The 69,538-nt window shown below is 40.7% G+C and overlaps 1 protein-coding gene across 2 annotated transcripts; it reads right to left on the reverse strand.

The window, feature by feature from the left end:
* Positions 1-21,871: 21,871 nt before the first annotated feature.
* On the reverse strand, positions 21,872-57,604 carry gmps (guanine monophosphate synthase). Of its 2 annotated transcripts, none has more exons than XM_068042219.1 (16): positions 57,516-57,604; positions 39,013-39,191; positions 35,142-35,256; positions 34,754-34,851; positions 33,038-33,141; positions 31,465-31,658; positions 31,161-31,326; positions 29,577-29,728; positions 29,265-29,438; positions 28,766-28,871; positions 28,542-28,657; positions 26,042-26,167; positions 24,895-25,010; positions 24,638-24,768; positions 23,584-23,756; positions 21,872-22,953 (listed from the first exon to the last, which is right to left on the reverse strand). In XM_068042219.1, the coding sequence occupies exons 1-16, from the start codon at positions 57,540-57,542 to the stop codon at positions 22,852-22,854; spliced, it is 2,079 nt and encodes a 692-aa protein (XP_067898320.1). In that variant the 5' UTR covers positions 57,543-57,604; the 3' UTR covers positions 21,872-22,851. The 2 variants fall into 2 exon arrangements, with proteins under 2 accessions (XP_067898320.1, XP_067898319.1); XM_068042218.1 differs by lacking the exon at positions 57,516-57,604 and adding an exon at positions 57,034-57,148.
* Between the last annotated feature and the right edge of the window lie 11,934 nt (positions 57,605-69,538).

The following is a 69,538-nucleotide window of genomic DNA, read 5'->3' on the forward strand; positions in this document are numbered from 1 at the left end:
TAACTCTGCAGTGTGCGTGCAATATCATTAACAGGTTCTTCACCCGGAAGCCAGCCTGATTGACAGGCTTGAGTTCCAGTCAGATGGGGAACAGTCCAGAGGATGCTACAGGACCAAATAAGTCCATGCCCCAGGGGCGTGGGTGGGGAATTATGAGTTGATCTCGCTGGGGTTGCCAGTCCCTGAGGGGCTAATCCCAGAGGGTCAATTCAGGTCCTGGGTGGGTGTGGTCCCATCCCAGGCTTTGGGGTGAGGGGAGGTTTGGAGACTTGGGGTGGACATTGGAGGTTGGATGCATGTGGCGGTTGGGGGGTGGGGAATGAAATCAGAAGCCTGGAAAGGGTAGAGTGGAGGCCTTGGGGGATTGTAGGCCTCAGAGGGGATCAGAGACCCAGAGGTGGTAATGGGGGATTAGAGGCCTCAAGGAGTCTGTGGGGGGGTTGTTGTGGGGTGAAGTGGAGGCATCGATGGGGGTGGATTGGCGGCCTCATGGGGAAGGGCAAGGAGAGATTGGAGTGGATGGGGGTAGGCGTCCAATTGAAGTGGGGTGGATGTTTGTCCAGGCAGGCACTTACTTCCTGGATCTGACCGTTACCGCCTGGATTTTCCCAATTGAGAAACCTGCCCAGCCATAATTAAATTCAAAGTAGTGAACTCAAATAAGGCTCACAGCCTCATTGTAATACTTAAAGTGCTAACCCTCCTTGGGTGAGTTGATCGCCCACTCCATCCCGCTGTTTTGGCCAATTGGAGGCGAGTTGGTGTTGGAATCCAGATTTTTAATACTTTATCTTCCACTCATCCCAAACTCATCCATTTTTAGGGGTTAAAATTCCCCCATAATGTGGATAACAAGCAGATTATTTTACTTGAATGCACAAATAAAGGAAATAATACAAAATTAGCAAGGTCAATCAAAGATTGAGATTAGAAAGCATTATCTATCCAACAGAATGGTGATATGTGGAATAGATGTTTTTAACACTTTAACTGCCATCAACATCCTGGGAGTTAACATTGACCAGAAACTTACTGGACCAGCCATATAAATACTGTGGCTACAACACCAGGTCAGAAACTGGGAATTCTGTGGGGAATAACTCACCTCCTGACAGCCCAAAATCTCTCCACCATCTACAAGGCACCAGTCAGGAGTATGATGGAATAGTCTCCATTTGCCTGGATGAGTGCAGCTCTAACAACACTCAAGAAGCTTGACACCATCCAGGACAAAGCAGCCACTTGATTGGCACCCCATCCATCATCTTAAACATTCACTCCCTCCACCACTGACACATAGTGGCTGCAGTGTGTATCATCTACAAGATGCACTGCAGAAACTTGGCGAGGATCCTTTGACAGGACCTTCCAAACCTGCGACCTGTACCACCTAGAAGAACAAGGGCAACAGGCACATGGGAGCACCACCATCTGCAAGTTCCCTCCAAGTCACACACCATCCTGACTTGGAACTATATCACTATTCCTTCACTGTCACTGGGTCAAAATCCTTGAACCCTCTCCCTAACAGCACTGTGGGTGCAATGATACCACAAGGACTGCAGCAGTTGAAGAAGGCGGCTCATCACCACCTTCTCAAGGACAATTAAGGATGGACAATAAATGCTGGCCTTGCCAGTAATGCTCACATCCCATAAATGAATTTTAAAAATTGATCCCTCGTTTGACAGTTAATCCTGTGTCAATTAATGCCATTAAAACATATCTGGTTAAGAATGGTATTGAGGGTACAGATGGACAAAAACAAATTCAATGTGAAACATTATCTGCTAGGACCGTGGAAATGTCATGCCAATGAAGGCAAATGGCCAAGGATGAAAGATGTGATATTAGATTTGATTTTTGGAGCTTTGATTGATGAAAATTTTGGAATTAATGAGAAACTTTGTAAGTCTTTGCCTAAATAGATTTAGTTGTTAGTTACAATATGTGATAAAGCTGATTTTCCATAACCTGCCTAGGAACTAATGATGATGGCGAGTAGGTGCATCAGTTTTATATCATTAGGGCAATGCCATCTCCCTCAGGGAATAGTCCTAACTATAATATGAACAAAAATAAATAAATATCCATCTATCTATCTGACTGTCTGTCTGTCTGTGTATCTACCTACCTATCATCTTTTAAAAGTTTTGTTAAATAGAATCTAAAATTATTTCATCATAGTGTTGCTCCTAAACCAATACAACCATTAGAAAATATGAATTTGAGGGTTCTCAATCTGGTTCTGCTTCCATTGGAAGTTGATTGTTCAAGAGTGGAAACACAAGGAAGGAAGATGGTCTCTTTTTTCATGAAGTAGAAATAGATTTTATCTCAAACATTGCTTTAAAACCTTCTCTACAGTTTTATGAAAGGATAGCAAATACTTTTAATGCCATACAGTGAAATGTTGTTGCCACATTCTGAGATTTTGGACCATACCACAGGAAGGATCTTCATACAATTGATATTTAAAATGTTGCCAATAAGTTAAATCCAGGTTTTAGGGGCTTTCACTTCAAAATAAGACAATAAGGGTTGAACTTTCATCTACTGTTGCACCCCAATTATTGTATGAAGTAGCACATGCTTGTGCCTGAAAAGTGACTGAATTACTGTTTTAAAAAAAGCATCATAAGAAACATCAGGGAAAATGAAGGGAGACAGCTAAACAGCATCGACATCTCTTAAGTATTAGATGCTTTTTAACTAGGAAATTGTAGTATACCATTTTACCTAGTGCCAAGAGCAGTGCACATTAGAAGCACACATTCAGCATTCTTCATTTAAAGGACTTTTCTAAAGAAACTTCAGCTTTTCAAAAAGTATTCCTTATTGGACCTGATAGGTTTAAATCTTAATTAGCAAAAACAGACAAAGGTACTGTATAAAGGCACACTGGTTTGTTAGATGACAGGTATGTTCATTTTAATCTCATTATAACTTTTTAAAACTTTGATTGAATTAGGTTGTTAAGTAATTAAAATATTTAGCAATGACATGTATCAGAAGACCGGTTGTACATATGCTTCTGTATCTGAATAATTATACAATAATTGGATTAATTGGATAATTCAGCAATTGTTTCTCTGCTTAATCATCAGCCACACCTGTGTAATGCAATCATGGAACATTATCTTGACTAAAAACAGAAGACAATTTGAATAATTGCTCCAGTGTGTGATTCCATGGAACAACAAATTAATTTTCTAAATTGATGAAATCTGAATGAACATAAGCCCAAAAAAATCACATTTATGAACTCCTGCATTTCAAAATGCTGTGTGGCTGAAGTATGTAATATAATACATTGCAGCATACATGGTTACTGTCTGAATTAACCAACTGCTCAGCGGGTTTCCTAGAAAATAATACGAAATGCGTCCATTGTTTATATAATTTCCTTCTAGTGGTCTCTACCACCAGTAGATTCAGGGCAAAAAGACAGTAAAATGTGGCCCTGCAGCAAACCCTGTCCACCTGACATCTTTTACTTGCAGTGGCCAGTGGTGCAGTGATCAAAGATATCCATTCCTAATGACAGCAGAGGAAAATCTCTCATTTTTTATTCTGGCAATGGCCTACAAACCACTGGCTTTTCTCTGTTGGCTGCCCCAGAAAAACCTGAAAACAAGCAGCCAAATGGAGGAAAATACAGACATGGTGTCAAAATTTACAACCAACAGCTTGCTTCAGATGGTCAACTGTTTAGTCCCAATAGATACACAATGATGTTATTCTCCTAGAGTTTTGTAACAATTTTAAACTAATTTAAAAGGGCAAATGCTCCATCTTGTTCAAATGTTGACATGATTACAAAAATGCCAGGAAAGCTGGGTAACAAGGGGTTCCAGGCCAGATAAGAATTATTTTATTTATTCATCAAATTCTGCTTTAGTTATTTGGATTTTGTTTTTATATATTTTGGAGAGGTTTTTAACCATACTTAATTAATCACTAGATTTATTGTTCCAGAACAGCTGGCTGGAATTTCAACTTCTAATCAGAATCAATTTATAAAAAACATTGGCACATGTCGGGAATCATCAGCATTCCCAGTACAGTACAGATTCGCTGAAGGTTTTGGGACCTCGGCCCCTCTTCCATTGGAAATGCTTAGACACACCTCCAGACACCATTTCCCACTTCCTACTTCTGCATCCACATTTAATAGCAATCCATATAAAGAAATCTTTTCTAATCTCCCACTAATTCCTTTTTGTGATTAACTTAAATTTGTGTCCTGTATTACCATGCTGAGGACATTGCCCATAATCTCCTCTCTGAGCACAGAGAAGGGTATCGGAGAACAAATGGAAGTAATCTTGGCAACAATGGAAGTAATGCAGGTTTAAGAGGGATTGTTCCCAAAATATAAGGCTACAGAGAGAATGGTGAATGAACTAAAGGAATAATTAATTTAGTATATTTACTCTCCCTTGGTCACTTGCTATCACATCACCTTCCATTATTGCCCACAACGGTCTTTTCCCTCTGTTATCCTTCTCTGGTGGTGTGTCTCCGTCTGTACTCTGTGTATAATATTCCTCAACAGGATCCATTTTGTTTCCATGCTATTCGCTTCTAATAGTGCTTTCCAGTTAATTCTCCTTAGCTCACCCTTATTCCCTCAATATCTGCCTTTCTATATGTTTCTATTATACAGATTCTCTTTTCCATCATGAGCCTAATCTTAAACTCCACCATATCACCACATCTCCTTGAACATGAGACACAGGAAGTTAACATGCAATTAGGAAAGAAAATGGTATGTTGGCTTTTATTGCAAGGGGTTGGAGCTCAAGAATAAGGAAGTCTTGCTACATTTGTGCAGGACTTTGATGAGACCACACGTGGAGTACTGTGTACAGTTTTGGTCTCTGTACCTAAGGAAGGATACAATTGCCTTAGAGGGGTGCAATGAAGTTTCACTGGATTGATTCCTGGGATAAGAGTGTTGTCCTATGACAAAAAATTGAGTAGAATGGGCCCATATTCTTTGGAGTTTAGAGAGAGCTGATCTCAATGAAACATTTAAGATTCTGAGAGGGCTTAACAGGGTAGATGTTGAGAGTCTCAAAGTTGGGGCATGGTCTCAGAATAAGGGGGTGACCATTTAGGACTATGAAAAGGAATTTCTTCTCTTCAAGGGTTTTCTACCCCAGAGGGCTGTGGATGCTCAGTTTTCAAATATATTCAAGGCTGAGATTGATTATATTTTGGACTCTAAGGGAATTAAGGGATAGGATAGGATGGGAAAGTGGAATTGATGTGGAAGAGTAGCCATGGTCTTATTCAAGGAGTTGCATGGCCTACTCCCACTGTACATGTTCTTATATTATGCTCACTGTTGTCAAGGTATTCTCAGGCTCTGATCTGCTCTACCATCTCCTGGTATTTACTTAATATCAAATATTAGTATGCCTCCTGACACAGGTTCTTTACCGAATTGTTCCCTGCAACAATTCAGCATTGTGTCCAGGATCTTGTTTTGTTAAATTAATTTCAGTTAGAGAGATAGGTCCCTCAGATGATGGAGACAGTATTCCAAAAGCAGTTAATATCAAAAGGAATAGAATTGTGCAATTTTTAATATATGTGCATTGCAATTAAGAAAGCATTTGAGCGTGGGCAGAATATAAAAAGAAAATTAGTCTAAATTGCAGAAAGAAACCAGATGGTGCTTTGGGCTATAGCAAGTAATGTTATAATGGCCACATGAAGTAAATGAGTTAATGATCATGATACTTGGAATTGGAATCCAGGGATAAACTGTTAATACTGCCTTTTCAGTGGTTGCAGTACTAGTAGGTTGTAGCAATGGGGTTTCTTAGCAATTTCAGTTTGTTGTTTGTTCGCATTTCAAGAAAATTCTCAATTCCCTGCATCCAGAAGGAACTACATTGAGGTTTGACATATTCATTTCATAACTCATCCTTATATCCTGGAGAAAGGGGATTTCACCCCATCAGTCTAGGTCAGATTTGAACTCCGTTCCTAGAGGTGAAAGGGTGGTGTTTTAAACCACTGTAACCACTCGGTATCATCTGGACACTTGCTAATAGACCCCTGGGTTGTTTGGTTTCCTGAATAACATTAATAATGAGCATACCAGCAAAATCCTAGAAAAATTACTTTGCTCCCTCTTCATTCTCCAGCAGTAAAGTTTTAGATCTAAGCTTGATTATATTCATTAACAATAGAATTGGAAAACTTTATTGTACCATAGTAATTATTTAAATTATTGCACAATCAGCATTATTTCTATGCAACATTCCAAGAGTTGAGTTTGAGCAGCTGCTGTCTAAGTAATACTTTTTTGTTATTTATTCATGGGATATGGGCATCGCTGACTAGGCCAGCATTTATTGCCTATCCCTAATTGCCCTTGAGAAGGTTGTGGTGAGCTGCCTTCTGGAACCGCTGCAGTCCTTGGGATGTGGGTACACCAAAAGTGCTGTTAGGAAGGGAGTTCCAGACTTCTGACCAACGACCCAGGTTCACTAATGTGCTTTAGGGAAGGAAATCTGTCGCTCTTACCTGGTCTGGCCTACATGTGACTCCAGACCCACAGCAACGTGGTTGAATCTTAAATGCCCTTTGACATGGCCTAGCAAGCCATTCAGTTCTATCAAACCGCTGGGTCAATACATTTGAAAAGATGAAGTAACTCCCCACTGACGTGGCGTCTAAAGGCTTTGCATTGTATGGTAAAGAAAGAATTTGCCTTTATATAGCGGCTTTCATGACCTCAAAGTGTCCCAAAGCACCTTACAGTCAATTAAGAACTTTTGAAGAATAGTCAGTGTTGTAATGTAGGAATTGCAACATATAGTCCTGAAATTTTCCAAATTTGTGATTTCTCGGGACTGGACTGAGGTTTAGCTGAGTTTAGTAAGAAATATGAGGCAGAGACGGAGACAGCATGATGTTGAACACAATGGAGTCTTCTTTATTCTGTTTTACTTTCACTTTCAGCTCCCTCTGCTGGTTCATATGTGCATGGTTGCCTCAAGTGAACAATATATACAATGCAATTCTCAAAACACAACATCCTTCCCCTTCTTAGTAAATGAGAGACATGGCATGTTTCAATGCTTTGTTTCCAAATGTGTAAGCAATAAACTTATACATAAATAGTTCACTTTATAATGTAGTCACTTAAGTATGGTGGGTGTTTTCTCTCACGAGTAGGATATCGTCTGACATCAGGTGCGGTCTCATTTGACTCATGATCTTCATCTGAGGTGTTGATGTCAGAATCAGATTCAATGTCTGCGAGTGGAGTTTTCAGTGCTTTGAAGAATGACGCGTTGCTTGTGATGATTTGTGAACCGCATTTAGCAGTGATCATTGATCCTTTTATGTTGGTCACAACAAATGGTTGGATGTCATAAAGAGTTGTTCGTTTTTCAACAGGATCAGCACATTTCACAAGTACTTTATCTCCTGGCTTAAGCGGTGTAGCTCTAAATTTCATGTTTCTCCCTGCATTTACTTTCATTTGATCCTTCTGTTCTCGGTTGCATTCAGGTACATATTGATCATTAGTTTCGCAGGGGAGCTCAGGTAGATGTGTGCAGACACAAGATGTGCAAAGATGAGTGTAGCTGGAGTTTTCCATTAGTTGAGTGAGGAGTCACTCTGTAATTACTGTCATGGAAGTGTAGGTTTTTTTCCATCTGTTTTAAAACTAAGGAGGGGCAGTGTACCTTTAAGATGGAGAGTTGCTCTCTCTCTCTGGGAACAATGTGTGCAAGCAGCAAGCCTGTTTCCTAGGCAACAGCAGGAGAGAGAAGCCACCTGCTGTACTGTGTTAGTTAACTGTGTGCAAAGACTGGCTAGACCAGTTTGATCTGGAGACCAGTGAAGTGTGCTCACTGAAGGAAGAATCTCTGTCACTTAGTAGAAAAATCTACATTGATATACAGGCTGTGTATTGCCTAAGGAGGGAAAAAATCCCCAGAAAGGAAATCTTTGTATTGTTGGAGGTAGCAAATTCCTTTTTACTTCCAATCTCTAAGAAGTCTTTGCCTCAGGAGTGATTTTCCATTGCCTTTTTTCTGTTTCTAGGAGTTCTGGAATTCTCAATAAGGTTTCTACTGATTGACTGCCAATTTAAAAATCCAAATAGACCTGTTGTTATACTCCTTGTTGAAAGAACTGTGTGACACCTGCTGCAACCAAAGTGCTTTGAATGCCTATCCATGAAAGACTGTTCATCGAATTTGCCTGGAGACTTTGAGTGACATCTGAATGTTCAGCTCTGGGGCACCTCACCAAACCTGGAACATAACCACAAAGACTTACAACCCAGTTTTTATTTATTCCTAAGGAGCAGCTCTAATTTTATTGAAAACGGTTAACTGTTGGTTTTGAATGTATGTGTATGAAGGTTAGGATAAATAAGAAGTTATAAGGTCTTTAGACATAGATTTATCTCAATATTGTTTAAGATTTAGTTTATTAATAACTAGTTAATTTGTTGTTTAAAGATACCTGGTTTGGTCTGTTTTATTCTGGGGGTTAATGTGTTTAATTTGGCTAATTTCCAGTAGGTGGGAAAACTTTAATAATATGCTATGAACTGTGGAGTAATGGGACTGAATTGACAATGCATTACTCCCGCCTCGGTCGTAACATTATGAATAAAGTGATATAGCTCTTGCTTCCATGACTTCTCAGCTTTAGCTGTATGTATCACTTTTGTCAAGGTTTGCATAAATCTTTCTACATTTCCATTAGCTTTTAGCCAATGGGGTATAATTTTCCAATGAGTGAACCCTAGGTAGTTCGTCAATTTGCTGAACTCATCGCTGTTGAATGGGGGTCCATTATTACTTCTTACTGTTTGAGGGATTCCAAACAAGGTAAGGATCTGATCAAGCTTTGGACTGACTGCTTTTGTTGAAGTTGACAGAACTAATTCCACGATTGGGAATCTGCTGTAGTTTCCAGTGACAAGTGGGTGTTCACCTGTGGGAAATCTGTGAAGGCAACATTAACTTCAATCCATGGTCCTGGAGGTAGTTTTGACATCTTGAGAGGATTAAGAAAATTTAACATTGTGGTTGCTTGACATGGCAACCACTGATTGATTTTGTGCTCTACTATACGTTCAATTCCTGGGAGCCATACCTTTTCCCTAAGGTGTTGTTTGGTTTTGACAATTCCCTGTTGTCCTTTATGTGCTATATTGACAACACATTCCCTCAATGAGTCTGAAATGACAATACAGTTGTTGCATAATAAGAGATCTGATGGATTGTAATGGTGAGCTCATTTCAAACATTGTGAAGACCTTGTAATGTGTGAGTAATTTTGTTTGTAGGCACTTTCTCGATCACATCTGTCCAATTTTGTGATTCCATAGCCTTCATAGATAGTTGCAAAGCCTCATCTTGTTTTGTTGCTGCTTTGATGTCCACTAGTTTGAGCGACTTTAGCACTGCACTTATGTTTATGTAGTTATGATGTTGCTCGGCAACCCTTTCCTCATGACTAGTAGGACCGACTGTCGGCAGCAGATGTCGCAAAAGATAGTCCGCTGGGTTGAGCTGGCCTGGCTTATACTCAACATGGAACTCATACTCTTGTAGTTTGAGTATCCAACGTTGTATTCAAGTGAATGGTTTGCTATGTGAATTGTTGAACAAGCTCTCTGGTGGTGTATGATCACTTATCACTTCATATTAGTAGAGATGGAAGTGTAATATTCCACATGTGATTGACAGTGCTTCTTTCTGTGAATAATGTTTCTCTACAGGTGTTAGTGATCTGCTTGCCATTGCAACGATTGATGGGTTACCTGTCTTGTCGTTCTGTATGAGAACTGTACCTAAGCCAACCGGGCTTGCATCCACAACTAGCTGGGTGGTTTTCTCAGGGTCGAAATAGGCAATTGTGCAACTTGCTGACAAACGTTACTTGATCTGGTGTACCACCTGTTGGTGCGGGTTAGTCCATTCCCAATTGGTGGTCTCTTTTGTCAGATCACGTAGGGGGGCAGAAAGCATAGCAAGGTCAGGAATGAAGCAACTACAGTACGTAACGAGTCCTAGCAGACGTCTTGCACGTTTGTAGGATCTGCAGTGTTTGTATTGGCTTCAACTTTCTGTGGATACACCTTCACCACTGAACACATGACCAAAGAATGCAAATCTGCTTTCATTAATCAAGCACTTGTCTTTGTTCACAGTGAGGTTACATTCTCAGAGACGTTGCAGACATGTATGTAGGTGCCTTTTTGGTGCGGCCATAGATGACATCAGTGATGTTTAGCGTGCCTTCAAGTCCTTGAAGGGCAGATTGAATCAAGTGCTGAAATACCTCAGCTGCTGAGTTGATTCTAAAATTGAGCCTCTTGTATTAGAAAAGACCAATGTGAGTGGAGAATACAGTAAGATATCTTGATTTTTCTGCAAGCTCAATTTGATGATCGCCTGCATTGAGGTCACATTTAGCAAAGTGTTTAGCACCATTCACTGTTTCTCTATGATGTCATCGATTGTTAATGTCAAGTGTCTTTCTCATTGTATGACTTGGTTTGGTGATTGCCTATCACCGCAGATTCTAATATGGTTCTCGCTCTTGGGTTTCTTGACGACTTATATGGATGAAACCCAAGGGGTAGGCTGATCCCCAACTTTCTCAATAATGTCAAGGTCAAGTAGGCATTGAAGTTCCTTCTCTGTCTATTTCCTGACATGAAATCGTACTTGTCACTGTTGATGTGCAATTGGGGGCACATTAGGATCTACATGCAGCTTGCCTGTAACACCTTTCAACTTGTCGATACCAGTGAAGTGATCAGCATACAGTTCAAGAATGTTTTTGTTATGCGAAGGAATCACATATGTGACTGCAATCATGTACAGATCGGTTGCTGTGTGGAAACTGATAAGTGTGTCATATTCTCCAGATAAGAGTATTTGTCCTAGTGTCTTTGAATGAGTCTGAAATTTCAAAAGTCCTGAGGATTTTCAGTGGTTTGTCACTGTTATAAGGGAAAATTTTTGTATTTCCTGGTTTGCAGAGAATGGGGCAATCCTGAATTTGGTTGAATGTTTTGTCTTCCATGACATTGACAGACGCTCCTGTGTCTATGAGAGCATCTATGTCCAAGCAGTCAATGGTCACTGTCACATGTGGCTGTTTGCTGTGTCTGAGAGGACAAAAATATATTCAGGGTCATCCACCTTTACGTTGGCCACATTCTCTTGCCTTTTTGCTGTGGTACACATATGTGGCACCCTTCTGTTGGTATTGGTCTTCATAGTCAACTTTGCTGATAAGCAACAAACTTGAGCAAAGTGGTTGGGTTTTCCACAAGCTTTGCACTGTTTACCAGTAGCAAGACACTGTCCAGTGTGGGTAAGCACCGCCACAGTGGAAACATTCTTTGAATAAGTTGCAACTGTTTGCGAGACAGTTGTTGTTGCTTTGCAGGTGGTTTCCTGGCACGTGAGTGATGAATCGTGTTGACAGGAGTTGGAATGCTCACTTGGAGTGTAGTAGTTACTGCTAGCAGACTCAACTTCAGTAGCTCTGGATTGTGAGAGCGATAGTGATCTTGCGAATTCCAACAGCTCTGGCAGTTTCCTGTTTTTCTCGAGTGCTTGTTGGCGTAGTTGACTAGAGAGACAGCCTTCGATTATTTGTGCTCTGATTTCCCGTTTGACATGTTCAACATCACCAAAGTCACATTTGGTTGCTAGTTGCTTCAATTGTGTGCAATATTGGTCAATTGTCTCATTTGCTTCTTGCTTAGTGTTGGAACACAATTGTCTCATACATGTTTTCTTTCTTGGGCATAAAGTAGATCATTAGTGCATTTTTTGCTGAGTCATAGTCATTTTGCTCAGGCTTCAGTGTCTCAAAGATATCTACTAATTCTTCACCTCCGTGGTGTAGAAGTAAGGCCTTTTTCTATGTGTCATCTGTGATTGCGAAACCTGCCATCACACCTTCAAACCATCACAGCCGCTTTTGCCAAAGTGGGGATACAGATGATGGCTCTGAACATACATCAAAGGGTGGTGGGTTGGGCATAGACAACGCATATTGATCAGCAATGCAGTGATAGTATATCATCAGGGATCCAGGATTGCATTCCTTTCCTGAGGAAACTTCTCTGGAATGATCTGATTTTTTTTTGATTGGATGATTTATTTTGGAGAGTTGAGTGTGTGAGTATACACTGTACACTGTTGACTCTAATGATAGTAGTCTTATGGTTGCAGACACTTATAATCAGTCTCGATATAACAAATTGTTTATAACTTTATTAGTGGCACTGTAAAATACAGAAAGGGCATAGTTACCCAGTTCCACAGAACAGAGACAATATAGCTTCAGAACTCCCTATGTCTGTTCCTACCTACGTTTATACCCACGAGTATATGACCACTTTTCTCTTTTATCTTATTTTTAACCACCCTCAAGGTCTTTTTACTTATTGCTATTCAGTAGTTCGTTATTTCCATTTCTTTTTGAGTGCAGATGGTCACTCTCTACATATCAGAATTTAAACATGTTTTTTTGCTGCCAGAAACATCCTTGTTCTAAACTTGTTTGAGAACAACCAAAGCTCCCAGTCTTCACTTTTAAGTTTGAAAAACATAGCACCATGTTATGATAGTTAAGTTGAGCAATTCTCCATTTTGTAATATGTCCTATTATCCTACTTACAAAGTGGTCTTTTTAGGAAGTCCATTTTCTCATTATTTCATATATTAGCAGCTTTTTACACAATAAATGTCTAATCTGACTGACAGCACCTTTGAGAAAGCAGCAGTCCCTCAGTAATCGCACTGGTGTCATTTGAGATTAGGTGCAAAGTCCTGATTTACGAGTTTAAACATGTATATTTTTCCTAATGTCACAGCATAGTTCAAAGTAATTTTTCAGATCTATCTTTTCCATGCCATTTACTGTCTTACATATTTCTATAAGATCACCTTTCAGTCACCTGCTTTCAAAGATTAAAAAGCCAATTTTCTCCAATCTTTCCTCGTACGTCAGTCCTCTGATGCCAGGGACCAGACACATTCTTCTCCAAATTGCCTTCAGAGCTTAAATATATCTCAGTGACCAGAAATGTTTTGAGAATGGCCTCCTCTGACTTGTATTGTTTTAGCTATTTGGTTCAGCAATTTTCTGTGCTTTGTTGATTACTATCCCGCAATGGTTGGATATGCTGTATGGAAAGTCCACTAAGATCATAGAACTCCTTCAGTTTCATTGTTCGTTATTTCAACACCAGTTATGGAGTACTCATGTTGCCCAGTTTTTCTTTCTATATGCAGTACTTTACATTTCTCCATCGTACATTTCATTTGTCATTGTTTTGCCCACTAGATATTTTGTCTTACTCAGTTTGGAGCTCCTGAGTTGCCTCACCACATTTGATGCCCCTTCTAGTTTGATATCATCCACAAGTTCAAGTAATTTATATTGGATTTAGGTACACAAAGTAGTAACCTTTAAATATGTTATGATTTTTTAAAAAGTCTCAAGCTCTTTTGCAAATCTTAAGTTACTTGCTGTGTAAAACAGTAAACATTATACACTCAGTTCATGCCAACCATTTTTATAAATGGCTTTTTGTTTTCTTTATTGGAATTTTACCTTGATTTACGCATTTACTTAATTGACGTAACGCAGCCTCCACTGCTCTCTGGGAAAGAGAGTTCCAAAGATTAACGACACCCTGAGAGAAGAAATTCCTCTTCATCGCCTTATTTTGAAAATGAACACATTTCCACCATCAGAAAAATACCCTGAAGCATATACTACTACACCAATGGATAAAATTGTGCCAACAGACCCATGGTAACACGTTTCCGCAAAGTCTTTGTAAATAAATGTACAGCAAACCAATACGTAAATTCAGGTAAAATTCCAATACATAAAACAAAAAGTCACTTATAAAGGTGTTGGTGGAGGAATGTTTAGTATTGCCTGGGTGAATAAAGTTGTAATTTGAATTTTAGTAGAAGTCACAACCAATTTGTTCCAGGGTTGATCTTGTGACTTTAATTTAGAGCTCATATAAAGAAACGTATTCAGTCTAGTAAGACTAGATTAAAAACTAATGTATTTGGTTACAGTAACAAGCAGAACATTCTTCAGAAAATATAGGCTCCATATTGTAACTGATATTCACAATAAAAAAATGTAATCCTCAATCACAGTAATTAAGCAACATACATTAAAATTTATTAAAAACCATCAGCCTCAAGAAAACGAACATCATGGGGCAGGACGTCAGAAATGCTCCATCCATCAATATTGGCGACCACGCTCTGGAAGTGGTTCAAGAGTTCACCTACCTAGGCTCAACTATCACCAGTAACCTGTCTGTAGATGCAGAAATCAACAAGCGCATGGGAAAGGCTTCCACTGCTATGTCCAGACTGGCCAAGAGTGTGGGAAAATGGCGCACTGACACGGAACACAAAAGTCCGAGTGTATCAGGCCTGTGTCCTCAGTACCTTGCTCTATGGCAGCGAGGCCTGGACAACGTATGTCAGCCAAGAGCGACGTCTCAATTCATTCCATCTTCGCTGCCTCCGGAGAATACTTGGCATCAGGTGGCAGGACCGTATCTCCAACACAGAAGTCCTCGACGCGGCCAACATCCCCAGCTTATACATACTACTGAGTCAGCGGCGCTTGAGATGGCTTGGCCATGTGAGCCGCATGGAAGATGGCAGGATCCCCAAAGACACATTGTACAGCTAGCTCGCCACTGGTATCAGACCCACCGGCTGTCCATGTCTCCGCTTTAAAGACGTCTGCAAAAGCGACATGAAATCCTGTGACATTGATCACAAGTCATGGGAGTCAGTTGCCAGCATTCGCCAGAGCTGGCGGGCAGCCATAAAGACGGGGCTAAAGTGTGGCGGGTCGAAGAGACTTAGTAGTTGGCAGGAAAAAAGACAGAGGCGCAAGGGGAGAGCCAACTGTGTAACAGCCCCGACAAACAAATTTCTCTGCAGCACCTGCGGAAGAGCCTGTCACTCTAGAATTGGCCTTTATAGCCACTTCAGGCGCTGCTTCACAAACCACTGACCACCTCCAGGCGCTTACCCATTGTCTCTCGAGACAAGGAGGCCAAAGAAAGATAATATATACATAAAATATGTATCAATTATTTAGACTTAAAATGTAGGGGGCACAATTAATAGGTTTACAGATAATATAAAAATTGGTTATGTGTTTGATCAGAAGCAGACAGTAGGATGATATCTATGGACTGCTCAGGTGGGCAGAAAAGTGGCAAATGGAATTAAATCCAGGGAAGCGTGAGGTAATACATATATGGAGGGCAAACAAGGCATGGGAATATCCAATAAATGGTAGGTTCCTGAGAACTGTAGAGGGACAGAGGGACCTTGGAGTGCATATCCACAGATCCCTGAAGATAACTAGACAGGCAGATTAGGTGGTTAAATAAGGCACACAAGATACTTTCCATTATTAGTCGAGACAGAATATAAAGGCAGGGAGGTTATGCTCGAACTGTATAAAACACTAGTTAGGCCACAGCTACAGTACTGTGTACACAGTCTGGTCACAGTACAGGAAGGACGTGATCGCAATAGAGAGGATACAGGGGAGATTTTCGAGGATGTTAACCAAGAAGTGAGAATATTAGCTAGGGGGAAAGATTGGATAGGTTGGGTTTATTTTCTTTGGAACAGAAGAAGCTAAGGGGAGACTTATTTGAGGTCCATAAAATTGTGGCACCTAGGTAGAATTGAAGGACTTATTCCCAGGGTCATAAATTTAAAGTAATAGGCAGAATGATTAGAGGGGAGTAGAGAACATTTTTCACCCAGAGGGTGGTAGGGTAGACAGGATGAGAGAGGTAGAAACCCTTGTTGCATTTAAAAAATACTTATATATACTTTCTCAGTGCTTATAACCTACAAGGCTAAGGAACAAGTGCTGGAAAGTAGGATTAGGCTGGTAGCTCTTTTTCAGTTAGCACAGACACAACGGGCTGAATGGTCTCCTGTGCTGTACATTTTCTACTTTTTTTCTATTTTCTTAGTTGTAGAGGAGCATATGCAGCAATTTGAAAATTAGGCTGAAAAATTTAAGTCAGCTCCCTAGGGTTTCTGAGCCAGGAGAGAAAGGTGGCGCTAGCACTCTCGCCCAGTCTTCAGAAAACTCTGAAATGAGAACAGAAAGTGCCAGAAATACTCAGCAGATCTGGCGACATCTGTGTAGAGAGAAACAGAGTGGGGGGGGGGGGGGGGGGGGGGGGGGAGAACAAGAAGGAAGGACTGTGATAGGATGGAGGGGGGAGAGGTTAAATGGCAGATGTCATGGAAGAGAATGCAAATGGAGTGCTAAATAGTTGTAGCAAAAGACAAAGCATGAGTCCAGATAGAGTGCTAATGGCAGAATAATGAACAGGTCTGTACGAAAGCAAAAAACATGAAAAATAAGTTTAGGACTAACACATGGGTAAAAAAATAATTAAATAAAATTTTAAAATATATAAAAATACAAATAAAAACAAAAACAAAAAAATGGGGCTCATGGCCTGAAATTGTTGAACTCAATAGAATCCAGAAGGATGTAAAGTGCCTATTCAGAAAATGAGATGCTGTTCCTCAAGCTTGCATTGATGTTCACTGGAACACTGCAGCACGCTGAATCCAGAAATGTGGGCATGAAAGCAGAGTGAAAATTTAAATTGGCAAGTAACCGGAAGTTCGGGATCACGCTTGCAGACCGAGCGGAGGTGTTCTGCAAAGCAGTCACCCAATCTGCGTTTGGTCTCCCCAGTGTAGAGACCACGCTGTGAGCAGGGAATAAAGTATACTAAACTGAAAGAAGTTCAAGTAAATCACTGCTTTACCTGGAAGAAATGTTTGGTGCCTTGGATGGTGAGGAGCTAAAAGGGCAAGTATTACACCTCCTGCGATTGCTGGGAAAGTACCGTGGGAAAGGGAAGCAGTGGCGGGGGTGATGGAGGAGTGGACCAGGGTGTCGCAGAGGGAACGATCCTTTCGGAATGCTGACAGGGGAGGGGAGGGGAAGATGTGTTTGGTGGTGGCATCATGCTGGAGGTGGCGGAATTGGCGTAGGATGATCCTTTGGATGTGGAAAGTGGGGTAGAAACTGAGGACAAGGGGAACCCTGTCACAGTTCTGGAAGGGAGGGGAAGGGGTGAGGGCACAAGTGCGGGAAATGCATCAGACACGGTCGAGGGCCTTGTCAACCACAGTGCGGGGGATTCCTCAGTTGAGGAAAAAGGAAGACGTATCAGAGGCGCTGTTGTGGAAGGTTGCATCATCGGAACAGATGCATCAGAGACGGAGGAACTGGGAGAGTGAAATGGAATCCTTACAAGAGGCTGGGTGTGAGGAAGTGTCGTCCCTGCTGTGGGAGTCGGTGGGCTTATAATAAATACTAGTGGACAACCTATCCCGAGAGATGGAGACTAAGAAGTCAAGGAAGGGAAGTGTCAAAGATGGACATGTGAAGGTGAGAGAAGGGTGGAAGTGGGAAGCAAAGTTGAAGTTTTCCAGTTCGGGGCGAGAACAGGAAGAGGCACCGATATAATTATCATGGAACTAGGGAAGGGGGCCTGAGTAGGACTGGAACAAGGAATGTTCGACATACCCCACAAAAAGACAGGCATAACTAGGACCCATGCGGGTATCCATAGCAACACCTTTTATTTGGAGAAAGTTGAAGGAGAAGTTGTTCAATGTGAGAACAAGTTCAACCAGGCAAAGAGAGTTGGTGGATGGGAACTGGTTGGGCCTCTGTTCAAGGAAAAAGCGGAGAGCCCTCAAACCATCTAGGTGGGGGATGGAGGTGCAGAGAGATTGGACGTCCATAGTGAAGAGGCGGCGGTTAGGGCCAAGAAACTGGAAACTGTCAAAATGACGTAGGGCATCAGTAGAGTCACAGATGTAGGTGGGAAGAGACTGGACCAGCAGAGAAAATATAGAATCAAGATAGGGGGAAATAAGTTCAGTGGGACAGAACAGCTGAAACGATGAGTCTACCGGGACAGTCCCATTTGTGGATTTTAGGAAGGAGATGGGAGCGGGTTGTGGGGGTTGCGGGACCACGAGGTTGGAAACTGTAGAGGGAAGATCTCCAGATAAGGTCAGTGACAGTACTTTACAGAAAACTCCTGCTTTGAGCTGAACCCCAGCCACCCCTACCACCACCACCCCCACCCCGCAAAAGGCCCAGCTCACCATCTCCAGTCTTTCCCCTGTGGATACTTACCTCTAAACAAAAAACCAGCAACAGCTTTGGGGTCTTGCAGAGCTGCTCTCCGTAACCAAGTCGCCAGTCATGAGACAGCTACCTGGTCCCAACCCAGCACCCTGAGCAAATGTCAGCAGCAGAAAAATGGAGAGATTTCACAGCCCTCTCAAGAGATCATGAGAAAAGCTGGATTGGGCAGAGAAACTGCATTTCTCGCAATCAATTTGTAAGAGTTAGCATATCTGTGAAAGCAAGATATTTTTCTCTTGGGCTGCTAGCAACAGCGTCCACAAGATTAATCTTTAAATCCTGGACATTCCAGGACAATTTTGGAGGGTTGGCAGCAATCGCAGTAGTAGTAGAGGCCAGAATCGAATCAGACAAGAGTGATTGGGGTCAATTTCTTCAATGTCGAATGGTATCTACAAAGCCAAGGTAGAGGGTGAGGCAGAAACATTCATGGGGCTGAAGACTGCAACAGAGGAAATCCTGGGGTTGAAGTTGATGAGAGCAAGTCAATTTTGCACAACATACGGTGGGGGTGAATTTGCATTTGTTGTCTTTGTGGTTTCTTCAGCTCTTCTGCCAAAGTTAGGGCAATCAAGAGAATCCCTGCAGAAATTCAAACCCATAGAATGCTTTGTGAATGGCCAATCCTGCTGTTAATCATTAAAAAGTTCTACTGTGTTATCTATCCACACTCCTTTCAAAAATTGTTCATTTCACTCCTTAATCTACATTCTGGAAGTTGCAATGCAATGGCGATGCTGCTTTATGGGAGGTGAATTCTGTTATCTGGTTAAACTGCTTCGTTCAAGGTACCAGATAACTGATGGTGTTAGCTAAGGGAAATCCTATGAACTAAAGGTGTAAGCATTTGAATGAGGGGGTGTATTTCAGGGGAAAATGTTGAGAAATTCAAAGAAAGAGAGTTGTGATTTTTGTTGTGAATTAGGTATTTCTTTTAGCGTATTTCTCAAGCTATAAATCTTAGCACCATGTCCTCAAAGTTATCAAAAATCTTTTGACTGATTTCGTTGGTTCCCATTTCTTTTGTTAATTGTTTCTTTGGCAGCTGGGCCACTTCTCACCTGGTAACTGTCATAATTTGTGGTATTTGATCTTAGACAGCTTTATCTGTTCAGTTGAATGGTTGCTGCTCTTTAAATTAAATTTGAGCCAAATAGGTGAAAGGATGCCATTATTTTCATGTATAAAAAAACGGAGGGAAGAGCAGAGATATGCAACTAACTTAAACAACAGGAGATGGAACAGCAGAGGATAAGACAGACTACAATTATATGTGATATAGATGAGAGAACAAGTGAAAACAGCAGAGCTGATTTCCTAAATGATTACATTTGTAATGTTATTTCTATGTTACAGAATCTCAGAATTGCTACAGCACAGAAGGCCATTCGACCAATCATGTCTGCACCAGCTCGCCAAGGAAGCAATTCATTTAGTGCCATTCCCCCGTCTTCTCCCCATAACCCTGTACATTCTTCCTTTTCAGATAACTAACCAATTCCCTTCCGAATGCCTTAATTGAACCTGCCTCCACCACTCTGGCAGTGAATTCCAGATCGTAACCACTCACTGCGTGAAAACGTTTTTCCTCATGTCACCTTTTCTCCTTTTGCCAATTACCTCAAATTTGTGCCCTCTCATTCTTGATCTTTTCACAAGTGGGAACAGTTTCTCCCTATTTACTGTGTCCAGGCTCCTCATGATTTTGAATACCTATCAAATCTCCTCTGAACCTTCTCTTGTCCAATCTATCTTCATAACTGAAGTGCCTCATCCCTGGAACCATTCTCACGAATCTTTTCTGCACTCTCTCCAATGCCTTCACATCTTTCCTCAAATGCAGCTCCCAGAACTGGATACAATACTCCAGTTGAGGCTGAACCATTGTCTTATACAGTTATAACATAACCTCCCTACTCTTGTACTCTATGCTCCAATTAATGAAGTCTAGGATGCTGTATGCTTTATTAACTGTTCTCTCAACCTGTCGCCTTCAATGACTTATGCACATATATGCCCAGGTCCCTCTGCTCCTGCACCCCTTTAGAGTTGTACACTTTACTGCATATTGTTCTGCCTACCAAAGGAATCACCTCATACTTCTCTGCACTGAACTTCATCTGCCACCTGTCCGCCTATTCCACCATCTTGACTGTCCTTTTGAAGTTCCATACTATCTTCCTCACAGTTCACAATCCTTCCAAGTTTTGTATCATCTACAAATTTTGAAATTGTGCCTTTCACACGTTAGGATTTGTTTGTGCATCAACTGAAAAGTTAAAATGACTGACCTTGGGCAACAATAATTCCCTGAGGGTGCTAGCAGTTTAAGAGCTGAAATCACAGATCTAAAATTCCAATACATCTTACATGGTGTAAGTTGCAGTTTTTAATGAAAAGTCATAAGTAATTTAATACTATAGTTTATTGAGGTTTAACAATAAACAGAATCTGTAGATAGGAAATACGCATGCAATAAAATGAATTACTAAAAAAAAAATTAACAGTACCCATGTATAGATTTATACACTGACTTAAGTGATTTGCACGTTGACCAATAGACTCATTACCAGCAAGGGTGTGAAAAGAAAATTAAATTGATATGCATTTCACTGGTATTTCAAAAATACCTATTCTCTTGCTTTATGCCTACCATGCACCTTGAAAATGAGGCAGTTTGTTCCATTTAATAATTTAAGATGGAGATCTTAGAATGAACTCACTGGTCAGTAGTTTTTAAAATGACAAGGTTAGTTTATTTCAAGTCACATTTTCCTCAATGCTGGTAACATGTAGTTTGAATATAGAATTCTCTCATTTTGTGCCAACTACTATTCTTAACCAAGGGGCTTTATTTTACCAGAAAAAAGTGACTGCAATACTAACATAAATGTGATTTAGGCATTTGTTTTTAAATAAAGGAAATATGTACCACAAATTTGATCCAAGGCCTTTTTGGCTGAATAATTTATTTTTCAGCAATGCTATAAATCATGATTTTCCAAATAGAAATCTATTCACTGCTACATCAGATGCATGATGAATAACCTAGCTGTTTGGAACCCCAATTCCAAAATGGCAGTCCTGGCAATGTAGTAAACAGTTTGTTCAGGCATCAGGTATTGACATGAATAATTAATGGCATACAGCTCCTTCAAGTGACTACAAACTGAAGAAAGCAAGAAAATACCTTACAAACAGCTAGTTCCGCTTTATCAAACCTACTCAAGTGCTTGAAGTGATCTGGTCATCCGATCTATCTACGAGTCTGCATCTTAGCTGTGAGACTTTATTTCTATTCACAAATTTTACTGTATACACCCTTTAAATTTTAGATGTTTTTAAAAGGATAATGTTAATTTCTATACACACGTAAATGCCATCTGGATAAATTATACATATGAGCATTAAAATGGCTGGACTGAGTGCTTTATCCTGCAAAACTCTTGTAATAACCAAATGAGTGGGATTTTGTTAAAAATAAAAATGGAGTTCTGTCAAACAGACGAGAGTTTCATGAACACTTCTGCAGTAAGGTAAAAACTAAAATGCTTCACGCTGCACCATTGACAAAGTTACTCCTGCATGGAAATTTCAGAATTTGTGGTCTGTCATCAATTTATTAATTTGACAAAGTTTACAATTATAAATTACATTTTCTGAACATATGAGATTATGGAGGTGACCAAATTAATGCAACAAATAACAAGCGTACATATTGTGTTGATAAACTGATATCAAGAAAGGTACCAAAGTGAAAATATTTCACAGCATGAAATTATGGTAGTCAGTTAATAAAATAGATATATAAAAGTATCAAATGATACATTAAAAATGCTGCCTTTGGAAAACCCTAGTCCTCTGATCCGTCAAATAAAATTTTGGTTCACACACAAATTAGGAAATATGTACAGTACAATGCAGTTGGCTGCTAATATCCATCCAAAAACATGTATATGATCAGGATTTTTGGCAAAAATAAAACCCTTTGATGAAAGTTCTGTAGGCCATGAAAATCACAACTGCATTCCTTCTAACCATTTCATACAGTTTCCAAGATTATAGTAATAAAGCCGAACTGCCGGTAATTTGTTCATCTGGAACAATGCAATTACAAACCATCAAGAAACTTTAAATAGACTGGAATACATCTAAACTTGTCAATACAGTTCAATACAACCTATCCATTTGGCAAAATGTTTGCAACATATCTGTTTAAAAATAATTGGTCACATCAATAATTGAGCTTTACAATGACTGGCAATGGCTTAGTAAATGTACTGTAAATGAACTGTGTCTTAGGATGTACAAAACACCAGACAAATTGAACTATAAAGGTAATCAAAATACATTGGCAAAAGCTACACAATTTTACCAGGACAATCTGATGCTCAATCCATTTACCCGTACATATCCTCAGCCCATTAAAATGTGTCCTTGCCAAACACTGAATTACACGCCAGGCTCCGGGGGGGGGGGGAATGACAATAAAAAGTGCAAAGTAGCCGCTCCAGTCACACTTCCACTGTACTGTTAACATTGGGAATGTTTTCATGAAAGAAATTGTTTCTTTCACTCCCATTCTGTGGTTCCAGGTGGTTTTGAGGTCAAGTCATACATGACACGGGAAATTCCAGGTATCTTCTTGATTTCTCTCACCATTTTTAAAATAACCTGACATTACAAGAAAAAGTTCCTGTTAATATTGACTTCTTTTAACGTGCATTTAAAAATGCTGAAATCTTCCACAATGGGCTAATGGGCTGATGTAGCACTAAATGATAAATAACTTGGGTCTGAGCTGATGATTTGTCAGGACAACAGCTGAAATGCTTAAAATTCCCTGTGCTGAATTAGTGCAGAATGGGGGAGGGGTAAGAGAATTACTGAATCAATGTTCCTGGTACTGATCACTAACTACTGGAAACTGCATGACTGTGGGTGTAGGGCACAAACATATGCTCAGTTGTGATGCCCTATATGGTTGAATAGTCTGACCCTCACTGTCTAGACTCAAACTTGAAGAATGATCATTTCAGCAAGAAACAAACCGGTTGCTGTTTGTGTTCTTTGAATTTTACCCCAGGAGTCTGAAACTTCAGGAGGGGAAATAAAACTAGAAAGAAATTAAACAAAATACACTGACTAAGTAAATTTGTATCTCACATTAGTTTCAATAGTAACCCAATGACAGAAATTATTTATTTATATTCAATAATCCATCTAGCAATGTCAGAAAACATCCTCTAAATTGTTGGGGAAAAACTGCAATATTTTCCAAAATCTAAAAAATTCAAATCTCACCTCTTCAGGAATGTGATTGCCAGGAGTTGCTGGGATGCCAGTCATGAAATCACTTGTAATGAAGGTCCGAATAACCACAGATCTCTGGCAAGATGGCTGCTTCTGGAGTGGGTCACGGTCAAAATGCAACGGGGTTAAAATAACTGGCATTTGACTAATTTTCCCAGAGAGATCTATAAGGTTGCAAACACACACACAACTAATTACTGAAGAATGTTGATGCAGAGCTAGAACAACTGCAGATATGCCTAATTCAAAGTAATCACAGATTGAGTTATTTTCTACCTCCATGTTGGAGACTGAAACTCAAATGATTATGAAATCATCATCTTGATCTGGAAAAATCTAATAAAAGATCTGAAAAGGAAAAAAATAGGTAATCCTGGTTGATGCACCAATGTGTTGCACCAGAGGATGAAAGTTTGCATCTGCGATTGCCTACCAAGAAAGCTCACATAAACGGAATCAGAACAAAAATGTTTGCATCACCGCAGGTATCAAAGAAAAAGTTTACAGAAGAACCATCCCATGCCAATCTCATTCGCCTCCCACAAACCAAGCACAGAAGGTTCCCCAGATCTGGCAGCAGTTGTCTCTTGACCACTTCACCAATACATGAATAGAAGGGGGGAGGGGAACCCCTTTTTTGCAACATCAAATTTCTGAAAATCAGAATGATGATTATATCAGATTAATTCAGAGAGTACAATCTTATCCCACTTACTTTTTTTTTAAAGAGATACAGTACAGTGCCGACCAACAACCACCCATTTATACTAACCCTGCAGTAATCCCATAATCCCTACCACCTACCTATACTAGGGGCAATTTACAATGACCAATTTACCTATCAACCTGCAAGTCTTTGGCTGTGGGAGGAAACCAGAGCACCCGGTGAAAACCCACGCGATCACAGGGAGAACTTGCAAACTCCGCACAGGCAGTACCCAGAATCAAACCCGGGTCCCTAGAGCTGTGAGGCTGCGGTGCTAACCACTGCGCCACTGTGCCGCCCCTAATAATATTTCTCAAGAATTCTTAACTGTATTCCTACCAGACTCTCTAAGAATGTTGTGTGCCTCAAAATCAGCCTGCCGGAGTGTGCTAAGCACTCCTGTTGTTAGAAAAGTCGGCGTTACATCAGTTATAGGTTCTCGGATCTGTGGTCCAAAAATGTACACAACTCTGAAACAGAAACATTTCCATTAAGTAAAAAGCTAGTTCATATTATACTTCACAAAAGATAGTAATGTCTAATTTTCACATCGTATTTACTCTTAAATAGCTTAAACATACAATATAAAAACAGACCTGTTAATATTATGACACATTCGTGGAATAAGTCTGGCTAGGAACATGAGGGAATCCCAGTGTGGTGTATCCTTACTAGATAAGCCACAAACATAGCTATATGACCTACAGTCACCCTGCAAAACAAAAATATATTTTTCAGAAAAGTACAGCAAACTTTATTCCTTAAATACACTTTAGGCTTTACCGAGGAAAATACACTATCCTCGAGTTTTATATCTTCTTGTCCTTCTTCTTAGGCAGTCCCTCGGGAACGAGGATGACTTTCTTCTACTCCAGACTCGTGGATCCTTAGGTAACTGAATAGTCCAATTCTGGATCCGCACACTCTGCCACAGATGGGGAAGGTGGTGTTTGGTGAGGTGAGTGAATGGAATGCTCAAAATTCCAAACGCTCCTTCCGCTGTTTGCATTTGGTCGCTGCCTGGGCATGTCGAAGATGTTCGAACTGGCTGGCACCATCGCGGATGCTTCTTCTCCATTTTGGGCAGTCTCGGGCGAGATTCCCACGAATAAGTGGAGATGTCACATATATATATATTTACACTCACAAATATACACACAGCTACAGGCAGAGTAACAGTCAACCCATGTGCAAACTTAACTTACTTCTTGTATAGCAGGTGATAAATTTCCAGATTACCTAGCCCACCGTGGAAACAAGTTAGTTAGGGCTTTCCTAGTGCCATTTCATAATCAAAATACAACAGTAAACTCTGTGTAATGAACGAATTGATAACTAGAAGTGTATTAAATTGAATAATTTACACCAATGCATTCCCATTTCCAGACTACATAATCTGCTGAAACGATTCAATTTTATCCAAACTCAATTTAAAAGAAATAAAAACAGAAAATACTGGAAATACTCAGCAGGTCTGGCAGCATTTGTGGAGAAAGAAAGAGCGTTAACATTTCGGGACAATGATCCTTCTGGGGTTAACTCAGTAAACTTTGTTAGCGGTAACTGTTTCTCTCTCCACAGATGATTCCAGACCTGAGTAGTTCCCGTATTTTCTGTGTTTATTTCAGATTTTCAGTATCTGCAGTACTTTACTTCTCCATTTAAAATAAATTTATTACAAATTATATCATGTTTAACAGTATTTTGTAATGATTCACCCATTTCTTACAATGCATCACTAACCTGTACTCCAACAGTTTTAACTGGCATCAGAAAAGCATTGAGTGAATGCAGACTTGTAATTTGCATCAATTTTTCTTGTTCTTCATCACTTGTACAGGACTTGACCCTCTGCAGTAAAGTGTGTGGCTGTGCAAGAACATAATATCATGACTGCCCAAGACCTTTAAATTAGTATTTTCTGTAAACAAATTCTTTGCTGAAAACCAGCATAAATGCTTTTATATACCATCGATACATAGTTAGCCATACAAATAATCCTGTATCTGTGTTGGCATGATAATAAAAGAAAATGTACTTGATTTATATAATCATAGAAACTTACAGCAGAGGAAGCAGCCATTTGGCCTGCGCCGGATCTTTGAAAGAGCAGTCATGCTTAGGCCCACATGTTATTTTGTCCATAATCCTGAAAGTTCTTCACCCTCAAGTACCTGAACAATTCCCTTTTAAAATTATTTATAGAATCAGCTTCCACCTTTTCAGTTAGAGCGGTACAGAGCCTGACAACTCTGAAAATATTTCTTCTCATCTCTCCTCGAGATCTTTCACTTATGATTTTGAATCTATGGTCTCTGGTTAGTGACCCAATCGCCAGAGGGAATAGTTTTTCTCTACCTACACTATCAAAAACCATCTTGAAGATCTCCAACAGATCACTTATTAACCTTCTCTGTTCCAAGGAGAATGGTCCCAACTTTTTCCAACCTTTCCTCATAAATGAAATTCCTCAACCCTGTTAACATCCTGGTAAACCTTCTCTGTATCTTTTCATCTTGGTGCCCAGAATTATCCACAATACTCCAGCTGAGGCTTAACTAGTGATTTATAAAGTTCAAACATGATCTCTTTACTTTTATATTCGATGCAACTATTTATAAATCCAAGTAATCCACATGTTTTTTTAATTGCTTTATCAAATTGCCCTGCCAAATTTAAGGATTTGTGTATGTGGACACCAAAATTTCTCTGCTCATCTACACTTTTCAAAGTTGTACCATTTATAGTATTCTGTCTTCCCATTAGTCCTCTCAAATTGCATCAATTCTAGCAAAGTTTTAATGGGCTGAGACTTCTAAAATGTTTATACGGCTCTGGCACCCATCTAATTCATTGCTTTTGAAACTAGGGTCCATTCAACTCAAGAAGTGCACAAAGACAGATTTCTGTTAGTTTGTCATCAGAATTTTGTATCGTTGAGTTATTAGCAACTTTTTGTTATAATCGTAAAAATATTAGTATATATTAATGTTTCTCTTTGAGTTGCTGATATTGGGCCTTAACTTGCTGAAAACTTGCGTCACAGTAACAGCGCATCTGTTATATATTGCTAATGCCATTATTATGGTGCTAAAATTCTAGGAAATTATGGTGTGGTGACTTATGCCATTATGCACAGCATTCCACAATTTGCTGGGACTTCTGCACTGTACCACAGAGACCCTTGCTGACAAAGTTGAGCAATGAATCACAATGGCTCCGACCCCCGCCTGCTGCCCCTTGTTAAAATTAATGGTAAGCTGGAGTTCACTGAATTAACAGCACTGTGATCGTCACCGCTACTTAGACCATTACAGAACGGCACTGGAGGACTCAGAACCAGAGTATTCAATCTCTCAGCAGATTTTGACTCAATTTTCATGAAGTTCCCACCAAATAAAATCCCATGTGTCTATAATGTTGGAGAATTATGATCAAATGTTGCTAATTTGGAACAACCTTATTACTTTATGGTCATTGGTTTGTACAGACATATTCTGTGTGTGAGGAAATAACAGCTTCATTCTTTCTTTATCGAACCAGCTTTACTTTAATTTTATTGCTTTGTTTAAAATAAAACAAGTCACTTACTGACAAGACTGTCAGAAATGAAATTAACCAGATACTAGAATGTGCAACATCATTAAGCAACCCTGGTAGACTGATGCCCTTCCATATTGTCCTGATTATAAACAATGAGAAATACAGAGAATAAAAATCGACCTTCATTTATGCTAATCAGCTTTTAAGATATGAAAATGAGAAACTTGCACAAATTGTTTAGCACTTTTACTTTTATGGAAACATTAAATAATGTGTTTCAAGTTGTGTCAGGCCCTTGGGCGTATGAGACATTGAGCACTCCCAATCAGCTGCTGTGTTCACCGTGGCACATCCTAATCCACTTTTACAGAAAACTGCGGTGTGAATCTGCCACTAGAGGATCGGAGAGCACAAAGGTTTAAGTTTGGCATTTATCATCAATATCACCATTGCAGCAAATTTTGGGCTTTTGGAAGTTAAGACAGGGTGAGTCATTACTTGTTGGGGTCACCACAAAGAAAAGTTTGAAAAATGGTTTAAATAGATGAGACTCATTTATTGAGCAGTACATTGTATTGCATGACTTATTGCAATCCTGTTAGAACTGAAATGGCAAGTGCTCTCTAAGTTATTGAATCAAGTTTTAATTAATAATTCTAGCGAGCCAAGAAATTGGCAGGAAATAACCACCTTAACTTACTTTTTTCACACTTGCAGAGAAATCAGCTACTATTTTCAGAATGTTGTTAGTTTCTGCAAAGTCTTTGCAAATGTAAGGCTCATCAGCACAGATTATTCTAATGGCAAGACCAGGCCCTTTAAAAGAGAATTCAACATAAACCAGAAATTACTTAAGATGCAAGAGCAATTACAAAAAGGAACGACTTCCAGTTTAATGAAGACAGATTTACGTATTCAGTTTACCTGGGAATGGGTGCCTCGAAACAAGATCTTCGGGAAGTCCCAGTTCTCTGCCTAATGCCCTCACTTCATCCTTGTGAAAGTCTTTTAGCGGCTCAATCACTTTACCCTGCAAAACCAAAGATACATATAGTTATATATGTATTCAAACTTAACTATAAAATATATTTCCTATCTAAATAATTATGAAATTAAACAGATATTTTAAATTTTATGAAGAAACTGCAAGCCCTTGCAAATACACATTTGCTCACTACAGCAGTCTTATTTATTAACGGACAGAACACTGCTTATTACTACAGATAATATGACCAACTGAAACTGCAGAATAAACTCATACCTGTGAACCAAACTATTAGAGAAACCTTGAAGACATTAGAGGATCAATTAATTTGAACTTCTGTCAAAGCCTCCAACTTTCATTTTAATCACAGTAAACTTGCAGAGATTAGTTTGCTAAATTTAGAGTTAGGAAACAAAGCTGATAAAATGTATCACTGACCTCTTCCCTCAATTTTCTTATCAGTTCAGTATCATTATGATGAGTTTTGATGACATCTGCTTTCCCACTTGCCTCTATTGAAGCGCTTTCAATTAAATCTGGCCTCAAAGTACCTTGAGCAAGATACACTTCTTCAGGCTTTAGATTCATTTCCCCAATTACCTCGTTTGCAACCTAAAGAGAATCAAAAGAAGCATTTGTATTTTTCATCTTTCACGGCACTTTAAAATTACTCAAATATTTTAGTTGAGCATTTGTACCACAAAATAAAAATTAATTTAGTTAATGCTACAAAGTTAATTCAAAAAGTACCTTCACAAAGGTATCCCCTATTATTTTTCTTTTTTCTTCTGGATTTGTTGTCATATTTAGGGTCTTACTTATTCTCTTCCTGGGAGTTCTGTCTTCTTCTGAAATTGGTAGAGTTGTTGTGCCATTGTAGAATGCATGTGCTGCATTAACCACTGTCAAAATTTTAAATAAAGTTACAGTAATAATCTGCAGAAATAAACAACTAAGTTCTAGTTTTCAAATGCAACTTAAAACTGAATATCACAATGGTTAATAATACTTAATTATTTATATAGACAAAACAATTTGTCCTATAAGAGTTTGTATTAATCTTGTGCTTCTTGTACTAATGATTGGCTGACTTGTTTCTAAAAAAAATTCTTGCCAAATAGGAATTCAGGGTACTGGGGTCAGTGGCATACACAAGCATGTTACAGATATTGGTACTTACAGAAAAGCATGTGCATCTTTTCATTTTGGATTTGTCAAAAAAAAACACAACTCGGGTCCTAAACTCAAAGAATGGCAATAGTGGGGAATTCTACAAAATTCTGGAAGTATCATATAAACTTATTACACACATCAACTGGCTCTATTCAAACCAACTAAGTATGGAACACCTTTGCAGCACAGAGCTACTGATTTTATTTACCCATCTCTCCACCATTCCCATATACGGTTGGGTTCGGAACTCGGACTATTAGTGATGCTGGTCATAGAATCAGAGAAATTTATGGCACAAAAGGAGGCCTATTTGGCCCACTGGTTCCGTGCTGGCCAAAAAAGAGCAGTCCCATATGCCTTCTTAACCACCTGATCTACCTGTCCTGCTACCTTCAGGGATCTATGGAAATGCACGCCAAGGTCCCTCTATTCCTCTACACTTCTCAGTAACCTACCATTTATTGTGTCTTCCCTTACCTTGTCCCCTCCCCAAATACATTACCTCACAATTCTCTGGACTGAATTCCATTTAACCACTTTTCTGCCTCCCTGACCAGTCCATTGATATCTTTCTATAGTCTACAGTTTTCTTCCTCACTAACCACATGGTCCATTATTGCACCATCTGCAAACTTCTCACTCATGCCCCCTATATTTAAGTCTAATTCATTGATTATGTACCAGCAAGGGACCTAGGACTGATCTCTGCAGAACCCCCCAGTCACAAAAACACCAGCTAACCAATACCCTTTGCTTCCAGCCATTGAGCCAATTTTGGATCCAACTTGCTACTTTCCCTTGGATCCCACAGGCTTTTATTTTTCTAACCAGTCTTTCCCCTTTTCACTTCTACCAAAGCCTTTCATTATTTTAAATAATTATTATATCTCCTCTTAACCTTTTCTGCTCCAGTGGAAACAGTCCAAGCATCTCAAGTCTTTCCTCATAACTATAGTTTCCTTTCCCTGGCATAATCCTAGTGAATCTATGCTGTACATTCTCTGTGGCTTTAATGCCCTAAATTTGTGCCACATGCTCCACTGTCCACGTGTTCGCCATAGGTCTGTAATATTTTCGACAGGGATATTTTCACACATCAAAACCGTTTTATAATGTTTTTCATCAATAAAACCACTTATACAATTTCTTTTTCATTTTTACCTTTAACTTTAATACCAAGTTTCTTCAAGGCTTCCTCAACAGACTGACTCTCTCTTTTCCGCATGAAACCATTGTCTATGTGAACAGCTATTACTTGATCTTGGTTCAAAGCCTTATTCAACAAAGCTGTGCACACTGTAGAATCTACTCCACCACTCAGTAAAACCTATGTAACAAGTGACAACAGTTAGAATTTCTAAACTGCAAAACCATGTTTTGTTTCTCAAACAGGGTATGTGCAATGCCATGAAAAACACTTTTTCATTATCACAAAAATGTTACACTATTAATAAGTAAAGCTTACCAAAACTTTGGAATGACCAACTTTCTTTTGTATTTCTCTGATGCATTCTGCTTCTCTGTTCTGGACTGTGAATGTTCCACTACAACCAGCTATATCAAACAAGAAATTCTTCAAAATGTCCTTGCCATGCTCTGTCAAGTCTACTTCTGGGTGGAACTGAACACCATAGAGCTTCTTGGACTCATTTGCTATTGCTGTATACAGTTTAAACAAACAGAAAATGAACATGCACAATGTTTTTAAAATACCCTTTTGCACAAGTATGAAACTGTTCTAAAATAGGCAGTAATCCACATTCTCACTTGCTTTATTTTCCATAAACTAAGCATTTCAAAGCATGCCCCTTAAAGGAGGAGCTTGACAATAAACATAAATCACAGACGCACAGTTGTGTTATTGAGTTATAGAAAACAAGTTTGTACTAGCCAGCTTTCACACATTTAAGCTAGCTTTGTGGGAATCACTTGACCAATCATACACAACTCCTGACTGCCAGTTCCAGAGTGGGTGAATCAGAAGACCTAAAAGAAAACCACCAGTCCTGGGACAATGCAGAGTCATAGTTCACACAATAGGCAGGCCTCAGCCAATCCTGGTCTATAACCAATTATTAGATATGTGTGGCATAGTACCAAACTCCTTCCCATTTTCCTTCTAGTGCATAACAGTTGCATTGTTGTACAGCACCTACCGTCACAGAAAGCAGTTTCTTATTACTTTGAATTCCACTGCTTTATTATAGGCAATTACAGTTCACGGCCCACAAACACAAATATACATTCTGCTTTGGAAGGGATATACTGCGCTATAAATTCAGGTATTCTATTATGGAATATAGGCAGGTCAGTTAATTACCTCAATCTACAATGCAAATTCCTCTTTAAGCAATTTCAAGGTGGAAAATAATATCTGGAAACAATAGCTTGATTAACTGTACTGCACACTGATTAAATCAATGTCCAAATAGAAAGTGCTGTGGGCTAAAGCTTGATCGGGTAACAGAAAGCTTCTATAAAACAAGTAGCTTCCTCATTCCTCCAACCACATTTTAGAAGAGCAATATGCTGCAAAATAACCTCAAAGGTGGAGGGGATTCATGGGAGGAGGAAGCATAAAATATTGCCTTCCTTTCTATGATGTTATTCTGAAAAAAAAAAAGTTTAAAGGTCTCCTACCTCACAGGAGATATTCCCAGTTTTACCATATATTTTCTACCAAAAGTGGAGGCCCATCATTTCAGGTATCCCCTGTCAGAAGGGAGTTGGTCCACCAAGGCAACTACAAGAGCTCCAGAATGCACTGTACGCATCGGTATTCCTTTCTGGCTCTAGCCGCTGATCCAGTGCCTCAGCTGAGAAAATTCATTAACAATTGGATACTGCTATATAAAAATCACCACACACACACAAAAAAAAATCACTGTGATTGTAGTACTGATCATAATCACAGCAAGAACAAATTGCTGACTTCCCATTCTAAACCAATCTGTCTGTCACACTGCATTCAAAACACACACAAACACAGTCAAACCTGGATTCACAAACTATTCACTGCTAAAGTAACTCAAGTATACCTGCTGCAATGTTTCCAGACTGAGCGACGACTTTGAAGCCCTCTGCCACCTTGTCCACACTATCACCATGAGTGAGCAAAACAAGCTCGTCTTTCTGTAGACCTCTAATGGAGGGTAAAATGTAAGGAAGAAATATAGAAGACTAAACAATAATAAAACATAGGAATTTCACAACAGGATTATATATTATTTTTAATAATGACATATAACAAAGGCCAACATGAAATTGCTGGTTCCATTGGAATTAATTTTTATTTTTCTCTGAAGATGGGAAGAGGGCAAATGAGGAAAAAGTACGCAATTTAGTCACAAAAGCATTAGTTAAATAGCAGTTGAGAGAGATCACTTAGCAGTCTTTCTGGGTTCTTGGAGGAAAGTAAGATATTAGTATGGGGGGGCATTGTTGGTGGGGAAAAGGCGAATTTTACGCAGGAATAATTCTATGAAGTTTTTCAAGCTGTATATGTCTCTAGCCTTCCTTTCCAAATACATAATAGCTTTAATTAGTCTAGCACAAAAATATATGTACTATCAATACTAAATGGTGCAAAAAGCACGCATTTTGTCATCTGTCAGGAAGAATCTTTCTGGTCAGGGATGACAAAATACGTGCTTACGGCACCATCTAGTCTCCATAGTCTATACTTTTGTGTGAAGGCAACTATGTATTTGGGCAGTGCCAACCCAATTGCTAGCAGCTGCAGACTTATAAGCATAAAACTGTCATAATTCAGTACAATATTGCTGACTTGCTTACACAGGACACAAAGACAATTGATTCTTTGAAGGTGGAGACACATTGGTCTGGATTTTATTTGTGACCGCACTCCACGACAAGCTTTGAACTCAGCGGCAATTTCAACTCTAAATCCAGTCTCCCACCTCCCAATGGGTATTTAATATATTAATTGTCCTCTCCCCGCCCCCCATTATAAACTTTTACGAGTATCCCGAACATCCCCCCAAACTTTGTTCCCTTTAACCCTCAACTCCTTCCCACCATCCCCACAGCCAATAAAAATTGTTTTCCCTGTTCACCCACCCCTCCCACCCTGAAAATTTTATTTCTCGCCCCTCCCAATCAGGTTCTCGCCTTGGAACTATACGGAGTTCCAAAGGCACGCAAGGTGTGTTAGGTGGCCGTAAAATCAGCGTGGGACAGCCACCACCAGAAGGTAAGTTAATTTAAATCTCATTACTGTTCACTTACATATTTAGATGAAGGCCCCACCTTCAAGCAGCTTCACCAAGGTCCCCCCCCTCCCCAGCCACTGCCGGTAATACGCGGCAGGCCCTTCTCGAGGTCGAGGGGGGGCGGCGAGGCGGGCCTCTCCCCACTGTATTTTACGGGGCCCCCCACCGCAACCCATGGCGTTGAGGGGCTGGTAAAATCCAGCCCATGGTTGGGGTAGAAGGGCGTTATACCATGCACTTGTCCCATGCTAAACTCAACAATGAATTGTTTTTTCATCACACCAGATATCAAAGCTGGGTTTTTTTTTTAAAAAAAGGAGTTAGAACATCTGAACATAAAGCAATGTTTGCACTGTGGCAGATGACTCCCCAAATGTACTGAAGTACAAAAAAAAACAAACGAACCAGCAATGTTTTATAATTATAAAATCTACAATTAATTTCAAATTATGAACTGGTTTCAACTGCCCATTTCATGAGGACGAGAAAAACTGCAAACATATCAGAATAAGCAATCAGTACCTGAACAGTGAACAGCTATTGTCCACGTTTACTGTAAATAGACCATCTTCTCTCACATTCTTTCTGTGCACTGTACCGCCAAAAACTTTATTCATCATCTGTGAATTTAAATAAAAATTGGTTTGCATGTTATGCTTCAATTTTCCCCTACATTAAACTTCGAAATTCTAATCCATTGCCGAACAGATACAGACCCAAGACAACGGATGAAAACCACACTTAACAGCATTAAAAAGGCATTACTGTATAAGTCAGCACAAACAGCTTTAAGTAAAATGGCACTACCATAGTACCCCGATAAAAGGCACTGATAAAAGTGTAATGCTTTATAGTTAGCCTTAGTCTTTATCAAACGCCAACACAAATGATCTGAATTTGTGTATAGTACCTGCATTCCGTAACAAATTCCAAGAACAGGTTTGCCAATTGTAAATATTGCTGGATCAAACCATGGAGCATCTTCTGCATAGACAGAACTTGGCCCCCCAGATATGATGATAGCTCTTTAAAACAGAAACAGTATTTAAGAACAAGTCACTGCATATTTATAGGAATGCAATAACTGCATTAAAAAGATGTGAATCAAATTCTATAATGAAAGAAAAGCTTACAATGCAATATTAACTGGATTATAAAATAGTAACAAAGTTAGAAACCAGAAGTGAAAACTCAACAGAAGTGGAATTTAACACTAAAAGGAATGTGTGCAAAATAGAACAAGCAGAATAACTGTTATAGAAAGTGCCAATAGTAACAACGTTAATGTCTTTTTGGTTTTTAATAAATCCAGTATCAATAACATAATTGGGAGAATTTTCAAAACCTAAGAGTTTAAGGTAATTAAATTTAAGACGACTGAGGAAACATTGCATTTCAGCTCCATGAAAATCAGGCTCCATCCTGTTATCCGAAAGGTACAGCAAAAAGACTTTAGTAAAAATATATTTAAATTCATAAGATAAAATATACAGATAGAAATAGTAGATGTGCATATGCTATAATCAACCAGAGTACTGAAAACTAACATGCAACATGGGAAATTTTTAAAGATCTGAAAGGGTGAAGCTACCTTGTGGTGTCCAACACTTGTGAAAACACAAAACACTGTCATTTCAGTAAACACATTATCAAAAGTTTTGTAGTGATGCAAAGTTGAAATTGTATTTCACTGGCACAAAATATTATACAACTGGTCTAGAGCATTGATATGGAGAATGAATGGTTAATAGGGTTACTAAAGTTCACACAGCTTAAGCTGTTTTCCTCTTGCTGTACCTTTCCATCATGAAGCCTTGGCATGCTTATCTATTGTAAGCATTGGGGAGGGCAAAACTGCAAAGAAGAACTGGTTAGATAAGTTAGATAAACAAATATGGGTGTATCAGTAACCAGCTGTACCAGTTATGTATGAAAACTGTTGTATAAAATAACTCTGCTGTAACTGAAGATGTTCTGTGAGACTTTGGTTCACTGCATCCTTGTAATAAAGATTTTCTGACCTCAACTCGCTGCTGACTCTGAAGTGGTTTTGTTCCACAATAAGCATCATTCAGTATCAGCAGACACTATGCATTAAGTATATAATTGAGACCAATACTGAATTATTTTCCTATCTAAATTCTTTTGCACATATGAACACCTAGAGTTTCCTCACTTTGTAGTATCTGAATAGCTTAGACTTGACCCAAGGAGGTCATTCCATTCACTGTAGACAATTGGTCAGAACTGAAATACTCCAAAAAGGGAAATTCAGAAATCCGACACAGTTGCCTCTGATCCTTTTCAAATAAACTGAACATGACCTGGGGCTGTGGAAATGAACATGTCATATGCATTATAACATGCAACACCACAGATATTTAAAAATCTAGGCTTATGTTTTATTCGGAATCAGCACAAAAGCATAAATTGAAGGGTATAAACTTGTTTTCCCCCCTTCCAGGGTGTTATTTTTTTTTTAAAACACTAAAATCAAGCATTTCCTTAAGTAAATCTTCAGTGAGAGAGAGAGAGGAAGAAAACAGAGAATTACCAGTCATCTAGCCTGCCATCAGCAGAAGGGAAAATTATAGAATGTATTATTAGAGACATGATAAATCACAATACAATTAGACAGAATGAACATGTTTTATGTAAGGGAAATGGTGCTTGACAAATCGATGAGAGTCTTTTTGAGGTTGTAACGAGCAGGTTAGATAAGAGGGAACTAGTGGACAGAATATTTGGATTTTCAGAAGGCATTTGATAAGGTGTCATACAAGAGGCTGTTACACAAAATTAACACTCATGGGATTAGGGGTAATATATTAGTACAGACTGAGGATTGGTTAACTGACAGAAAACAGTAGGAACGGGTTATTTTCCGGCTGACAGGTTGTAACTATTATGATGCTGCAACGATCAGTGCTTGTCTTCAGCTATTTACAATCTATACAAATGACTTAGATGAGGGGACTGAGTGTAATACATCCAAGTTTGCTGACGATGCAAAGTTAGGTGGGAAACTAAGCTGTGAGGAGGATGCAAAGATGCTGCAAAGGGAAAAAAAACAGGTTAGGTGGAGTGGGTAAGAAGGTGACAGATGGAGTATAACAAGGGGAAATGTGAAATTACCCACTTTGATAGGAACAGAAAAGCAGATTTTTTTTTAAAAAAAGGTGACAGACTAGTAAATGTTGGTATTTATAATCTAACTCAATGATTTAGAGGCGGATGCTGAGAATTTTAACTATGAGGAAAGACAGGATAGACTGGGGTTATTTTCTTTGTAACAGAGGAGGCTAAGCAGAGACTTAATTGAGGTGCATAAAATTATGAGGGGCCTAAAGAGAATGGATAGGAAGGACCTATTTCCTGAAGCAGAGAGGTCAATACCATGGGGCATAGATGTAAAGTAATTGGTAGAAGGGGTAGAGAGGAGTTGAAAAGTTTTTTTCACTCAGAGGGTGGTGGGGGTCTGAAAAACACTGTCTGAAAGAGTGATAAGACGCAGATATCCTCATCGCATTTAAAAAGTACTTGGATACACACTTTAAGTGCCTTTAGCTATAAGGCTACGGACCAAGAGCCGCAAAGTGGGATTAGGCTCAACAGCTCTTTGTGGGCCGGCACGGATATGATGAGTCAAATGGTCTCCCTCTGTGCTATTCATTTCTATAATTCTATGATTGGACTAAGTGTAATAGATCCAAGTTTTCTGATGATACAAAGTTAAGTGGTATGCAGAGGGATTTGATTGTCCTTGTACACAAATCAAAGTTAACAGCAAGCAATTAGGAAGGCAAATGGCATGTTGGCCATTGATTGAGTAGAATTTCCTGGAGATTAGCAGTGAGGTGATCTCATTGAAACATGAAATTCTGAGAGAGCTTGACGGTAGACACTGAAATAAAAGCAAGAAATGCTGGAAATACGCAGCAGGTCTGGCAGCATTTGTGGAGAGAGAAGCAGAGTTAATGTTTCAGGTCAGTGACCCTTCATCAGAACTGGCAATTAGAACTGTAATAGGTTTTAAGCAAGTAAAGCAGGGGTGGGGCAACAGATAACCAAAGAGAAGGTGTTGATAGGACAAGGTCACAGGAAAGATACTGAGAGGCTGTTTTACTGGCCATAGAGGATAGAACTGGGTTCATAGTCTCAGGATAAGTGGTTGTTATTTCACTCAGAGGGTTAGGAATCTTTGGGATTCTCTCCCACAGAACTGATGATGCTCAACCATTGATAATGACAATGGTATATATGTTGGACACTAAGGGAATCAAGGAATATGGGGATAGGGCAGGAAAGTAGAGTTGAGGTAGATCAAGCATGATCTTATTGAATGGCAGAGAAGGCTTGAGGGGCCATTATGGCCTACTCTTTTTTTTGTCTAGTCACTTTTTCTAATCTTGTTGATATTTTGCCATTCTTTTATCTAAGACTATTAACTGAACATGAATAACCCACATGCATGAAATTCTAAGTCTGTAACGTGAAGGTATTTGGATCAGGAAAACCCAAACGATAAACATATCCCAGCCTGGAGACATAAGGAGTTTCCAACCTGTTAATTTCAATAGGATTCCCATTACTCCAAGGGGTCTCACACCAAGAATGGAAATACAATACAATTGTTTCCCTACTGAGAACTCCAGTGAACTAGAGTGAAGCATGTTGTACGTTATCATCCTTATAAAGAATAAGTTTATATTAATCATATTCTAAAAAATTATTCTTAAAAACATACTTACACACACATTGCACCAAAAGCCAATTCTTACCTAAAACCATTCTCTTTGATTGCAAAAGCAGGTGTCTCGAGTGGCAGGATTTCTGACTGTACGAAAAGTTCTCTCACACGTCGATCAATTACTTTTCCATACTGTGCTCCTGCATCAAGAATCACCAGAGCCCCTTCATATTGAAGTCTGGCATCTTTGATGTCTCCTCCAGCAGTGTCCTATTCGGGGGTAGGAAGAACATGGAACAAAACTGATCGCAGATACTTTTACAAAATTGATTTAATTTTTAAAAATGCTGAAAAGCTGTTACACATGCCATATCTTATTCACAGGTTAAATAGCTATACCTGTATATACTGAAACTTACAATATATTAAAGCATTTGTCCCTTCACAAGGCTTCATTTTAGGGACTACACCACATGGACTGCAGAGGTTCAAGAAGGCAGCTCGCCACCACTGCTCAAGGGCAATCACGGATGGGCAATAAATGCTGGCCTTGCCAGCGATGCTCACATCCCAAGAATGAATATTAAAAAAATTCAATTGACAGAAAGCTGCTAGGAAAACGTTTTGGAAAAAAAAATAACACTAGCTAGCAAAATGGGTCACGGTATCAAAATTATGTTCCACAGCTGTGGAGCGAATGATCGAGTTCCTGATCCAAACCATCCCAATTGAAAGGTGCTTTTAGGCAGCCTCACCTCAGTGCCTATCAGTAGCACCAGCAAAGAAACCCGTGATGAGTTCTTACTTGTCCATAGATCACCGAAGGCACAGGTAGATAAGATGGTTAGGAAGGCATATGGGATATTTGCCTTTATTAGCCGAGGCATAGAATATAGGAGCAAGTAGGTTATGATGGAGCTGTATAAAACGCTAGTTAGGCCACAGCTGGAGTACTGTGTACAGTTCTGGGCACCACACTATAGAAAGGATGTGATTGCACTGGAGAGGGTGCAGAAGAGATTCACCAGGAAATTGCCAAGAGGTGGTAGAGGCAGGAACCATCACAACATTTAAGAAGTATTTAGATGAGCGTTTAAAACGCCATAGCATACAATGCTACGGGCCAAGTGCTGGAAAATGGGATAAGAATAGTTAGGTGCTTGGTGGCCGGCACAGACACGATGGGCCGAAGGGCCTGTTTCTGTGCTGTATGACTCTATGATAACACTGAAGATAACATTTCAATGCCAATATTAGCTGCTGACGGATGATGCCTACTTAGTAAAGTCAGGATAAGAAATAAGTTTATTTAGGCTTGTAACGACACGTTATATAAAAAGCTGCGCTAAACACTTTCAATTCAGAAGTAACTTTTTGCGCAACTATTTCAGAGATAGGAAAGTTAGTGCTTGCTCCAAACACATCTCAAAAAAATGCTGAGGATATATATGTACTCCATCAAATTCTCAATAGCTGTCTCCTCCCAGATCACAATCTCTCTCTTCCTGCATTTTGCCAGGGGCCAATAGCAGCAGTACAATCCAGCCTCCGGCAGCACATCATCAATGCAAAATTCAGCGGTTTTGAAGATTGGCATCGATATTCTGATCAGATTTTAATTTTGAGACAGATGTTCTGAACACATGTTTCAATCAAAACTTGGTCATTGCCCAATTAAGTTCTCAAACTTATGCGCTTAACACAAATATTTAAAAGTTAACACCAAATAACATTTTTTTTTTTACCCACTGTGCATTTTACTGACTCATATCATGTGTCAGTTTGAGACCAATGTGTAAAAGCCCCGATAACCAATTTATCTGCAGCACCTGTGGAAGAGTCTGTCACTCTAGAATTGGCCTTTATAGCCACTCCAGGCGCTGCTTCACAATCCACTGACCACCTCCAGGCGCTTACCCATTGTCTCTCGAGACAAGGAGGCCAAAGAAGAAGATCATAGCTGTCAGTATGAGACCAATGTTACAGTTTAAGCTTCCCCAGGCCACTCCCCAACCCCCTCCACCCAAAACCCGCCAAATACCGCCTCATATTTAAGACTAGATTTCAGCCTCTGATACTTCAACTGGTACTTCAACCAAGTACAGATTAGTACAGACCAAATCTAAATTAACCTCAAGTTGTGATGAATCACCTATTACGAACAGATGAATTTGGTGCAGCAGTAGGCCACTTGGCCCCTCGAGTCTGCTCCGCCATTCAACAAGATCATGGATGATCTGACTGTAACCTAGACCACATTCCTGCCTACCCCCAATAAGCTTTCACCCCCTTGCTTACCAAAAATCTATCTACCTCTGCCTTAAAAATATTTAAAGACTCTGCTCCCACTGCCTTTTGAGGAAGAGCGCTCCAAAGACACTCAACCCACAGAGAAAAAAATTTCCTTTCCATATCCACCCTGTCAAGACCCCTCAGGATCTTACATGTCTCAATCAAGTTGCCTCTTACTCTTCTAAACTCTAGCCTGTTCAACCTTTCCTCATAAGACAACCTGCCCACTCCAGGTATTAGTCTACTAAACCTTCTCTGAACTGCGTCCAACACATTTACATCCTTTCTTAAATGAGACCAGTAGAGTACACAGTACTCCAGATGTGGTCACACAAATGCCCTGTATAACTGAAGCATAACCTCCCAACTTGTGCATTCAATTCCCCTCACATTAAACGATAACACTCTCTATTAGCTTTCCTAATTACTTGCTATACCTGCATACTAACCTTTTGCGATTCATGCACTAGGACACCCAGATCCCTCTGCATCTCAGAGCTCTGCAATCTCTCACCATTTGGACAATATGCTTCTTTTTTACTGTTACTGCCAAAATGGACAATTTCACATTTTCCCACATGATACTTCATTTGCCAGATCTTTGCCCACTCACTTAACCTATCTATATCCCTTTGTAGCCTCATGTCCTCTTCACAACGTACTTTCTTAGCTATCTTTGCGTCATCAGCAAATTTAGCAACCATACCTTCGGTTCCTTCATCCAAGTCAATTATATAAATTGCATAAAGCTGAGGCCCAGCACAAATCCCTGGGGCACAACACTCGTTACATCTTGCCAGCCAGAAAATGATCCATTTATGCCTACTCCCTGTTTCCTGTTAACTAGCCAATTTTCTATTCACGCCAATATGTTACCCCCTACACCATGAGCTTTTATTTTCTGCAATAATCTTTCATGTGGTACCTTATCAAATGCCTTCTGGAAATCTAAGTACAGTACATTCACCAGTTCCCCTTTATCCATAGCACGTTACTTCTTCAAAGAACTCCAATAAATTTGTTAAACATGATTTCCCTTTCACAAAGCCATGTTGACTCTCCCTGATTACCTTGATTTTTCTAAGTGCCCCACTATCACATCTTTAATTATATCTTCTAACATTTTCCCTATGACAGATGCTAAGCCTGTAGTTTCCTGTTTTTTGTCTCCTTCCCTTTTTGAATAAAGGAGTTACATTTGCTCTTTTCCAAACTAATGGAAACTTCCCCAAATCTAGGGAATTTTGGGAAATTAAAACCAATGCATCAACCATCTCACTAGCCTCTTCTTTTAGGATCCAAGGACCCTCAGGAGCCATCAGAACCCGGGGACTTGTCAGCCCACAGCTCCAACAATTTGCTCAGTACCACTTCCCTGGCGATTGTAATTTTCTTCCTCCCTCCCATTTCCTGATTTACAGCTATTTCTGGGATTTTACTTGTATCCTCTACAGTGAAAAGCGACGCAAAATACCTGTTCAATTCTTCTGCCATCTCCTTATTTTCCCTTATTAATTTCCCAGATTCACTTTCTTTAGGACCAACGCTCGCTTTGTTAACTCTTTTTTAAATATCTATAGAACTTCTTACTATCTGTTTTTATATTTCTAGCTAGCTTTCTCTCGTACTCTAATTTTTCCCTCATCAACTTTTCAGTCGTTCTTTGCTGATTTTTATATTACATATGGACATATGACCATACAAATTAGGAGCAGGAGTAGGCCACTCAGTCCTTCAAGCCTGCTCCACCATTCAATAAGTTCATGGCTGAACTGATTACTCCCCATTTCCACCTACCCCCGATAACCTTCCATGCCCTTATCAAGAATCTACCTACCTCGGCCTTAAAAATATTCAAAGACTCTTCTTCCACTGCCTTTTGAGGAACAAAATTCCAAAGACTCACGATCCTCAGAGAAAAAATATCTCCTCATATCTGTCTTAAATGGGTGACCCCTTATTTTTAAATAGCGACCCCTAGTTCCAGATTCTTCCACAAGGGGAAACACCCTTTCCAAATCCACCCTGTCAAGACCCCCCCAGGATCTTACATGATGCAAATCAAGTCGCCTCTTACTCTTCTAAATTCCAGCGGATACAAGCCTCGCCTGTAAAATCTTTCCTCATAAGACAGCCCGCCCATTCCAGGTACTAGTCTAGTAAACCTTCTCTGTACTGCCTCAAAAGTATTTACATTCTCCCATAAATAAGGAGACCAGTACTGTACACAGTAATCCAGATGTGGTCTCACCAATGCCCTGTATAGCTGAAGCATAACCTCCCTACTTTTGTATCCAATTCCCCTCACGATAAATGATAACATTCTATTAGTTTTCCTAATTACCTGCTGTACCTGCATACTAACCTTTTGCGATTCATGCACTAGGACAGCCAGATCCCTCTGCATCTCAGAGCTCTGCAATCTCTTACCATTTAGATAATATGCCTCTTTTTTATTCTTCCTGCCAAAGTGGATAATTTCCCACATTATACTCCATTTGCCAGGTCTTTGCCCACTCACTTAACCTAATATCCCTTATGTCATCTTCACAAGTTACTTTGCTACTTATCTTTGTCTCATCAGCAAATTTAGCAACCATACCTTCGGTCCATTCATCCAAGTCATTTATATAAATTGCAAAAAGTTGAGGCCCCAGCACAGATCCCTGTGGCACACCACTTGTTACATCTTGCCAACCAGTAAATGACCCATTTATGCCTAACATTCTCTGTTAGCTCACTAATCTTCTACCCATGAGCTTTTATTTTCCACAATAACGTTTCATGTGGCACCTTATCAAATGTCTTCTGGAAATCTAAGTACAGTACATCCACCAGTTCCCCTTTATCCACAGCACGTGTAACTCCCTCAAATAACTCCAATAAATTGGTTAAACATGATTGCCCTTTCACAAAACCATGTTGACTCTGCCTGATTACCTTCAATTTTTCTCAATGCCCTGCTATAATGTCTTTAGTAATAGCTTCTAACATTTTCCCTATGACAGATGTTAAGCTAACTGGCCTGTAGTTTCCTGCTTTCTGTCTCCCTCCCATTTTGAATAAAGGAGTTACATTCGCTATTTTCCAATCGAACGGAATTTTCCCCGAATCTAGGGAATTTTGGAAAATTAAAACTAACACATCAACTATCTCACTAGCTACTTCTTTTAACACCCTAGGATGAAGTCCATCAGGACCTGGGAACCTAGCCCGCAGCTCCAACAATTTGTTCAGTACCACTTCCCTGGTAATTGTAATTTTCTTGAGTTCCTGCCTCCCTTCCATCTCCTGACTTACAGCTAATACTGGGATGTCACTTGTATCCTCAATAGTGAAGACAATACAAAATAGCTGTTCAATTCATCTGCCATCTCCTATTATCCATTATTAATTCCCCAGACTCACTTTCTATAGGACCAACACTCACTTTGTTAACACTTTTCTTTTTTAAATATCTATAGAAACTCTTACTATCTGTCTTTATATTTCTAGCTAGCTTTTTCTCATAATCTAATTTTACTTTCCTTATCAACTTTTAGTCATTCTTTGCTGTTTTATTTTGTCCAATCTTCTGACCTGCCTCCCATCTTTGCACAATTATATGTTTTTTCTTTAAGTTTGATACTATCTTTAACTGTTTTAGTTAACCATGGATGGCAGGTCCCACCCTTGAAATTTTTCTTTCTCGTTGATATGTATCTATTCTGTGTATTCTGAAATATCCCCTTAAATGTCTGCCACTGCATCTCTATTGGCCTATCACTTAACCTAATTTCCCAGTTCACTTTAGCTAGCTCTGCTTTCATGTCCTCATAATTGCCCTTATTGCCCACTCTTCTCTCCCTCAAACTGAATGTAAAATTCAATCATATTATGATCGTTGTTACCTAGGGGCGCCTTAACTATGAGGTCATCAATTAATCCTATCTCATTGCCCAATACCAGGTCTAGTATAGCCTGCTCTCTGGTTGGCTCCAGAACATATTGTTCCAAGAAATTAACCTGAAAATATTCTATGTGCTCCTCATCTGGGCTACCTCTGCCCATCTGATATTTCCAGTCTCTATGTAGGTTAAAATCCCCCATAATTATCGCTGTACCTTGCTCAGCACTCTTTTCTTACCTAGTATATAAGAAGCCCAACAAGAGAGGAATCACTACTAAATCTAGCAATGGAAAATGAACCAGAACAGATAAGAGATGCAAGCATAGGGAAACATCTAGGCAAGTGAACATTACACATTAAGGTTCGAAGCAATGAATGAGAAGGACATAACTGAGAAAAAGGTGAAAGTAATAGATTGAAAAAATCACTGAGGAATGAGAAAAGAACCAGGGAAGGTAAACTGGGAAAAAAATTGCCAGAACCCCTGTGGGAAATATTTAAAACAGTGATCGGGAGCATTCACTTGAAATATATTCAGCTAATTTGTTCTTGTTTTTTAGCTAATAATGAAACACCATGTTTCAATAAAGAGATGTGAGCAAAACTGAAACTAAAGAAAAAGGCAAACACTAAGTACATAAACAGAAAAAAAGCATAACAAAAAGAAATACGAAGAGATTGGGAAATAACTCAAAAATAATTAGGAAAGCAAAATTGAACTCTGCAATTAAATTATCAAGAATATAAAAAGTAGTATTCTACAGATGCATAAATATAGCAACAAAGCCACTAAGGGATGTATAAAATAAACTCCCAGGTTATGACTGCGAAATAGCAGAAATATTGAGTAGATACTATGCCTCATTTTTACCAGGGAGACTAACCAGGCAGACATGACATCAGAAGAGATCAAAAAAAGATAGAAAGACATTCAAGATAGAAATGGGGGAAAATAATTGATAAGCTCATCAATCACAGAGAGGATAAAACCCCTGGTCCGGGTGGATGGCATCCTTGCATATTAACATCAGTTACAGATGAGATAGCAGAGGCACTTTTACATATATATAAAAATTCATTAGCTGAGAGAATAGTGTCAGAGGACTGGTAATCAAAAAGGGACATAGAAAAAATCCAGGGAAATAAAGACCAGTTGGCTTAATGGCAGTGATAGGAAAGACAACAGAATCTTTACTCAAAGATGTAAAAGAAAAACATCTAGAAACCAAATATGTAATAATCAGCACAGATTTCAAAATGGAAGATCATTCTTGACCAACCTTTGAATTCTTTAAAGGAATAACAGAAAGAGTGGACATGGGTAATGTACCAGATGATATATTCAGATTTTCAAAAGGCCTTCAATAATGTAGACTCAAGACAACGGTCAGAGCATATGGAATCAGGTAACAGTTATTAGAGTGATTATGGCACAAGATACAGCGATTTGGCCCATCAAGTCCATGACGGCTCTCTGTAGAGCAATAGAAACATAGAAAATAGGAGCAAGAATAGGCCATTTGCCCCTTTGAGCCTGCTCCGCCATTCATTATGATCATGGCTGATCATCCAACTCAGTAGCCTGTTCCGGCTTTCGCCCCATACCCTTTGATCCCTTTAGACCCAAGAGCTATATCTAATTCCTTTTTGAAAACATACAATGTTTTGGCCTCAACTGCTTTCTGTGGTAGCGAATTCCACAGGCTCACCATTCTCTGGGTGAAGAAATTTCTCCTCATCTCAGTCCTGAAAGGTTTATCCCATATCCTTAGACTATGACCCCTGGTTCTGGACTCCCCCACCATCAGGAACATCATTCCTGCATCTACCCTGTCAAGTCCTGTTAGAATTTTATAGGTTTCTATGAGATCCCCCCTCACTCTTCTGAACTCCAGCGAATATAATCCTAACCGACTCAATCTTTCTTCATACGTCAGTCCCACCATCCCAGGAATCAGTCTGGTAAACCTTCACTGCACTCCCTCTATAGCAAGAACATCCTTCCTCAGATATGGGCGGCACAGTGGCGCAGTGGTTAGCACCGCAGCCTCACAGCTCCAGTGACCCGGGTTCAATTCTGGGTAGTGCCTGTGTGGAGTTTGCAAGTTCTCCCTGTGTCTGCGTGGGTTTCCTCCGAGTGCTCCTGTTTCCTCCCACAGCCAAAAGACTTGCAGGTTGATAGGTAAATTGGCCATTAGCAATTGCCCCTAGTATAGGTAGGTGGTAGGGGAATATAGGGACAGGTGAGGATGTGGTAGGAATATGGTAGTGTAAAATTAGTATAAATGGGTGGTTAATGGTCGGCACAGACTCGGTGGGCCGAAGGGCCTGTTTCAGTGCTGTATCTCTAAATCTAAAAATCAAAGCTGCATACAATATTCCTCACCAAGGCCCTGTATAATTGCAGCAAGACATGCCTGCTTCTGTACTCGAATCCTCTCGCTATGAAGGCCAACATACCATTTGCATTTTTTACCGCCTGTTGCACATGCATGCTTACCTTCAGCGACTGGTGTACGAGAACACCCAGGTCTCGCTGCATATTCCCCTCTCTGTTTATAGCCAGATAATAATCTGCCTTCCTGTTTTTGCTACCAAAGTGGATAACCTCACATTTATCCACATTATACTGCAGCTGCCATACATTAGCCCACTCACTCAACTTGTCCAAATCACCCTGAAGCCTCTCTGCATCCTCCTCACAACTCACCCTCCCATCCAGTTTTGTGTCATCTGCAAATTTGGAGATATTACATTTAGTTCCCTCATCTAAATCATTAATGCATATTGTGAATAGCTGGGGTCCTAGCACCGATCCCTGCAGTACCCCACTAGTCACTGCCTGCCATTCGGAAAAAGACCCATTTATCCCTACTCTTTGTTTCCTGTCCGCCAACCAATTTTCTACCCATCGCAATACACTACCCCAATCCCATGCACTTTAATTTTACATGCTAATCTCTTATGTGGGACTTTGTCGAAAGCCTTCTGAAAGTCCAAATAAACCACATCCACTGGCTCCCCCTCATCAACTCTACTAGTTACATCCTCGAAGAATTCTAGTAGATTTGTCAAGCACGAGTTCCCTTTCGTAAATCCATGCTGACTCTGCCTGATTCTACCACTGTTCTCTAAGTGCTCTGATATAAAATCTTTGAAAATGGACTCTAGAATTTTCCCCACTACCGACGCCAGGCTGACTGGTCTATAATTCCCTGCTTTCTCTCGACCTCCCTTTTTAAATAGTGGGGTTACATTAGCTACCCTCCAATCTGTAGGAACTGTTCCAGAGTCTATTGAATCTTGGAAGATGAACACCAATGCATCCACTATTTCTAGAGCCACTTCCTTAAGTACTCTGGGATGCAGACCATCAGGCCCTGGGGATTTATCTGCCTTCAATCCCATCAATTTCCCCAACACCATTTCTCTACTAATACTGATTTCTTTCAGTTCCTCTCTCTCACTAAGCCCTGTGTTCCCCAACATTTCTGGTATGATATTTGTGTCCTCCTTTGTGAAGACAGAACCAAAGTAGGCATTTAGTTGGTCAGCCATTTCTTTATTCCCCATAATAAATTCCCCTGTTTCTGACTGTAAGGGACCTACATTTGTCTTCACCGATCTTTTTCTCATCACATACCTATAGAAACTTTTACAGTCCGTTTTTATGTTCCCCGCAAGCGTGCTCTCGTACTCTATTTTCCCCTTCTTAATCAATCCCTTGGTCCTCCTTTGCTGAATTCTAAACTTCTCCCAATCCTCAGGTCTGTTGTTTATCCTGGCAAATTTATGCCACTTCCTTGGATCTAATGTCATTCCTAATTTCCCTTGTAAGCCATGGTTTCGCTCCCTTTCCCGTTTTACTTTTGCGCCAGACAGGGATAAACAATTGTAGCAGTTCATCCACGCGTTCTTTAAATGTTTGCCATTGCCTATCCACCGTCATCCCTTTAAGTAACGTTTCCCAATCCATATCGGCCAACTCACGCCTCATACCTTCGTAGTTTCCTTTACTAAGATTCAGGACCCTTGTCTCAGAATCAACTACGTAACTCTACATCTTGATGAAGAACTCTATCATATTATGATCGCTCGTCCCCAGGGGTCTCGCACCACTAGACTGTCAATTATTCCCCTCTCATTACACAATACCCAGTCGAGGATGGCCTGTTCTCTAGTTGGTTCCTCAACGTATTGGCCCAGACAACCATCCCATATGCACTGCAAGAATTCATTCTCTGCTGTATTGTGACCAATTTGATTTGCCAATCCAGTCAGTCCCACTCCCTTGTTCCATCCCCATGGCCCTGCAAGTTTATTTCATCCAAGTACCTATCCAACTTCCTTTTGAACTCAATGACTGTCTCCACTTCTATCACCCACGTAGGCAGCAAGTTCCAGGTGGTAGTAGAACTGAGAGCAAGACGGCTATGAAAGAGAAAATAGTGATTAAGGGTAGCTACTCAGACTGGCAAAATGGAGGAAGTGATGTTCCCACTGGGACCACTGTTGCTCGCTATTTGCATTGACAAGGCAGACTCGGGAATTGGAAGTACAATTTCAAAATGCGCAAACATCACCAAATTGGGAGGTGACATTACAAAGGAAGAATGTGACTAAACACAGGAAGACATTAGTAAATTTGCTGAATGGGCATGTAATGACAAATAAATTTCAATATAGATAATTGTGATAATTTTGGTAAGAATAAGGAGGGCACATACTGCTTAGATAATAAGAATCTGAATGGGGTAGAGGAGCAAAAAGATCTTTCTTTGGGCCTCCTTATCTCGAGACAATAGATATGTGCCTGGAGGTGGTCAGTGGTTTGTGAAGCAGCGCCTGGAGTGGCTATAAAGGCCAATTCTAGAGTGACAGGCTCTTCCACAGGTGCTGCAGAGAAATTTGTTTGTCGAGGCTGTTGCACAGTTGGCTCTCCCCTTGCGCCTCTGTCTTTTTTCCTGCCAACTACTAAGTCTCTTCGACTCGCCACATTTTAGCCCTGTCTTTATGGCTGCCCGCCAGCTCTGGCGAACGCTGGCAACTGACTCCCACGACTTGTGATCAATGTCACAGGATTTCATGTCGCGTTTGCAGACGTCTTTAAAGCGGAGACATGGACGGCCGGTGGGTCTGATACCAGTGGCGAGCTCGCTGTACAATGTGTCTTTGGGAATCCTGCCATCTTCCATGCGGCTCACATGGCCAAGCCATGAGGTACAGATACACAAATCACCCCACTAAAAGAAGCAATTACTGAGATTTACTTCTCGAGCATAGAATTTAAAAGCAGAGAGGATATTTTACACAAGAACACAAGTAGGAGCAGGAGTAGGCCATTCAGCCCCTCGAGCCTGCCCCGCCATTCAATAAGATCATGGCTGATCTGTCCCAGGCCTCAACTCCTCTTCTGGGCCTGCTCCGCATAACCCTCGACTCCCCGGGATTTCAAAAATCTATCTACCTCCTCCTTAAATACATTTAGTGACCTAGCCTCCACAACTCTGAGGTAGAGAATTCCAGAGATTCACAACCCTCTGAGAGAAGAAATTCCTTTGCAACTCAGTTTTAAATGTGTGTCCCCTTATTCTGTAACTATGTCCCCTAGTTTGAGATTCCCCCAACAGTGGAAACATATTCTCAACATCTACCCTGTCAAGCCCCCTTAGAATCTTATATGTTTCAATAAGATCACCTCTCATTTTTCTAAACTCCAATGAATAAAGGCCTAACCTGTTTAACCATTCTTGATAAGACAACCCCTTCATCCCAGGAATCAGCCTAGTGAACCTTTTCTGAACTGCCTCCAATGCTAGTATATCCTTCTTTAAATACAGGCACCAAAACTGTACGCAGTACTCCAGGTGTGGCCTCACCAACACAGTTACAATTAAAGTTGTAATAAGACTTCCCCATTTTTAAACTCTAACCACCCCTAGCAATGAAGGCCAAAATTCCATTTGCCTTCCTAATTACTTGCTGCACCTGCATGCTAACATTTTGTGTTTCCTGCACAAAACACCCAGATCCCTCTGTACTTCAGTATTTTGTAGTCTTTCTCCATCTAAATAATAATCTGCCTTTTTATTCTTCCTACCAAAGTGGATTACCTCACACTTTTCCACATTGAACTCCATCTGCCAAGTTTTTGCCCACTACTTAACCTATCGTTATCCCTTTGCAGATTCTGTGTCCTCATCACAACATGCCTTCCCACCAATTTTTGTATCGTCAGCAAAATTGGATACTCTACACACTGTCCCTTCCTCCAAGTCATTGATATAGATAGTAAATAGTTGAGGCCCTAGGACCGATCCTTGCGGCACCCCACTAGTTACAGCTTTCCAACCTGAAAAAGACGCATTGATCCCGACACTCAGCCTCCTGTGTGTTAACCAATCCTCAGTCCATACCAACACATTTCCCCAATACCCTGAGTTCCTATTTTGTGCAATAACCTTTTATGTGGCACCTTATTGAACGCCTTCTGAAAATCCAAATAGACTACATCTACCTTATAAGGTAGATAAGGGTTCCCCCTTATCCACTCTCTTATATCCTCAAAGAACTCTAACAAATTTGTCAAACATGATTTCCCTTTCATAAAACCATGCTGGCTCTGTTTGATTGCATTATGTTTTGCTAAATGTCCTGCTATTTCATCCTTAACAATGGACTCTAGCATTTTCCCAATGACAGATGTTCAGATAACTGGTGTTTAGTTTCCTGCTTTCTGTCTCCCTCCTTTCTTGAATAGGGGCGTCACATTAGCGATTTTCCAATCCGCTGGTTTTGGTATATTATGAACAATGCCTCTACTACCTCTGCAGCCACTTTTTTAAAAATCCTTGGGTGCAGGCTATCAGGTCCTGGCGACTTGTCTGCCTTTAGTCCCATTAGATTGTCAAGCACCTTTTCCCTCATGATAGAGATTGTTACAAATTCCTCCCTCCCATTTACACCTTGCTCATCTATTATTGTTGGGATGTTTATAGTGTCCTCCACTGTGAAGACTGATGCAAAATACTGGTTTAAGTTATCTGCCACTACCCTGTTCCCTGTTATTAATTCCCCAGTCTCATCCTCTAAAGATCCCATATTTACTTTAGCTACTCTCTTCCTTTTTATATACCCGTAGAAGCTCTTGCTATTTGATTTTATATTTCTTGCCAATTTACTCTCAATCAATTTTCTCTCTATTAGTTTTTTAGTCATCCGCTGCTGGTTTCTAAAAAAGTCCCAATCCTCTGGCCTACCGCTAGCTTTCGCCGCTTTGTACGACTTTGTTTTTGATTGATACTCTCCTTAACTGCCTTTGTTATCCACGGGCGGTTCATCGTTCTCTTCGAGTCCTTCCTTCTGACCGGAATAAATGTTTGCTGAGTGTTACGAAATTTCTGCTTAAAAGTCTGCCACTGCTCATCTATTGACTTCCCCTGTAGTCTATTTTCCCAGCCCGCTTTCGACAACTCTTTCAACATACGTCTGTAATTGCCCTTGTTTACGTTGAAGACACTGGTTTGAGACCCAAGTTGCTCACCCTCAAACTGAATTTGAAATTCTACCATGTTACGACTGCTTCCCCCTAGAGGATCCTTAACTACGAGATCTCTTATTAATCCTACCTCATTACACATCACCAAGTCTAAAATAGCCTATTCCCGGGTAGTTTCTGCAATGTATTTTTCTAAGAAACAATCCCTGATGCACTCTACAAATTCATCTTCCATGCTACACTTGCCAATTTGATTTGTCCAGTCTATATGCAGATTAAAATCACCCATGATAACTGCTGTGCCCTTCTTACACACCTCCATTATTTCCTGATTAATATTTTGTCCTACAGAGAGGCAACTCCTCGGGAGCCGACAGACCACTCACACCCGTGATTTCTTCCTCTTGCTATTCCTTATTTCCACCCAAACTGATTCTACATCATGATCTATTACACCTACATCATTACTCACAACTGCACTGATCCCTTCCTTTAATAACAAAGCTACCCCACCTCCTTTTCCTTCCTGCCTATTCTTCCGGAACGTCGAATATCCTTGAACATTTAGATTCCAGTCCTGGTCATCCTGCAACCACATCTCTGTGATAGAAATAAATGAATATGATTTGATAGCTATCTGTGCTGTCAGCTCATCTATCTTTTTACAAATGCTACATGTATTCAGATAAAGAGCCTTATTACCATTTTTATCTACTCTGGTTCTAATTTCTGCTGTTTTATTTAAACTTATATGGAACCCCCATTAGACCATACTTGGAAGTATTGTGCAGTGTTCTGATTTCCATATTATAAAAAAGATATACAGGTATTGGATAAGGTGCAAAGAAAGATTTACAAGAATGGCAATCAGAACTATCGGGAAAGATTGAACCAGCTGGGACTCTTTTCTCTAGAAAAGAAAAGGCTGAGGATTGACTTGATAGAGGTCTCTTAAGGTATGGAAAAGACTGATGTGGAAACATCTTCTCTATGCCTACCCTGTGTGTAGATGACTAGAAGACATAAATATAAAATAATGTAATAAATCTAATAGGGAATTCAAGAGAAACTTTACCAAAGAAGTAATAAGAATTTGGACCACAAGGAGTAGTTGAGGAAAATAGTTAGGATACATTTAAGAGAAAGTTAGATATGCATAAGGGAGAAAGGAATAGGATACCCTGATAAGGTGAGATGAACAGGGGTGGGAGGAGACTTGTGGCAAGCAGAAACACCATATAAATAAATTGAACCTGTTTCAGTGCTGTAGCCTCTATGGCCGGGATTTTGTTGTCAGCAGCAAAAGAATGGATCTAGCCAATCACTGGCTTGAGTTGTTTGGTGGCTATAATTTACTGATGACACAAAGATAGGTAGGAGAGTAGGTTGTGAAACATTTAAGATCCTGAGGGGTCTTGACAGGGTGGATGTGGAAAAGATGTTTCCCCTTGTGGGAGAATCTCGAACTAGGGGTCACTGTTTAAAAATAAGGGGTCGCCCATTTAAGACAGAGATGAGGAGAAATTTTTTCTCTGAGGGTTGTGAGTCTTTGCAATTCTGTTCCTCAAATTGTGGTGGAAGCAGAGTCTTTGAATATTGTTAAGGCAGAGGTAGATAGATTCTTGATAAGCAAGGGGGTGGAAGGTTATCAGAGGTAAGTGGAAATGTGGAGTAATCAGTTCAGCCACGAACTTATTGAATGGCGGAGCAGGCTCAAAGGGCCGGGTGGCCTACTCCTGCTCCTAATTCGTATGTTCGTATGTGAAGAGGACAAAGGGATATAGATAGGTTAAGCAAGTGAGCAAAGATTTGGCAGACAGAATACAATGTGGGGAAGTGTGAACTTGTCCAATTTGGCCAGAAAAATAGAAAAGCAACATTATTTAAATGGAGAGAGATTGCAGAACTCTGAGATGCAGAGGGACCTGCGTGTCCTAGTACACGAAACACAAGAAGTTAGCAGGTATAGCAAGTGATTAAGAAGGCAAATGCAATGTCGTCATTTACTGCAAGGGGAATAGAATATAAAAGTAAGATGTTTTGCTGCAGTTGTACAGGGCATTAGTGAGACCACATTTAGAGTATTGTGTAGTTTTGGTCTCCTTACTTAAGGATAAAATTGCATTGGAAGCAATTCAGAGAACGTTCACTCGAGTAGGCCAATTGGCCCTTAGAGCCTGCTCCGCCATTCAATAAGTTCATAGCTGAACTGATTACTCCACATTTCCACCTACCCCTGATAGTCTTCCACCCCCTTGCTTATCAAGAATCTATCTACCTCTGCCTTAACAATATTCAAAGACTCTGCTTCCACCACAATTTGAGGAACAGAATTGCAAAGACTCATGACCGTCAGAAAAAAAATTTCTCCTCATTGCTGCCTTAAATGGGCGACCCCTTATTTTTAAAGTGACCCCTAGTTCTAGATTCTCCCACAAGGGGAAACATCCTTACCACATTCACCTTTGTCAAGACCCATCAGGATCTTATATGTTTCACAACTTACTCTCCTACCTATCTTAGTGTCATCAGTAAATTTAGCCACCATACAACTCAAGCCAGTGACTGCCTAGATCCATTCTTTCCTGGGATGACAGGGTTATCTTATGAGGAAAGGATGGACAGGTTGGGTCTGTATTCATTGGAGTTTAGAAAGTTGAGAGGTGATCATATTGAAACATATAAGATCCTGAGGGACTTGACAAGGTGGATGTTTTCCCTTGTGGGAGAAGCTAAAACTAGGGAGCACAGTTTAAAAATAAAGGGTCTTCCATTTAAGACAGAGATGAGGAAAAAAAAATTGAGAATCATGAATCTGTGGAACTCTGTTCCCCGGAGAGCAGTGAAGGCAGGGTCATTGAAAATTTTAATTTTACAAATGTAGAATCTCATTCCTTCAGAATTTAATGATTGTTAGCTTTTTGAAAAATGTGCCTTTTCTGTGTCTTTTGAATGGTTTTAAGGCAGAGGTAGACAGATTCTTGACAAGCAAGGGAGTCAAAGGGTATCGGGGGGTAGGCAGGAAAGTGGAGTTGAGTACACAAACAAATCAGCCATGATCTGCTGCTAGTTCATATGAGACTAGCCCTCACTGGGCATCTGAACCAGCCCTGCTCTTCAACTAATCAGACTGAGGAATCCTCACAGCAAGTATAAAGTAGATTTAATTAATGTACAGAAAACATAAGAGAGAGGCAAAGAAGGATGGGATTGAGAGGGGCAAAAGACACAGAAAAGGCTGATATTTTTAAAAAGCTAACAATTGCATTCTAAAGGAATGAGATTCTACATTTGTAAAATTAAAATTTTCAGTGCCAGAGGTTGTTTGGCAGTAATGATGACTTATTGCACCATGAAAAATTTACTTACACCTCAAAACACAAGTCCTAACTTTTTCTGGCTTGTTTAGCGGGTAATTATTGCAAGTTGACGGCCTTACATGGATTTCTGACGAGTCTTTTATAGTGCAGACTGCGGAGGAGCTGGGTAACTCAGACTGCAACTTCCAGATTTTTGCATTTAACTGCATGTGCATTCTTTGGAAGTTGCTGTCTGATTTACTCCATAAAAAGCGTGAGTGCTGTTAGCCTTCCCATTATTTTGGAAGCAAAGCAAAGTCCAGTCCAATGTATGTGTACTAACTGTGCTTTGTTGTGCTGCTAAACATGCATATGCAGACCTCTGTAATGGGTTATTCAAAACCTGTAGATTTTTAATGTTGGTAAATGGAATAATTAACTTTTTGAATACAGACATGGAAGGCTACTTAAAGACAGCAGTTGATAAATTATGAATTAACCTACAGGCTGCCCTTAAACTGCTATTTTAATGAATCCATGGTTTTTGCCACTTATACCTAGTTAGAAAACACCATGTGAAGAATAGACTGGCATCAATTCTACACTTGCTTTTCAATTTGGATGTTACTTTGTTCTACATCTTTTCTGATCATGTACCACTACCAGTTTTCCTCCTTCAAAGGCTGAAAAGCCCAATTTTTCTCAACCTAATCCTGTGTTAGGTTTCAGCTTTAGGACTTCGCTGCACCTCTTCCCTTGAATCTTAGTGACCATGCAGGGTTGCAACAAACAAAATTCACTTAATGCAGGAAATTTGCAGTATAACAAAGTGCTGACAAGATATCATCCCTCGAACAAAAAATACCCACTGATACTAAGCAACAATGACTTAGTATAATGAGCACAATAGATTACTTTTCTTAAAAAAAACTTAAAACATTTACTGTGTGGTTTTAAAGTCTAAGGGCAGAACATCGTCTCCTAAAACCTTGCCCCACTACAAAATAATTTATTCATTTTTACTCTGAATCACCTATGTTAATAATGATCAATCGATCTCTCTTTAGGTCGCTCCCGCAGGCAATAGCCATTTCATAACTTCTCGATTGTGAAGATTAGAGATAAAGCACGAACCCATTGCCACACAGGCCTCCCGGATCTCTGGCATAGCCTGACAGCGAGGCGCTGTCGAGAGGCGCGGCTCCACTTCATAGACAGACACTGAATACGGGGAGTACAACTTCGGGAGCTCCAAGCCGGTGGGCTGTTCTTCCCATTCCCTCCCTCCTTCCCCCGGGTAGCGGGCCCGTGGAGCCTGTCTCTCCAACATAACAAAACATTGCTGAAATAAACACACCAGGCAGGAAACAGCAGCGCCACCTCCCCTTCCTCCTCCAACCCTCCCTGCGGCCTCGACACGGGCCCCAGGCCACCATCCGAGAGAAAGAAGCCAAGTAAACACAACTCTGCGCCCAGATCACCAGGCCGCAGCCTCGACTTCTCCTGCAGCTCACAGCGCTTGGGGCCAGATGGCAGCTCGCTCGCCCACCCGCACTGAATATTGCGGGGCCCGTCGACATTAAACTCTCAATCACTCCCCATACGGCCAAACTAACCTTGGAGTCGCCGTTACACAACGCCATCGCCACCACCACTCCGACCACGAGCTGCTGCTTTCGCGCCGACAATGTGCAGCGGCTCCTCCCCCTGCGCAGCACAACGCCCGGCCCCTCCCCCCGCGTAGCGCAGCGCCCCGCAGCTTCCCACCTACCGCTGGGAGGGGCTACTGAGCAGAGACGGGCAACAACTCCAAGAGATACCAGCAGAAAATACAACTCAAGGGAATGGTGGTGTTGCACCACACAAATACATTCACAATGTCAATGTATTATTGTCATCAGAAATGGCAAAGGGTAGAAATGTAATAGGTTTTAAGCAAATAAAGCGGGGGTGGGGGAAAAGAGAACAAAAGGGGAGGTGTTGATAGGGCAGAAGGCCAGAGAGATTAACTGACGAGGTCATGGGGCAAAGGCAAAGAGTGTGCTAATGGTGTGGTGAAAGACAAAGCATTAGTGCAGAGAGGGTGTTAAATGACAGAATAATGAACAGCCCTAGCCAAAAGCACAAACATGAAAAAATAGTAGCAGGCACATGGTAAAAAAAATGATGAAACAAACTAAAATAAAAATAAAAAAGGGCCAGTCATGCCCTGAAATTATTGAACTCAATGTTCAGTCCGGTAGGCTGTAGAGGGTCTAATTGTAAATGAGGTGTTGTTTGTTCCTGGAGCTTACGTTGATGTTCACTGGAACACTGCAGCAAGCCCAGGACGGAGATGTGGGCATGAGAGCGGGGGGGGGGTGTTCAAATTACAGAAACATGGCTTAAGGAGGGACAGGAATGGCAGCTCATAGTTCCTGGTTACAGGGTTTTCAGATGCGATAGGGAGGGGGATAAGAAAGGAGGGGGAGTGGCAATTTTGGTCAAGGAAACTGACAACTGTGAGCAGTTGTTGGAAGGTTCATCAAATGAGGCCATATGGGTTGAACTAAGGAACAAAAAAGGGGCAATCACACTGCTAGGAGTGTATTATAGACCCCAAACAGTCAGAGGGAGATAGAAGAGCAGATATGTGGGCAAATCTCTGAGAAGTGCAAGAACAAAAAGGCAGTAATAGTAGGGGATTTTAATTACCCCAATATTAACTGGGATCGTTTTAGTGTGAAAGGAATTGAGGGAGCAGAATTCTTGAGGTGCATTCAGGAGAACTTTTTTGCCCAGTATGTAGCAAGTGCAACAAGAGGGGGCACAGTTTTAGACTTAGTTTTATGAAATGAAGCTGGGCAGGTGGAAGGAGTGGCAGTGCGAGAGCATTTTGGTGTTAGTGATCATAATTCAGTCAGTTTTAACATAATTATGGAAAAGGACAGAGATAGACCAGGAGTTGGAGTTCTTAATTGGGGCAAGGCCAATTTTACTAAACTAAGGTGTGATTTAGCGAAAGTGGACTGGAAACACCAATTTGAAGGTAAATCAGTGTCAGAACAGTGGGCGGCATTCAAAGGGGAAATTCAAGGGGTTCAGGGTAAACACGTTTCCACAAAGAAAAAGGGTGAGGCAGCCAAATCTAGAGCCCCAACGATGTCAAGGAGCCTACAGGGTAAGATAAGGCAGAAAAGGAAAGCTTATGTTCGACACCGAGAACTCAGTACTACAGAAAGCCGAGAGGAGTAGAGAAAGTGGAAGGGTGAAATCAAAAAGGAAATTAGGAAAGCAAAGAGAGGGCATGAAAGAATATCGGCAAGCAAAATCAAGGTGAACCCAAAGATGTTTTATCAATACATTACGAGTAAGAGGACAACTAAGGAGAGAGTAGGACCCATGAAAGACCAAAAAGGTAACCTATGTGTACGAGCGGAAGCTCTTGGTGTGGTTCTTAATGAATACTTTGCACCTGTCTTCACAAAACAGGGGGACGATGCAGATATTGTAGTTAAGGAGGAAGAGTGTGAAGTATTGGATATGATAAACATAGGGTGGGAACCAAATAAGGAGGTCAGTGGACAGTAAGGAGGTAGTAACTAAAGCCTGTAAGGAACTAGATAATGAAGTCAGCGTGACTAAAGGAAAGAGTAGGCAGGGAGCAGATGATGAACGCAAAGGGACTGGTGGTCTGAGGTGCATTTGTTTTAATGCAAGAAGTGTAGTAGGTAAGGCAGATGAACTTAGGGCTTGGATTAGTACCTGGGAGTATGATGTTATTGCTATTACTGAGACTTGGTTGAGGGAAGGGCATGATTGGCAACTAAATATCCCAGGATATCGATGCTTCAGGCGGGATAGAGAGGGAGGTAAAAGGGGTGGAGGAGTTGCATTACTGGTCAAAGAGGATATCACAGCTGTGCTGAAGGAGGGCACTATGGAGGACTCGAGCTGTGAGGCAATATGGGCAGAACTCAGAAATAGGAAGTGTGCGGTAACAATGTTGGGGCTGCACTACAGGCCTCCCAACAGCGAGCGTGAGATAGAGGTACAAATATGTAAACAGATTATGGAAAGATGTAGGAGCAACAGGGTGGTGGTGATAGGAGATTTTAATTTTCCCAACATTGACTGGGATTCACTTAGTGTTAGAGGTCTAGATGGAGCAGAATTTGCAAGGAGCATCCAGGAGGGTTTTCTAGAGCAGTATGTAAATAGTCCAACTCAGGAAGGGGCCATACTGGACCTGGTGTTGGGGAATGAGCCCGGCCAGGTGGTTGAAGTTTCAGTAGGGGACTACTTTGAGAATAGTGATCACAATTCTGTAAGTTTTAGAATACTCATGGACAAAGACGAGAGTGGTCCTAAAGGAAGAGTGCTAAATTGGGGGAAGGCCAACTATACCAAAATTCAGCAGGAGCTGGGGAATGTAGATTGGGAGCAGCTGTTTGAAGGTAAATCCACATTTGATATGTGGGCGGCTTTTAAAGAGAAGTTGATTAGCGTGCCGGAGAGACATGTTCCTGTGAAAATGAGGGATAGAAATGGCAAGATTAGGGAGCCATGGATGACAGGTGAAATTGTGAGACTAGCTAAGAGGAAAAAGGAAGCATACATAAGGTCTAGGAGGCTGAAGAAAGACGAAGCTTTGAAAGAATATCGGGAATGTAGGACCAATCTGAAATGAGGAATTAAGAGGGCTAAAAGGGGTCATGAAATATCTTTAGCAAACAGGGTTAAGGAAAATCCCAAAGCCTTTTATTCATATATAAGGAGCAAGAGGGTAACTAGAGAAAGGATTGGCCCACTCAAGGACAAAGGAGGAAAGTTATGCGTGGAGTCAGATAAAATGGGTGAGATTCTAAACGAGTACTTTGCATCGGTATTCGCCGAGGAGAGGGACATGACGGATGTTGAGGTTAGGGACAGATGTTTGATTACTCTAGGTCAAGTCGGCATAAGGAGGGAGGAAGTGTTGGGTATTCTAAAAGGCATTAAGGTGGACAAGTCCTCAGGTCCGGATGGGATCTATCCCAGGTTACTGAGGGAAGCGAGAGAGGAAATAGCTGGGGCCTTAACAGATATCTTTGCAGCATCCTTAAACACGGGTGAGGTCCCGGAGGACTGGAGAATTGCTAATGTTGTCCCCTTGTTTAAGAAGGGTAGCAGGGAAAATCCAGGTAATTATAGACCGGTGAGCCTGAGGTCAGTGGTAGGGAAGCTGCTGGAGAAGATACTGAGGGATGGGGTCTATTCCCATTTGCAAGAAAATGGGCTTATCAGTGATAGGCAACATGGTTTTGTGCAAGGAAGGTCATGTCTTACCAACTTAATAGAATTCTTTGAGGAAGTGACAAAGTTGATTGATGAGGGAAGGGCTGTAGATGTCATATATATGGACTTCAGTAAGGCGTTTGATAAGGTTCCCCATGGTAGGTTGATGGAGAAAGTGAAGTCGCATGGGGTCCAGGGTGTACTAGCTAGATGGATAAAGAACTGGCTGGGCAACAGGAGACAGAGAGTAGCAGTGGAAGGGAGTTTCTCAAAATGGAGATGTGTGACCAGTGGTGTTCCACAGGGATCCGTGCTGGGACCACTGTTGTTTGTGATATACATAAATGATTTGGAGGAAAGTATAGGTGGTCTGATTAGCAAGTTTGCAGACGACACTAAGATTGGTGGAGTAGCAGATAGTGAAGGGGACTGTCAGAGAATACAGCAGAATATAGATAGATTGGAGAGTTGGGCAGAGAAATGGCAGATGGAGTTCAATCAGGGCAAATGCGAGGTGATGCATTTTGGAAGATCCAATTCAAGAGTGAACTATATAGTAAATGGAAAAGTCCTGGGGAAAATTGATGTACAGAGAGATTTGGGTGTTCAGGTCCATTGTTCCCTGAAGGTGGCAACGCAGGTCAATAGAGTGGTCAAGAAGGCATACGGCATGCTTTCCTTCATCGGACGGGGTATTGAGTACAAGGGTTGGCAGGTCATGTTACAGTTGTATAAGACTTTGGTTCGGCCACATTTGGAATACTGCGTGCAGTTCTGGTCGCCACATTACCAAAAGGATGTAAATGCTTTGGAGAGGGTGCAGAGGAGGTTCACCAGGATGTTGCCTGGTATGGAGGGCGCTAGCTATGAAGAGAGGTTGAGTAGATTAGGATTATTTTCATTAGAAAGACGGAGGTTGAGGGGGCACCTGATTGAGATGTACAAAATCATGAGAGGTATAGACAGGGTGGATAGCAAGAAGCTTTTTCCCAGAGTGGGGGATTCAATTACTAGGGGTCACGAGTTCAAAGTGAGAGGGGAAAAGTTTCAGGGGGATATGCGTGGAAAGTTGTTTACGCAGAGGGTGGTGGGTGCCTGGAACGCGTTGCCAGCGGAGGTGGTAGACGCGGGCACGACAGCGTCTTTTAAGATGTATCTAGACAGATACATGAATGGGCAGGAAGCAAAGAGATACAGACCCTTAGAAAATAGGCGACATGTTTAGATAGAGGATCTGGATCGGCGCAGGCTTGGAGGGCCGAAGGCCTGTTCCTGTGCTGTAATTTTCTTTGTTCTTTGTTCTTCTTTGTTCTAGGGAGAGAGGAAGTATTAATGGGATTAGTATCCTTGAAAGTTGATAAACCACCAGGGCCAGATGAAATGTATCCTAGGCTGTTAAAAGAAGCAAGAGAGGAAATAGCAGAGGGTCTGACCATCATTTTCCAGTCCTCACTGGATACAGGTGTGGTGCCGGAGGATTGGAGATTTCTAACGTTGTACCTCTGTTTAAAAAGGGAGCGAAGGATAGACTGAATAATTACAGTCAGTCTAACCTCTGTCGGTGGGCAAATTATTGGAATCTGTTCTGAGAGACAGGATAAAACAGGGAGAATGTTGTCACTGAGACCGCCCTCAATGCAGCCCTGTCTCTGCCAGTCATGGATGAGCTGGACGTACAGCCAACAAAATCGGAACTCAGTGATGCCATTGATTCTCTAGCCAGCGGAAAAGCCCCTGGGAAGGACGGCATTACCCCTGAAATCAGCAAGAGTGCCAAGCCTGCTATACTTTCAGCACTGCACGAACTGCTTTGCCTGTGCTGGGACGAGGGTGCAGTACAACAGGACATGCGCGATGCCAATATCATCACCCTCTATAAGAACAAGGGTGACCGCGGTGACTGCAACATCTACCGTGGAATCTCCCTGCTCAGCATAGTGGGAAAAGTCTTCACACATGTCGCCTTAAACAGGCTCCAGAAGCTGGCTGAGCGTGTCTATCCTGAGGCACAGTGTGGCTTTCGAGCAAAGAGATCCACCATTGACATGCTGTTCTCCCTTCGCCAGCTACAGGAGAAATGCTGCAAACAACAGATACCCCTCTACGTTGCTTTCATTGATCTCACCAAAGCCTTTGACCTCGTCAGCAGACGTGGTCTCTTCAGACTACTAGAAAAGATTGGATGCCCACCAAAGCTACTAAGTATTATCACCTCATTCCATGACAATATGAAAGGCACAATTCAGCATAGTGGCACCTCATCAGACCCCTTTCCAATCCTGAGTGGCATGAAACAGGGCTGTGTTTTCGCACCTACACTGTTTGGGATCTTCTTCTCCCTGATGCTCTCACATGCTTTCAAGTCTTCAGAAGAAGGAATTTTTCTCCACACAAGATCAGGTAGCAGGTTGTTCAACGATCGCTTGAGCTGGCGGGCAACCATAAAGGCGGGGCTAAAGCATGGCGAGTCGAAGAGACTTAGCAGTTGGCAGGAAAAAAGACTGAAGCGCAAGGAGAGAGCCAACTGTGAAACAGCCCCGACAACCAATTTTATCTGCAGCACCTGTGGAAGAGTCTGTCACTCTAGAATTGGCCTTTGTAGCCACTCCAGGCGCTGCTTCACAAACCACTGACCACCTCCAGGCGCTTACCCATTGTCTCTCGAGACAAGGAGGCCAAAGAAGAAGAAGAAGAAGAAAGGCACAGGTTAATCAAGGATAGTCAGCATGGATTTGTTAAGGGAAGATCTTGTTTGACCAACTTGATCGAATTTTGTGAAGAAATAACAAGGAAGATAGATGAGGGTAGTGCAGTTGATGTGGTCTACATAGCAAGGCTTTTGACAAGGTGCCACATGGCAGACTGGTTAAAAAAATAAAATCCCATGGGATCCAGGGAAATGCAGCAAGGTGGATACAAAATTGTCTCAGTGGCGGGAAACAAAGTGTAATTGTTGACGGCTGTTTAGCGACTGGAGGGTTGTTTCCAGTGGCGTTCCGCAGGGCTCAGTACTGGGTTTCCTGCTTTTTGTGGTGTATATTAACAATTTGGATGTAAATGTAGGGGGCATGATCAAGAAGTTTGTGGACGACACAAAGATTGGCCGTGTGGTAGATAGCGAGGAGGATAGCTGTAGGCTGCAGGAAGATATTGATCGTCTGGTCAGATGGGCAGAAAAGTGGCAAATGGAATTCAACATGGAGAAGTGTGAGGTGATGTATTTGGGAAGGTCAAACAAGGCAAAGGAATACATGATTAATGGGAAAATACTGAGAAGTGTAGAGGAAGTAAGGGACCTTGGAGTGAATGTCCACAGATCCCTCAAGGTAGCATGATAGGTCAATAAGGTGGTTAAGAAGGCAAATGGAATCCTTTCCTTTATTAGCCGAGGTATAGAACATAAGAGCAGGGAGGTTATGCTGGAACTGTATAACTCATTGGTTAGGCCACAACTTGAGTACTGTGCGCAGTTCTGGTCACCTCATTACAGAAAGGATATAATTGCAGTAGAGATGGTACAGAGGAGATTTATGAGGATGTTGCCAGGACTGTAAAAATGCAGCTATGAGGAAAGATTGGATAGGCTAGTGTTGTTCTCCTTGGAACAGAGGCAGCTGAGGGGAGATCTAATTGAAATGTACAAAATTTTGAGGGGCCTGGATAGAGTGGAGGCTAACCTTAACAGAGAGGTCAGTGACAAGGTGGCATAGATTTAAAGTGATTGGTAGAAAAATTAGAGGGGAGATGAGGAAAAACTTTTTCACCCAGAGGGTGGTGATGGTCTGGAACTCACTGCCTGAAAGGGTAGTTGAGGCAGAGACCCTCAACTCATTCAAAAGGAGTCGGGATATGCACCTCAAGTGCCGTAAATTCCAGGGCTACAGACCAAATGCTGGAAGGTAGGATTAGAATAGGTGGATCTGTTTTCAGCCGGCACAGACACAATGGGCCAAGTGGCCTCTTTCTGTGCCTTAAACATTCTGTGATTCTATGATTCTATTTACAAAGCTTCAACCTCCATTAAAATCAATGGCGACATCAGCCCAGGTTTTGCTGGGAAAATAATGGCAAGTTCATTGCAAACCTAGTAACTTGTGGTGAGCAATAGATATGCCTTGAGTTGTGAATTGCCACAAATTGCTGCATGATTTGAACCATTTCTCTGTTAGCTTTGTGTAAATGGGATCTCGCTGTCAGTCTCCCCCTGTATTTGAAGTAATTGCTGGATTTGCAGCATAAATATGAATTAAACTTGATGCAGAAAGTTAGGCCTGGTATTTCATTATGTAAGAACCATTTTAATGACAAGATTTATGTTCCTGCAATGCCAGTCAACCCCAAAAATGGAACAATTGAAACTGGAGTCTCACTGCTGCATTTGACGTACTTTATATTTTTAAATGTTTTTCTTACTTTTCCTTTCAGTCTCTTTTCTCATTAGGCAGTTGTTCCTCACCCCACCCAGATATAATTGTACAGTAAAGATAACACATCAGTCTGGGAAGGGTACTAAAGCTTGAAAGGAGTACAATAACAATTCACTGGGCTGCTGCCTGGCATGAGGAAATACAAATATGAAGAATGACCTTTTTTTAAAAATTGGTCTATTTTTGTTAGAACAACACAGATTACAGGATGTTATAATAGAAGTTTTTAAAATTATGAAAGGATAGTTCAGGATGGGTTGAAGCAGCCTGTTTCCAGTATTAGATAGGTCAAGAATGAGGGGCATAGATACATGCGTAAATGTCATATATTTAGAACAAACAGCAGGAGAAATATCTTCACACAGAGTTGGGAGACTGTGGAATTAAGCCCCAGGATTATTGTTTGAGGCAGAAACTATGTTGACACTCAAGATTAGATTGGATATGTGGATGAAGGAAAATGGGTTGAAGGCTACGAGAAGAGGGTGAGTTCATGTGAATAGTAGCTACTTGTTCATGTGAAGGATAAACACCAATGCAGACTGATTGGGCTGAATAGTTTGCTGCTGTGTTGTAACTTCTATATATGTCTGTACATTGTTATATGCAATGGTCCCATTTCCCTAGGCAATACTAAATATCTAAAGTCGCTAAAGGCTAGGTGGCTGAAATACAGTTGCATTTAACCATAGTACTGTAACATCTTGAGCAATAGTAATTGGGAGTACAAAAAGTTCGTGGAGAATAAAAACTGAGTGGAGCAAAGGAGGAAATTTGGACATAAAGTTGCAGAATGGAAATGAGAGAAAATATTGATTTGAATTTACATAGTGCCTTTACGTACAAAATGTTCCAAGGCAACCTTATAGTATAGTATTAAGAGGAACAGTACACCAAGCCAGTGGAACAAAATCAGAAAAGGCTTGAAACACTCAGCCAGTAAAACAGTATCTGTAAAGAAAGGACAAAATGTTCGTGTTTCATGCCATAGCGTTATGATCCCCATGGAGATCAGCAACAAACAAAAAAAAAATCAAATCCACTGACTGACCCCATTCTAGGAAACAAAAACCAAACAGATGACATTTTACTTTTATAAATTTTACTTTAACATTCAAATCAAAACCAACATAAATTTAACATGAACCAACAGATTAACCATGATCGATGTATGTATATCTTAAAGGTTACACATTAACTATCAGATGATACAAGGATGTATCTCACAAGTCCTTTGGCAGTCCTATCAGCAGAGTGATGCTGAATTGTCACAAAGTCCTTCAGGTCTTTGAACTTTTCAAATAGATTTCCAGATTCCCATTTCCCAAGTTACGAACGGCGGTTTCCACTTGATGGCAGTTTCTCTGCAATCCGAACCCCACCAATACCGTCTCCACCAAAACTGCGCACCCTCCGGAACTTCCATGGTTTTGCTCACAACAGTCCTGGTGATGTATCTTCACTGGTCCTGCCTTACATAACTCTTTAAGGCACCAAAACCAACAGTAGCAACTTGAGTTTTCCAAGGGTTAGCTCTCAGTGAACAGATTCAATTCAGCAGCTCTGGGAAACATTTAAAACAACTTTGCTTTGCAGTCTTTTTTAACAACCACTCTCCAAAGTCTTCTTGTGAAACTGAAACCTAAGCTCCAAGCACATGCTTCTGGTAAAAAAAAAACTTTTTTTTTCTCAGTCACAGGACTGTTTGTCAAACCTGCGTTTGACTCCCCAGAACCTGGAAGCCTTTAGCTTCAATTTCAAGTCAGGGACTGCCTTCAAAAAAACACCCTTGGAAACCAAAGTTAAAGCACCCAACAAGTCAGCTGCACAGAATGCAGTCTGCACACAAGGACTCCATCACAATAGTCTGAAGATCAAAGTGTGGGAATGATTGAGGCCATGGAGTGATTTGAGGTGTTAAGGGAACAGAGTTTGTGATGATGGATAGATCAGGAGTTGGGGAGAGGGAATCTAGGGAGCAGCAAATGGTAAGTTTAGAAAGGGCAAGCAGGAGATAGAAACACTGAAAAGTTCCAAGACATAAGAGCTGAAATGGTAGGGAGAGTGGGAGGTCAAGGATAAGTACATGAGACATAGGAGCTGGAGTAGGCCATTTGGCCCTTTGAGCCTGTTCCACCATTCAACGTGGTTGTTCTTCTACCTCAGCTCCACCTTCTGCCACCATCCCCATATCTCTTAATTCCCTTAGTAATTGGTAACACTCTCACCTCTGAGTCAGAAGGTTGTGGGTTCAAGTTCCACTCCAGGATTTGAGCACAAAAATCAAGGCTATCCCTGAAGAAGTGCTGCACTGTTGGATGTGTTGTCTTTCAGATGAGACATTAAACTAATGCCCCGTCTCCCTTCTGAGGTGGATGTAAATGATTCCATGATGCTATTTCAAAGAAGAGCATGGGAGATATCCCCAGTGTCCTGGCCAATATTTATCTCTCAATCAGCATCACAAAAACAGGTTATTTGGTCATTATCATATTGCTGTTTGTGAGATTGCTGTACTCAAATTGGCTGCTGCATTTCCTATATTACAACAGTGACTACACTTCAAAAGTACTTCATTGGCTGTAAAACACTTTGAGACATCTGCTGGTGATGAAAGGTTCTGTATAAGTGCAAGTCTTTCTTTCTTTATCCAAAAATCTATCGACCTCTGACTTGAATAGGCCCAATAACTGAGCATCCACAGCTGTCTATGGTACAGAATTCCAAAGATTCACAACCCTTTGAGTGAAGAAATTTCTCCTCATCTCAGTTCTAAATGGCCAACCCCTTATTCTGTGACTCTGATCTCATGTTCTAGATTCCCCAGCCAGGGAAAGCATTTTCTCAGTACCCTGTCAAACCCCTTAAATATTTTATATGTTTCAATTAAATGACTGCAGGAAATATAGGACTAGTCTACTCAATCTCTCTTCATAGGACAATCTCCTCTGTCCAGGAACCAGTCTAGTGAACCTTCATTGCAGTTCTTCTAGGGCAAATATGTCCTTTGTCATGCAGGCGTCCACCTGCCAAGAATGAGGCACGTTAATTTCGCCACATGGACATTAAATTTCAAATTGTTGCTGGGAAGAGAAGGCCTGTGACAAGGGGTTGCCAGGCCCCTGGCTGGAAAGACATTTTTGCACGTTAACAGACGGTGTTTGGGAAGAAAGGAGCTATCCCCTGCTCCAATACAATTCACAAACAGACGTTGTCAAACCAGTTAGTCACATGACTAACCTGCTTGGCAGTCTGTTTTTTTTTTAATTGTACAGTTTGGGCAGAAAGTTTTTGCCCCTGGATTGAAAAGACCTCTCCTGGCTAGCTTGCCACAGCCTCTCCTGTCTACTCCCATCTCTTACTCATGGAACTCCAAAAACCAACTGAAGACACATGAAGCCCAAGAGAGAAAAGTCTCCTACAGTGAACAAGGTTTAAGAAGAATACTGGGCCCCAACGAAAAACAAGATCTACCTACAAAAGGACTCTACAGTGAGCTCGAAGAACCGTAACAACAACTCTTCAGATAATGCCTCAAACCTTTCCACATTAATTTTTCTTCTGCTCTGTTCTGTCTCTATTTGCATGTGTATTTTGTGTATGCATGCTAGCGTGGGCATGCCGTGTATCTGTGGGCGTTAACCGAATTAGAGTTTAAGTTAAGTTTAATAAAATTTCACTTTTCTTCTTTAAACCTATGTTACGACCAGGTGTGAAAGGTGTCTAGGGGTTTTTTAACTGTCTTTACCTGGTCTTATTGTAACAGGGTTTAATTTTAAACACACTGTGTTGTGAGCTCCCCCTTGGTGAATCCTTGCTCACCACTTTCCAATTATAAGGCAAAGAAATGAGCATAAACAGGCTTTCTTAGGTTTAAAGAAGAAACGTGAAATTTATTAAACCTTAAACTTAAACTCTAATTCGGTTAACGTCTACTGATACATGCCGCGCCCCAC

This window comes from Heterodontus francisci, chromosome 11, assembly GCF_036365525.1.
Source record: "Heterodontus francisci isolate sHetFra1 chromosome 11, sHetFra1.hap1, whole genome shotgun sequence".
Lineage (NCBI taxonomy): Eukaryota > Metazoa > Chordata > Chondrichthyes > Heterodontiformes > Heterodontidae > Heterodontus > Heterodontus francisci.

Excerpts from the sequence above, each read along its gene's own strand:
- gmps (XM_068042218.1), bottom strand. The coding sequence starts at position 57,111 with ATGAAGTGGAGCCGCGCCTCTCGACAGCGCCTCGCTGTCAGGCTATGC. Across the intron at positions 29,439-29,576 it reads TAGGGGATACCTTTGTGAAG|GTTGCAAACGAGGTAATTGG; the intron begins GTACTTTTTGAA and ends GATTCTCTTTAG. Across the intron at positions 25,011-26,041 it reads TTAAAACTGTTGGAGTACAG|GGTGACTGTAGGTCATATAG; the intron begins GTTAGTGATGCA and ends TTTGTTTTGCAG.